This window comes from Zalophus californianus, chromosome 12 (genome assembly GCF_009762305.2).
Source record: "Zalophus californianus isolate mZalCal1 chromosome 12, mZalCal1.pri.v2, whole genome shotgun sequence".
NCBI classification, from domain to species: Eukaryota; Metazoa; Chordata; class Mammalia; order Carnivora; family Otariidae; genus Zalophus; species Zalophus californianus.
In genome coordinates this window covers 103,999,427-104,070,788 of record NC_045606.1, presented here as the reverse complement: position 1 = coordinate 104,070,788, position 71,362 = coordinate 103,999,427, and the positions used below count along the sequence as shown (strand labels likewise).

At 51.5% G+C, this 71,362-nt stretch overlaps 1 long non-coding RNA gene across 1 annotated transcript; it reads left to right on the top strand.

Annotated features, from left to right (window-relative positions):
- The first annotated feature begins 40,190 nt into the window (after positions 1 to 40,190).
- Positions 40,191 to 42,500, top strand: LOC113911731. The gene is made up of 3 exons (XR_003516578.2): positions 40,191 to 40,319; positions 41,172 to 41,330; positions 42,142 to 42,500. It is a non-coding gene; the product is annotated as an uncharacterized LOC113911731 (long non-coding RNA).
- Positions 42,501 to 71,362: the final 28,862 nt, after the last annotated feature.

The following is a 71,362-nucleotide window of genomic DNA, read 5'->3' as shown; positions in this document are numbered from 1 at the left end:
CCTTTTCTTGGGTGAGTTTAATCCTCTATATTTATTGTAATTTATTGTAATTATCGATATGACTTGAGGTCTATCATTTTGCTATTTGTCTTCTGTTTCTCCTTCTCCTTCTTCTTCTTCTTCTGGTGGTATTGTTCCTCTCTTCTTCCTTTTTTTCTTTAGAGTTGCTTAATTTTTAGGATTCCATTTTAGTTTATCTATTGTCTTTTGAAGCTATATCTTTTTTTTTTTTTGCATTTTTTTTTTAACGGTTGCTGTAGGGATTGCAATATACATCCTTCACTGTCTCTTTAGAGTTAACATATCATTTCACATTAAGGTAAAACCTTTGCAAATGTAAAAATTCTGTCCACCACACCCTACTTATGCCATCCATCAATATGAACCCTATACTGTTACAGTTTTTCAATGTAAACGGCCATCATGTTATAAAAAAGAGGAAGCACAGCAAGCCATGAGCGTGCACAGAGACCTTTCCTGGGCTCTGCCTTGCTGCCTTGCACTGTGGCCTCTCATTGCCTCTCACCTGTAGTCGGCTGCAGCACTTTCTACGTGCCCTGAAGGCTGCAGTCGGGGCTGGTGGACGCCGTACGGTGCCTGGGATGGCCTCACGGTCAGCAGCGCCTGCAAACAGGGGCTCTGCTTCCCCATTACAGCATGTGCGAAGCTTGTCTCTGAAAGTGATGTGGTGGACGCAAGCTCATTCTGAAACGCAGGGGGTGCACGAAAAGCATTTGAAACAGGGCATTGCTTGTAAAGATGGAGAATTATTTTATATTCTTGTAGTCAATAAATCTTACTCTTTTATTTTAATTCCAGTTAGTTAACATACAGTGTAATATTAGTTTTGGGTGTATGGTATAGTGATTCAGCACTTCTGTATATCACCTCATTGTGACAAGTGCCCTCCTTAATCCCCATCACCTGTTTCCCCCACCCACCCCCTGGTGGCCGTCAGTGTGTTCTCTGTAGTTCAGACTCTGGTTTTTTGTCTGTCTCTTTTTCCCTTTGCTCGTTTGTTTTGTTTGTTAAATTCCACATAAGTGAAATCATATGGTATTTGTCTTTCTCTGACTACTTATTTCACTTAGCATGATACTCTCTAGCTCCATCCACATCATTGCAAATGGAAAGATTTCATTCTTTTTTATCGCTGAGTAATATTCCATTATACATACATATATATATATATATTCCCCACATCTTCTTTATCCATTCATCAGTTGATGGAGATTTGGGGTGTTTCCAAAACTTGGCTATTTAGATTTTGCTGCAATAAACATCAGGGTGCATGTGTCCCTTTGAATTAGTGTTTTTATATACTTTGGGTAATAATTCATACTCCCCAATGGTGAGTTTATTACTATTAACAAAGAAACCAGGGAAGTATATTAATTTTGATATTATAATAATGAAAATAGGTTTTTAAAATAATGGAAAAGAGGCTTTTATTGATCTTTTAAAAAACGAACACTCTTAAAAAAAAACCCGAACACTCTTCAATGTGTGAGACAGTTGACGGTTTGCTGCACTAAAGGTATTTGGGCAAATGAACTTGGAGGGCAATGATTGCACTTTTGAGAATTGGTTTTGACCTTGATAATTTTTGTTTCCACCTGTGGAAATACATGTTTGTAAATAAATGTAGGTGATAAATTTTATTCTCAAACCAGGGATACACACGTCTCTGATCCACCAGCAGGGTGCTAAGGATGGGGCTCATGTTGTAGGAGTTATGCCAAAAACGAAAACCAGCAAGTACAAGCCAATGAAAAGATGAAGGTATTAGCGGCGTCAGAATAATAGGCCAGCCCCTAGGAAAGCGATTAATAATGTGGCAGATGGTGAGGGTGTTTTTCTCATGAAGACAATATCAAAGATGTGCTTCCTATGAGTAGGTGCAACCCCTCCCAGCAGAGAATGCAGGGCTGCTAAGCACGACTGGTTTGGGTCCTTTCAACGTTGAATATGGATTTGCATCTTCGGGAAGCATGGCCACATCAAAGATTTTCTCCAGACTCCTGTTCCCGGGGACAGCTCAGCCCCCACTGCTGGGTGGCCCTCCGCCCCGCCTCGCCCCCACCCCCTTCAGTCCCGGCATCTGCTGAATTAACCAAAATGGTTGGCTTCCCACGTCTCAGGTAAAGGCTCTGCTGTTCGCTGGCTGTCATAGGCCACACAACATCGTCTCCATTTTCCTGCTTCCCCACTCAGCCTTTCTCCTCACGTGAGAGTCTGGGGTGGGGGGAGCGGTTGTGGTGTCCATCCCACCTACCTTGAGATGCCCTGTTTCTCTAGCACCCCCTTTCCTCGTACCTTCAAAATCTCCCTTTCTGCTGGTTCCTAAATTTCCAAATTCCCTTTAATATAACGAAATTTGGTGAAGGCCCCTTCAAGAAACTTTTCAAAATTTCCTTCCCAGTGTGAACAAGTAGCCCCATTATTACTTAATTTAAATCGGTCTACTTACAAAGGATAAAATGAGGTCCTCTTAAAAAAAAAAAGCTGGGGCGCCTGGGTGGCTCAGTCGGTTAAGCGTCTGCCTTCAGCTCAGGTCCTGGGATGGAGCCCCGTGTTGGGTTCCTGGCTCAGTGGGGAGTCTGCTTCTCCCTCTGCCTCTCCCCTTGCTTGTGCTCTCTCTGTCTCTCAAAAAGATAAATTTAAAAAATCTTAAAAAAAAAAGCCTACTCCAAGGCCATACTTACAGAAAGCATTCAATAATTGCTTAATATTGCTCTTGTGGATAATATGCCTCTTTGGCCAGCAGTTGGGTTTTCGTTGCATGAAAAAGGCAAAAGAGTCGGAAATAGAGCATTTTCACCAAATGTTTATCAAATCCCATCTAATGCATTACTTCTCAAACTTTAATGTGAATCCAGATTCCAAGGGGATCCTGCTCAAGTATAGATTCTGATGCCTGGGTCTGGGGTGGGGCCCAGGACTCGGCATTCTTTGCATGCTCCCCAGGGACCCCGGCCTACCTTGCAGTGACCTGGGAGTAGGTGTCCAGTTACTGGCACATCCAACTATGCCCCCATCTACTGGGGAACCCTGAGAATCTTCCAAGTGCTTTTGATTATTAGATCTTTAATATTCAACTCTTGGTATGGAGTGAGGCACATTTTGTAACTGTATTTGTCATATACTTACTTGGCTTTACAACACGCAATACCGATGATAATAAATCGTGTTCATAGAACATTATTTTAGCTTGACTTGGTTACTAACGATTCTGTCACTGATCTGCACAAGGATCCTAACCAAAGAGGAGCCTGTGGTTTTCGTGGGGGGTGAAAATAGTTGATCATAAAAGCCAGTGAAATGGAGGGCATAAGCCACAGGCACATGAAACATAGGAGTGTCTGTCTTGCACCTGCCCCAGACAGAAAGCCAGGAACCTCATTTGTATCAGGTAGGTCTGTGCGGGAGCTCCGCTGGAGGGGAGGGGGGCATGCAGGCTCTGCCGAGCCCCCCTCAGCCCGTCCAGCCAGGGCTCTGTGCTGGGACCCTGGCATCTGAGGACCTAGAAGTCCCAGAAGACGCTGACAGGCCTGCTCAGGACCACACCTGGAGAGCCACTCTCTTAGACCATTCCTTCAGGAGTGTTATGGGACACCTTGGAACTCTTCTGTGACCTCCTGGTCATACACTCTAGACGCTATTTTGGATAATGAAAACTGTATGACAGCTTACACAGCTTGCTACTTTATTTAAAATATTCCTATTTCCATAGCATTGCTCTAAATGTTTTTGTTAATGGGTTTCAGATGTGAGATTTTTGCAGATGAAATGGGACAATATGTTTGATTCAAAATACTCACTTTGTCCTTTTAAGAGCAAGACACAGGAAGAGCAAGACTTGTCTACTCAGTTGCTCCCTTGAATATGTCCAAGAGTCATCTTTACTGTGTTACTCTTTTTACTAGAACATTCTATGCATCCATAACTAAGGCGGTGTATGTGCATGTGTGTGCAAACATTAAAATGTAAAGGCAGTGTGCTGTCAAGATGGTTCAGCCTCGGGGCGGAGCAAGATGGCGGAGGAGCAGGAGACCTGGATTTCGTCTGGTCTCAGGAATTCAGCTGGATAGGGATCAAACCATTCTGAACACCTACGAACTCAACAGGAGATCGAAGAAGAGAGTAGCAACAACTCTCTGAACAGAAAAGCGACCACTTACTGGAAGGTAGAACGTGCAGAGAAGTGAATCCGAGGCGATATTCGGGAGGATAGACGGCGGGGGAGGGGCCTCCCTCGGCCGCTTCTGGCAAGTGCTAGAGCCGCGGAGCACAAAATCGGACCTTTTAGAAGTCGGCTCCGCGGAGGGACGTCGCTCCAGTGGCTAAGCGGGGGGTGGAACCCTCGCGGGACAGTGTGCTCTCAGGACCCTCGGGGTCACAGAAAGACCGGGGGTGCCTGAGTGCGGCAGAGCTCCCAGGGATCGGAGCGGGGAAGCCGGCTGCAGAGACGGAGCCGAGGCGCGGGCTCTCAGCTCGGGGTGGCCATAAACTGTGGTCCGCGGCCCAGTCGGGCCACTGCTCCTGCAGCAGGGACCCAACGAGCAGCAGATCCGGGGAGACTCCCCTTCCTCCCCCGGGAGGAGCGGCGCGGGAGCGCACTGCAGGGATCTGCTGGGTTTGGAGACTCCGCACGGGGTCGGATGCCAGAGATAGAAATGCTCGGTCACAGGCCGGGTGAGCACGGAGTGCGGCCGGAGACCGGGGACACGGGAGTGACTGACTGCTTTTCTCTGGGGGCGCACTGAGGAGCGGGGCCCCGAGTTCTCAGCTCCTCGGGGTGGAGATTGGGGGGCCACCATTTTCACCCTTGCCTCCAAAGCTGTGCCGGGAGCTTGCAGGGAAGAAAAGCTCCTGAGAGCAAACCCGAGCAGCTTGCTTAGCCCGGAACGACAAGGGCGGGGCAATTCCGCCTCCGGCAAAGACATTTGGGAACCACGGCAACAGGCCCCTCCCCCAGAAGATCAGCAGGAACAGCCAGCCAAGACCAAGTTTATCGATCAAGGAGAACGGGAGAACTCCAGCGCTAGGGGAATACTGCACATAGAATTCATGACTTTTTTTTACCATAATTCATTAGTTTTTCAAAGTTAATTTTTTTAACTCTTTTTTTTGAATTTTTCTTTTTCCCTTTTTCAAACATCTTATCAATCCCTTTTTTAAAAAAAACATTTTTTTATTTTTCATTTTTAGAGTCATATTTTTATCCCTTCATAGTAGTTACCCTTATTTTTGGCATATATATAAGTTGTTCTCTCTTTAAAATTTTGAGATACAATTTCTTCTAACAGATCAAAATATACCCTAAATCACTAGTGTATGGCTTTGTTCTAGTCTCCTGCCTGATCACATTCTCTCCCTTTTTTTTCTTTTTTTCTTTTTCTTTTTAAATCTTCTTTCTTTTTAAAAACAACTTCTTATCAATACCTTTTATAAAATCTTTTATAATTTTCATCTTTACAATCATCTGCCATCCCTTCATTGTATCAACCCTTATTTTGTACATATATAAGTCTTTCTTCCTTTAAAATTTTAGCAGGCACTTTCTTCTAACACACCAAAATATGCCCAAAAGCTAGTGTGTGGCATTGATCTATGCACTAGCCTGATCATATTCTGTTTTTTTTTGTTTTGTTCTGTTTTTGTTTGTTTTTATCTTTTTCTTTTTCCTTTTTTTTTTTTTCTCTTCTTTCTTTCCCTTTCTTGTCCCCTGGTTTCAGGTCTTTTCTGATTTGTATAGAGTATATTTGCTGGAGATGTTGTTAACCTGTTAGCATTCTGTTCTCTCATTCATCTGTTCTCCTCTGGACAAAATGACAAGACAAAAAAAAATCACCTCAGCAAAAAGAACAAGAGGTAGTACCATCTGCCAGGGACCTACTCAATACTGACATTAGTACGATGTCGGATCTAGAGTTCAGAATCATGATTTTAAAGATACTAGCTGGGCTTGAAAAAAAGTGTGGAAGTTATTAGAGAAACCCTTTCTGGAGAAATAAAAGAACTAAAATCTAACCAAGTCGAAATCAAAAAGGCTATTAATGAGGTGCAATCAAAAATGGGGGCCCTAACTGCTAGGATAAATGAGGCAGAAGAAAGAATCAGCGATATAGAAGACCAAATGATGGAAAATAAAGAGGCTGAGAAAAAGAGAGACAAACAACTACAGCATCACGAGGGCAGAATTCGAGAGATAAGTGATACGATAAGATGAAACAACATTAGAATAATTGGGATCCCAGAAGAAGAACAAAGAGAGAGAGGGGCAGAAGGTATATTGGAGCAAATAATAGAAGAGAACTTCCCTAATGTGGGGAAGGAAACAGGCATCAAAATCCAAGAGGCACAGAGAACCCCTCTCAAAATCAATAAAAATAGGTCAACACCCCAACATCTAATAGTAAAACTTACGAGTCTCAGAGACAAAGAGAAAATCCTGAAAGCAGCTCGGGAGAAGAGATCTGTAACCTACAATGGTAGAAACATTAGATTGGCAACAGACCTATCCACAGAGACCTGGCAGGCCAGAAAGGACTGGCATGATATCTTCAGAGCACTAAACGAGAAAAATATGCAGCCAAGAATACTATATCCAGCTAGGCTATCATTGAAAATAGAAGGAGAGATAAAAAGCTTCCAGGACAAACAAAAACTAAAGGAATTTGCAAACACAAAACCAGCCCTACGAGAAATATTGAAAGAGGTCCTCTAAGCAAAAAGAGAGCCTAAAAGCAGCACAGATCAGAAAGGAACACAGACAATATACAGTCACAGTCACCTTACAGGCAATACAATGGCACTAAATTCATACCTTTCAATAGTTACCCTGAATGTAAATGGGCTAAATGCCCCAATCAAAAGACACAGGCTATCAGATTGGATTAAAAAACAAGACCCGTCAATATGCTGTCTGCAAGAGACTCATTTTAGACTCAAAGACACCCCCACATTGAAAGTGAGGGGGTGGAAAACCATTTACCTTGCTAATGGACACCAAAAGAGAGCTGGGGTGGCAATCCTTATATCAGACAAATTAGATTTTAAAACAAAGACTGTAATAAGAGATGAGGAAGGACACTATATCCTACTTAAAGGGTCTATCCAACAAGAAGATCTAACAATTGTAAATATCTATGCCCCGAACATGGGAGCAGCCAATTATATAAGGCAATTAATAATGAAAGCAAAGAAACATGTTGACAACAATACAATAATAGTGGGGGACTTTAACACCCCCCTGACTGAAATGGACAGATCATCTAAGCAAAAGATCAACAAGGAAATAAAGACTTTCAATGACACACTGGACCAAATGGACTTCACGGACATATTCAGAACATTCCATCCCAAAGCAACAGAATACACATTCTTCTCTAGTGCCCAGGGAACATTCTCCAGAATTGACCACATCCTAGGTCACAAATCAGGTCTCAACTGGTACCAAAAGATTGGGATTATTCCCTGCATATTTTCAGACCACAATGCTTTGAAACTAGAACTCAATCACAAGAGGAAAGTTGGAAAGAACTCAAATCCATGGAGGCTAAAGAGCATCCTACTAAAGAATGAATGGGTCAACCAGGAAATTAAAGAAGAATTAAAAAAATTCATGGAAACCAATGAAAATGAAAACACAACTGTCCAAAATCTTTGGGATACAGCAAAGGCAGTCCTGAGAGGAAAGTATATAGCAATACAAGCCTTTCTCAAGAAACAAGAAAGGTCTCAAATACACAACCTAACCCTACACCTAAAGGAGCTGGAGAAAGAACAGCAAATAAAGCCTAAACCCAGCAGGAGAAGAGAAATAATAAAGATCAGAGCAGAAATCACTGAAATAGAAACCAAAAGAACAGTAGAACAGATCAACGAAACTAGGAGCTGGTTCTTTGAAAGAATTAACAAGATTGATAAACCCCTGGCCAGACTTATCAAAAAGAAAAGGGAAATGACCGAAATCAACAAAACCATGAATGAAAGAGGAGAGATCACGACCAACACCAAAGAAATACAAACAATTATAAGAACATATTATGAGCAACTCTATGCCAGCAAATTAGATAACCTGGAAGAAATGGGTGCATTCCTAGAGATGTATCAACTACCTAAACTGAACCAGGAAGAAATAGAAAACCTGAACAGACCTATAACCACTAAGGAAATTGAAGCAGTCATCAAAAATCTCCCAACAAACAAAAGCCCAGGGCCAGATGGCTTCCCAGGGGAATTCTATCAGACATTTAAAGAAGAATTAATACCTATTCTCCTGAAACTGTTCCAAAACATAGAAATGGAAGGAAAACTTCCAAACTCATTTTATGAGGCCAACATTACCTTGATCCCAAAACCAGACAAAGACCCCATCAAAAAGGAGAATTACAGACCAATATCCTTGATGAACACGGATGCAAAAATTCTCACCAAAATACTAGCCAATAGGATCCAACAGTCCATTAAAAGGATTATTCACCATGACCAAGTGGGATTTATCCCTGGGCTGCAAGGCTGGTTCAATATCCGCAAATCAATCAACGTGATACAATACATTAACAAAAGAAAGAACAAGAATCATATGATCCTCTCAATAGATGCAGAAAAAGCATTTGACAAAGTACAGCATCCTTTCTTGATCAAAACTCTTCAGAGTATAGGGATAGAGGGTACATACCTCAATATCATAAAAGCCATCTATGAAAAACCTACAGCGAATGTCATTCTCAATGGGGAAAAGCTGAGAGCTTTTCCCCTAAGGTCAGGAACGCGGCAGGGATGTCCACTCTCACCCCTGCTATTCAACATATTATTAGAAGTCCTAGCCACAGCAATCAGACACCAAAAAGAAATCAAAAGCATCCAAATTGGCAAAGAGGAAGTCAAACTCTCACTCTTTGCAGATGATATGATACTGTATGTGGAAAACCCAAAAGACTCCACCCCAAAACTGCTAGAACTCATACAGGAATTCAGTCAAGTAGCAGGATATAAAATCAATGCACAGAAATCAGTGGCATTCCCATAGACCAACAACAAGACAGAAGAGAGACAAATCAAGGAGTCGATCCCATTTACAATTGTACCCAAAACCATAAGATACCTAGGAATAAATTTAACCAAAGAGGCAAAGGATCTGTACTCAGAAAACTATAAAATACTCATGAAAGAAATTGAAGAAGACACAAAGAAATGGAAAAACATTCCATGCTCATGGATTGGAAGAATACACATTGTGAAGATGTCAGTGCTACCTAGAGCAATCTACACATTCAATGCAATCCCCATCAAAATACCATTCACCTTTTTCAAAGAAATGGAACAAATAATCCTAAAATTTGTATGGAACCAGAAGAGACCCCGAATAGCCAGAGGAATATTGAAAAAGAAAAGCAAAGCTGGCGGCATCACAATTCCGGACTTCCAGCTCTATTACAAAGCTGTCATCATCAAGACAGTATGGTACTGGCACAAAAACAGACACATAGATCAATGGAACAGAATCGAGAGCCCAGAAATGGACCCTCAACTCTATGGTCAACTCACCTTGGACAAAGCAGGAAAGAATGTCCAATGGAAAAAAGACAGTCTCTTCAACAAATGGTGTTGGGAAAATTGGACAGCCACATGCAGAAGAATGAAACTGGACCATTTCCTTACACCACACACAAAAATAGACTCCAAATGGTTGAAAGACCTAAACGTGAGACAGGAGTCCATACAAATTCTAAAGGAGAACACAGGCAGCCACCTCTTCGACCTCAGCCACAGCAACTTCTTCCTAGAAACATCGCCAAAGGCAAGGGAAGCCAGGGCAAAAATGAACTATTGGGATTTCATCAAGATAAAAAGCTTTTGCACAGCCAAAGGAACAGTCCACAAAACCAAAAGACAACCGACAGAATGGGAGAAAATATTTGCAAATGACATATCAGATAAAGGGCTAGTATCCAAAATCTATAAAGAACTTCTCAAACTCAGGACCCAAAGAACAAATAATCGAATCAAGAAATGGGCAGAAGACATTAACAGACATTTTTCCAACGAAGACATCCAAATGGCCAACAGACACATGAAAAAGTGCTCAACATCGCTCGGCATCAGGGAAATCCAAATCAAAACCTCAATGAGATACCACCTCACACCCGTCAGAATGGCTAAAATGAACAAGTCAGGAAATGACAGATGTTGGCAGGGATGTGGAGAAAGGGGAACCCTCCTACACTGTTGGTGGGAATGCAAGCTGGTGCAGCCACTCTGGAAAACAGTATGGAGGTTTCTCAAAAAGTTGAAAATAGAGCTACCATATGATCCAGCAATTACACCACTGGGTATTTACCCCAAAGATACAAATGTAGGGACCCGAAGGGGTACGTGCACCCCGATGTTTATAGCAGCAATGTCCACAATAGCCAAACTGTGGAAAAAGCCAAGATGTCCATTGACAGATGAATGGATCAAGAAGAGGTGGTATTATATACACAATGGAATATTATGCAGCCATCAAAAGGAATGAGATCTTGCCATTTGCAACGACGTGGATGGAGCTGGAGGGTGTTATGCTGAGTGAAATAAGTCAATCAGAGAAAGACATGTATCCTATGACCTCACTGATATGAGGAATTCTTAATCTCAGGAAACAAACTGAGGGTTGCTGGAGTGGTGGGGGGTGGGAGGGACGGGGTGGCTGGGTGATAGACATTGGGGAGGGTATGTGCTATGGTGAGCGCTGTGAATTGTGCAAGACTGTTGAATCACAGATCTGTACCTCTGAAACAAATAATGCAATATATGTTAAGAAAAAAGAAAAAGAAGATAGCAGGAGGGGAAGAATGAAGGGGAGTAAGTCGGACGGGGAGACAAACCATGAGAGACGATGGACTCTGAAAAACAAACTGAGGGTTCTAGAGGGGAGGGGGGTGGGGGGATGGGTTAGCCCGGTGATGGGTATTAAGGAGGGCACGTTCTGCGTGGAGCACTGGGTGTTATGCACAAACAATGAATCATGGAACACTACATCCAAAACTAATGATGTAATGCGTGGTGGTTAACATAACAATAAAAAATTATTTTAAAAAAAAAGATGGTTCAGCCTCTGAGTCAGAGGTTCCGAGTCCCGGTTCTGACTCAGCCGCTCATCATGGGAGCTGGAGTAAGCCGTAAAGTCCTTTGTATTTCAGTTTCCTGAAACATGAGGAGGTGGTCAGGAAATCCTCAGGTGAAGCTGACGACCATTCCCACCTCCAAGAGTCTGATTCCTTTCTCCTCCCATTCTTGGCTCGGGCCGTTTTAAGCATTTTTGCATAAACCCCTGGAAAAAAGAAGGTAAAGATATCTCTTTTTTTTTTTTAAGATTTATTTATTTATTTATTTCAGAGAGAGAGAGAGAGAGAGAGAGAGAGAGAGAGAGAGAGAGCACGAGCAGGGGGAGAAGAGGGAGAAGCAGGCTCCCCGCTGAGCAGGGAGCCCGATGTGGGGCTCGATCCCGGGACCCTGGGACCATGACCTGAGCCGAAGGCAGACACCCAACCGACTGAGCCACCCAGGCGCCCCCAGAAGGTAAAGACATCTTAACGAAAAAGATAAGTATGACTCTCTATAAAACTACACTATTGAAAAATTCTAAATAAGGTGAGTGATATTTTTTGAGCTTGTGCTTGAGCAAGACCACACTAAGTCCTCAGGTCCTGAAGCTCATGTCCGTGGCAGCAATTCGAGGGCTGCATTCCCCACTGCCCTGTCTTGGCGGGACTGCTGAAGCATGGTAACAGACGCAGGTGTGGATGGGGCTCCCGCACTCCCGGCTGGGCACCTTTGGGGAGGCGAGCTCGTCCGGCAGGCCTCCGAGCCCTCGTGAGAACCTGTCTCTGTCTCAGGGAGGGGGCGTGCAGAGTGTGTGGACAGCCCGGGGAGCCCGGGTGCAAGCTCGCTGCTCCCCAAACCCCCGCAGCGCCTCCCTGCCCTCCTGCGGCAGCCCCCACTTCCCACTCCGCCTTCTCGCTAAAGAAAGTGTAGCGGCACAAGCGCTGCTGACACAATGAAGCGGATTTGCTCCATCACGTGTGACTGCTTTGTCAGCACTAAGTGTTTGAGGCTGGAGGCCAGGTGCGCGTGTGTGTTCACAGGCATCACCTTTCCTGCCCGCCCCGGTCATGACCCTTGGCTACTGCATCAGCGTGTTTGTTTGGTTCAGTGTTATTGATTGACCCTGGGTGACTTTTCCAAGCTGGGAGACCTTCAACACATCCAAGTAAAGAGAGGACAGCTCCCAGGAACTTGGCCCCAAGGCCCTCCTCTTCTCGGTGACCCCAGCATACTGCTGAAAGGTGGTCTGCGCCATCACCCTTTGGAGGACGGCCGGAGCAGTACATTTGGGGGGATGCGCACCCCCACCTTCTTCTCTTTTCGTAAAGATAAGGTGGCCAGTCTGTAAGTTGAAGTTCTTTAAAATGGGGCTGTTCAAATTTCAATGTCCCTTCCGACCACCCGGGGATCTCGTCAACCTGCCGACGCCCATCAGAGTCTGCCTTCTAGCCCGTTCCCAGGCAGAGCTGGTGCTGTCAGTCTGGGGACGCGTGCTGGGTAGCAAGCCTTTAGGAGAAACTCATAATCCTTTGCCTTTTTTGTTTTTTAAAGATTTTATTTATTTATTTGAGAGAGAGAGAGAATGAGAGATAGAGAGCACGAGAGGGAGGAGGGTCAGAGGGAGAAGCAGACTCCCCGCCGAGCAGGGAGCCCGATGCGGGACTCGATCCCGGGACTCCAGGATCATGACCTGAGCCGAAGGCAGTCGCTTAACCGACTGAGCCACCCAGGCGCCCAATCCTTTGCCTTTTCAATTGTCTTCGTCCATGTGAACTTGAGCATTATTTTGGTAAGCATAAACTGTTGAATATAAATGTTCATCGCCGTGCTTGGGTGGCTCAGTCAGTTGAGCATCTGACTCTTGGTTTTTGCTCAGGTCATGATGTCAGGGCAGGGAGATCGAACCCCACCTCCGGATCCATGCTCTGCTTGAGATTCTCTCTCTGGCCCCCCTCTGGCTCATGCACGTGCAGGCTCTCTCTCAAATAAATAAATCTCTAAAGAAAATAAAAATAAAAATGTTCATCCAAAAATATACATTATGCTGCTTGCTCTCAGCCTTATCTTTTCCTGGATCTCTTTTCCCTCAGACGTTGGTAAACCAATTTGAGAGAGGATAAAAAATCCTTAGCTATAATTTATTTCCTTGTGAAGGAGCAAGTCAGGAGAGCCTATGCCTATATATTGAAGGTAATTAAATGTTTGGGGCACCCGCTTCAGGCTAGACCCTGTGTTAGGTGTTTAGGGGTGCAGATACATCTCCGCTCCTGCTCTTAATGAGCCCCCTTAGTGGAATCATGGTAAGAATCAAAAAAATCATCACAAGGTATTAAATATGGCCAGTTTGCCAAGTGCTGTAATGGATTACTAGGCAAAAATTAAGCATTAATTTGTATGGATGAGAGGTATGGTTCTAGAACCGAGGTGAGGAGATTTGCCCCACTAGTCCAGGCTCGGCTCCGAGGTTCTCCGGTGATGCTCTCGGAAGGAGATGGTCTGGTCTTCTCCTGATGTCCCGCTGCACATCCTCATTCTCATGCATTCATTAATGGGCACCAGCGAACTGGAAACCCTTTGAAAGCAGGGTGTGTGTCACAACCATCGGTGGTTTCCCTGGAATACTTGGCACAAGCAGGTGCTCAAAGTTTCCAGCTGCACATGGCCACCATGCCCTGGAGCCTGGAGGTGTGTTGCTCTCAACCAGAGTCAGGTGGCTGGACCACAAAATGGTGGAGAGAGTTTCCCTCCTTCCCTCGAGGGAGGTCCCTCGCGCCAGCCACATGCTCTGCTGCCGGGCTCCACAGACACCCCCTCTCCCCCCACACCCCGAACACCAGCGATGGAGGACATTTTTCCTGAAGGTTTACAGGGAACCCGCTGCCCGCTGCTTGGCCTCTGCAGGTGCTCACACGTGTCTTCCTGCCCCTAACGCCCCTGGCCTGCCCCTAAGCTACCCGGAGTTGGTGTCTCTTCTATGGCATTTCTCTCCTCGGCTCCCTCGTTGACTCTCAAACAGCACATTTCTTGTCACTGTATCTGCCTATCTCCATGTCCTGGCAGGCTGCCCCATGGGGACGGGAATCCCAGTTTATTAATGTGTGGGTGGCTCCGTCGGGACTGAGTTCAGTGAGAGGTTCGAGCAAACCACACTGTCCAGGTGGAATCACTATGGTCTGTTTATTGATCACCAGACAGGAGGTCCACGGGGAGGTGGTCCAGGGTCGGTGCAGCGGCTCCACACCCCATGGGGCGGCAGCTGTCTGGGCCCTGGCAAGAAAAGCGTGGCACGCTCAAGTGGGTGGTTGAGGAGGATGAAATGAAGGGAAACCATGGGGGGGGGTGCCTCTCAGAGCTCTCCGACCCCGGCCTGGGGTGGGGGGGCAAGGTGAGGGGCAATTAGCAGAGTTGGAAGCCAGCTGTAGCTGCAGCTGTTGGGGGCTGCCGGAAAGGGGCTGCCGCCTTCAGAAGAGGACCACAGCCGCTGCCAATGCGGGGGAGGCCACAGTAGAGCCTGACCTCACCTCCCTCCCTCCCTCCACTCTCCTGCCAGGGCCTCTGACCTTCCCCTTCGAGGGAACCTAACTGGAAGCCGGAGGGTAAGGAAGCCCCCCCCCCCCCCCCCCCCCCCGACTCAGTCCATAACGGCAGCTGAGTGCAGGGAAGGGGCCGGTGGATGGAGAGGGGCAATGGAGTGCATCCCGCCCTCTGCTGTCCTTAGAGCCTGCGCCTTCCGCCCGATGCTGGTTTCAGTGGGGTTGCAGAACTCTGGGCATCACGCGAGTGTTCAAGCCAGCGATAAAGCAAGGAAGCAGACTGTGTGAGCGGTGTGGGCCCTTTACATCAGGAGAGCAGGTTTCCTGGAAACTCCACTGGCTGTCTTCCAATTATAGTTCCCAGGCCAGAAATGGGTCCATAGTTTTTCCTCTGAAGGTGATCGTGTGGGAGCCCATCGCCGCCCCCGCCCGGAGAAGCCCTCGGGGTGAGGGTCTAAGAATTGGAAAAATCTAGCAAGCCTGCTTGAAGGAAGTGGGTAATAAATAAAGTATAAGTCAGTGAATCAACTCAAGAAATTGTGTTTGTGTTTATGGCTACTGTATTTCATTTGCAAAATGAAAAACAGAAACAGTTTACGATCTGAAATTAACAATCTAAACTGGATTTTACGAAGAGGAAGTTGTAATATATTACCCTATCCTTGTCATTCTATATCATCTGGTGGGGAGACTATTTGCATTCAGATCTATCAAAAGGACAGTTTTTTTTTAAAAAAAAGAGCACTTCAAGTGGCACGAGGAAAAGATTTTACTCTAATACAGAAGGACTTGGAGCAGAAAGCTGTGCACGACCTTTGGCTTTTCTTCGTTAATTAAGTTAGCAAGGGTTTACCGTATGCTCCTTGGGCCCCGTGCCGTGGGCGGAGACGCACACGAGACAAGCTGTTGCCTTGGCCTGCAGGGAGCTCACAACCTGTTCACACCAACGGCTGAGCTACCTTCCATGACTAAGTGTGAAGAGCCGCAGTAAACCAATGCGTGCGCAGCGGGGTGGAGCTGGGCCCTGGAAGAGGACCGAGGAGCTGTGTCTGGAGGCTCCTGTGCCAGGCTCAGGGGTCAGCGGAGAGCAAAGGGCACAGGGTCGGGCAGGTAGCCAGGACAACGGCACAGTGGCCGGGCTCAGGCTGCAGGTAGTAGAACCTCAATCATTACCGGTTCTTTATTACCGATCTGGAAATACCTTCTCCCAACCACTGACTCCAGGCCAGGTGGGCGGCCCGTAACTCGTTTTCTCTGCCCCACTTGCATGCACAATGTTACACCCCAAATTAGCAACGTCTCCCTTCAGATCGGGGTCTGGGTCCCCTGGCAAAGTTCTTCTTCCTCTGCCAGCTTGGCTTCAATCCCAGAACGGGCTAGGTTGGTGATGGGGCCATCCAACCCTCTCCCCGTTTTTGTACTGAGCTCGCTTCAACGCACAAGACAGACTGCAGGACATTAGCAGGTGATGGGTGCATGATCCCTGCAGACGGTGCTCCCGCACACAGGCAGGTGACCTTGGCAAAGATGAGGCAGGGTGTAAGGAGTAAGGAGGCTGGGTGGTGGCTCACACCTGTGCCCCCAGCCAGGTGGAAGGCAGCAGAGTGTGGGGATGGCGCCAGGGCACCTGGCATGGGGTGCCATGGGATTTATCATTTCCTTCACATGGATGTCTGCAGAGAAGAGAGGCTAAGAGTAAAATGCTTCAAATATAACGACGTTTGTTTAAGTTTGAGATGTCTCCTAAAGTCAGTGGTTTGGGAGGGTGGTCTGGGCTCGGAAGGGAAAGGAGGGACACAGCCACGGATAAAGTGGTGTTGGCAGGTGGGTTCAGTCAGGAAGGAGAGGTTTTCCACGTGTTCCTGGAAGTGACACTCGAGTGTGCAGCCGGGGGACAGTCTGAGCAGAGCAAGCGTCCAGCGAGGCCCCTCCCACCCGCTTCCCCACGTCACGGTGCTGGCGAAGGGAAGTTCCTGCGCCATGAAGAGCTGCGCCGCACACACGGCCCCGTGGTGGGTGTCAGTCTCCAAGGGCCTTGAGGACAAACTGCCGCAGACCGCGCGGTTTGGGGTGACAGAAACGTACCCTCTCGCGGCTCTGGTGGCATCGGCAGGTGTGGCTCCTTCTTGGCGGCGCAAGGGAGGATCTGTGCCGTCCCCCCAGGGCTCCGGGCGCTCCGTGGCTGGCAGCAGCCCCCTCCACGCTCTGTCTCCGTCGGGCCGTGTCCCTGTGTGTCTGGGTGTTCCCAGGATGTTCTCCTCTCCCTGTGGAAAACAGATCCTCTGCTTCCAAACTACAATGGTGGACAGGCCTAAGAGAGACAGCCCCATTCCGGAAGGGAGAAGGTGGAAGAAGGAAAGTGGTCATGGGTGCCAGGCGGGTCTGAAACCACAGGGCACGCTCCAGGAGCCTTCGGCCGAGACGGGCTGAGGCTGCACGCTCTGTCCCCTGCACCTTCTGGGCTGCCCTTGGAGACATTCGGGTTCGCAGCCTCTCCCCTGCCTGCAGAGTCCCGGAAGCAAGGTGTCCCCGTTCTGCGGCCCCACGTTCAGAATGTCGTCCAGTGGACACAGGATGGCGACCAGCTCTCCCTGGCCCAGCAGGAGGGTGGGGAGGGGTCCGTCAGGCAGCACAGCTGGTCTTGACCCAGCGACAGCGCTCCGTGCCCAGCGGTGCTGCAGCGTTGCCCCTTCATCCCTCCCTCTCTCCACCGCGGGAGCTCCCACGTCGCTCCTGGTGGGTCCAGAGCCAAATGCCGGATTCAAGTACGATGCGCGTGAGCAGGTGCAAACCAAATGCCGGATTCAAGTACGATGCGCGTGAGCAGGTGCAAACCAAATGCCGGATTCAAGTACGATGCGCGTGAGCAGGTGCAAACTCAAGCTTCACCTGACCCAATATTCTGGAGCTTCATCTCTAACAGGCCGGGAGCGGCAAGGGGGCGCCGTCCGGGGGGCAGAAAGCCCTCGGCACTGGCACGTTCTACATGGAAGACCGAGCGGCCCCTTGTCTGCGAGGAAGGCCTGTAGGCGCCTGCTCAGGGCGGAGAGACGCTAGCTCCGCGAGAAGGAAGCCGGGAAAGGGAGGTCCCACCGCAAGGACTTCTGATCCTTCACACCCAAACCTCCTGGTGGCTGGGGGAACTCGGTCGTCCTTGGACAAAGACGACGGTCACTTCTGGTTGAGAGGCGCCATCCTTGTGGTTTATTTTCTGCAGACACACCTTTGAGCTTTAGGACTGGGAAGGTGGGGGGAGGGACAGCTGACGTCCGTCCTGAGTGTGGAGTGGTGGCCAGGGGAAAGCCAACTTGCTGAACACAGAAAGCACGGTGGTGCTTCTGCCTCCGGCAACGGTGCCTGGGGGCACGTCCAGGCCACGAGGGAAGGGGGGCTCTGGCCCTGGCACCCCAGCTTTGTCCCAGGCCGTTGGTCTGCCCCCACCGTGCCCCATGCCCTGTGTGTGCCCAGCAGGAAGTGGGTGGGGCCCTGATGCCTTCAGGTTGCTTCCTGGTCCTACAACAGTGCATCATTCCTGAACCAAAACAGAGCAAATGCCAGCTCCCTGCATGACGAAGCCAGCAGCCTCTGCCAGATTCACATTCTTTTTTTTTAGGGGGGAAGGGGCAGAGAGGGAGAGAGAATCTTAAGCAGACTCCCCACTGAGCACAGAGCCCAAAGCGGGGCTCCATCCCACAACACTGAGATCATGACCTGAGCTGAAATCAAGAGTCAGATGGTTAACTGATGGAGCCACCCAGGCGCCTCCAGATTCACACTCTTTTTTTTTTTTTAAGATTTATTTTTCATAAAGCAGGGGAAGCGGCAGCAGAGGGAGAGGGAGAAGCAGACTCCCCACGAGCAGGGAGCCCGACGTGGGGCTCCATCCCATGACCCTGGGACCATGACCTGAGCCGAGGGCAGACGTTCAACCGTCTGAGCCACCCAGGCGCCCCGCAGATTCACACTCTTAAGGAAGGAGCCACATCCCACTTAACGACTCCGACACTCACCATGAGGTTGTGTGAGACAGTTGGTGGTTAGCGGCCTCCCCTCACGAGGCTTGCCCGGCTGTGCACCGAAGGGCAGGGGCTGGAGCCAGCAAACACATGGATGAGGATGCGGGGGGCTGGGAGTGGGTGTGGACATGGTCCCTGGGGGGTCCCACCGACCCTAAACACACATTACTGACCCATCCTTTATTTATTTATTTATTTATTTATTTAAAAAGATTTTATATATTTATTTAATTGACAGAGAGAGAGAGAGAGAGAGAGAGAGAGCGAGAGAGGGAACACAAGCAGGGGGAGCGGGAGAGGGAGAAGCAGGCTTCCCGCGGAGCAGGGAGCCCGATGTGGGGCTCGATCCCAGGACCCTGGGACCATGACCTGAGCCGAAGGCAGTCGCTTAACCAACTGAGCCACCCAGGTGCCCCCGACACATCCTTTCGATCTAAGAAGGGTCCCTGCGGCGAGGAAGTCTTCATGGAAAACTCCCAAGTCCACGAGTATGCACTCGAACTTGGGGATTTGCTTTTGGCACAAGGAAACCCAGGTTGTGGATAGATGGGGTGGGAGAAACTGCAGGGTCTCGCTTCCCAGCCCGACAGTTCGGTCAAGCTCCGGCTCAGACCTTTCAGCTCACCCCCCTTTAATGAGATTAGCGGCCCAGGCGCAGAAGCCCACATCCTGAGAAAGCGTTACTGTTCCCAGTAACTGTTTCACCCAGTGAGAGACCTCTCCAGCACCTGCTGGACCCTGTGCCCCTGGGCAGTAGGACATCTGTCTCCCTCCGTCCCCGTCCGTCCCCCTGCCCCTGGCAGAGGTGTGATGCGCTCCGTCTGCATCGACACATGATGGAAACCCGAACAGTGACTTGGAAAATTGGGCCTTGAGATATTTTCCTTATAGAAATTGTGTATAGACCGTCTCTCTCTCTCTCTCTCTCTCAGTGTGTGTGTGCGTATATGTGCACACCACAAGCACACACGCACAGAAATTCTCGAAGGGTATTAACTCTAAGAGTATTAAGAGTTTTCCATGACAACTTTTTAAAAATATATAACAAGTGTTTCAGTTCTTCACAACGCAATCGCATTACTTTTGTAATCAGAAAAAATAATTATGGTATAAATAACAGCTTAAAACCCAACTGAACCCAACCTCATGCAGTCGAGGTGAATGTTTTCAGCCCCAGCTAACCCCATTCCTTCGTCAGCTGCCTCTGCACGGCCCACCTTGCGCCATGACTCGCAGGTGTCCCAGGAACCCACGTCTTTTACAGTTTCAAAAGGACACTTACCTCGAGCACCGAGTAGCAGATAACATTGCTGAGTCACCAACACTAGTGGGACACTGCGTGTTGACTGCACCGTGTGAAAATAATAAAAATAAAATAGTTTCCACCACTAGACCTGTTAGGGGCCTGTAATTCTCAGCACTGAGGGTCATGGTTCGGATTAAGGCCCCATGTGTCTAAACAGTCCTTACTGGAAAGCGTGGCTGTTACCCACCAGGAGGGACGGCTCCCCAGGAGGCCTGTGGGGGGGGGACCGGAGACCTGTCAGCGGGATGCTGTCAGCGCAGGGGTGTGCCCCGGGCCGGTGGGGAGGGGCGGGTGGAGGGTGCGAGGACCCGCCTGGGGACAGCCAGGGACGCACCCAAGGGCCACAGTCCTCGGGCAGGGAGAGGACACTTTACCGGTGGGCATCCGGAAAGAGGCGGTGAGGACACAGGACACGCTCCCCGCTACCCGCAAGCGGATGACCCGCCCCTCGGCCACCAGCCAGGCGCCAGACCCCAGAGCCCAGTGGGCCGTCTGCGGGGGCTGTTGCTGGGGACGTGTGGGCAGCGCGGCGGGGGCTTGGCATAGACAGCACAGCTGGTGTTTTCTGGGACCGCGCGGTCACTGGACACCCCGGCCTGTCCTTCCAGCCCCACCCAGTCCCGGGCCAGATGATTTCCCTGTGCTTAGCCTCTTGGCTGGTGCGCCTGGCTGGTTTCATACCCGCGGTGCTGTTCCAGCCTCGTACTTGGCTAAGTCTCCAGGAGACCTTTTGCACAATTTACAGTGTTTTCCTCCTCTGAAATTACTCTTGTGTGCGGTGCTCAAATTGGCTTAGGCCTGCTTCCTCCACAGTGTCAGGAACGGTCTCCAATCCTGTCGGGGTGTTAGGGGTTAGCTGGGGTGTGTGTGCTCGATTTCACTCCGCTGTCGTTCCCTGGGGGTGCGAGTTCTGGCCTCTGTCACCCCCTCCAACGGAAACACAGCCATGGGGTGTACCAGATGTTTCAGACCGTGTTCGGCTTAAACCCGGGGGTCCTCTTTTTTTACTCAAGAACTTTTCCTGGTGCCTTGACCTTGCCAGGCATTTCTCATTATTTTGGTTAATCATTTTCTTATATTTTTATGAATCTAGAAGCATGGGAGTCCTTTGATGTGACTTAACCTGGTCTGTAGGAACCACTACTGTGACGGCCGTTGATGATAATTTGAGGCAAATGTTCTCTAAATTCTCTGGGTTTCCTTTTCACACTTAAAATGCTGACCTTGAGGAAGTTGGGGACTTTTCTGTCACATAGGTCAAAACTGAGCAATTAATTTCTTGATAGTTCCAGGGCCTTGCATCTTTATTTTTTTTAATTATTTTATGTTTTATTAGGGGGAAAACATGGCATCAGAAGATATAGGGAAGGAATTAACCTGTGGCTCAGGGACAGCCTGGAAGAGTGGTGGAGGTCATCACGTCGGAGACAACATCAGACACTAGAATGACCCGAGACCCACAAGTCTCGGGTGTGTTGGTAAATCCTTCCAAGCGCAACAACCACATCCAACCTCCTAAGTTGCCGATAGTAGGGGAGGGAAGCAATGGGTTCCTTCATCGGGTCCCCAGATCATTCCATTTCCATTGGGATTCCCAGTGCCCGCTGCCATCTCTGTGACTCATGTAGTCCTTGGTGGACCCCTGGTCACTTTTACTGGGTGAACCAGTAAAACAGGGTGTGAAGGAGAGTTATCATCCAGCTTCCCCCCTAAATGGTGAGCCTGGAGCATGATAGAAACCGGGAATGTCATTCTCTGCCCACGATGCCCCACACGCAGGAACTCACTCGGGAATGTCGTGAGGCCTGACGACGAGTGGCATGGTCCCCACGGTCCTCGTTCTTGCTGCTCTTGCCCCAGGCCCCTATGGAGAGCTCTGTTTTGCCCATTTGGGGGCTTTGGTCCTGCACAGCCCGTGTCCCAGTCAGCTCGGGCTGCCCTCCCAGAACAGCACCGATGGGGCTGCTTACAGGACAGACATTCGTTCCTCCCAGTTCTGGAGGCTGGAGGCCTGAGATTAGGGTGCCACATGCTGGGGTTGTGGCGAGGGCTCTCTCCTGGCCTGCAGACGGCTGCCTTCTCGCTGCGTCCTCACATGGAAGAGAGAGGGAGAGGGGGAGAGAGAGATCGTGAGGGTAGCTCTTGTTATAAGGACACTGATGCCATCATGGAGATCCCACCCTCACGGCCTCACCTAAACCTAGCTGCCTCCCAACGTTCCCGCCTCCTGGTACCATCACACTGGGGTTAGGGGTTCAACATATGAATTTGGTTGGGGGGACACCAACATTCCGTCCATAACAACAAGTCAAATGGACTAGAATGGTGTGTCCAATATGGTAGCCATGAGCCACACATGGCTTTGGGGCACTGGAAATGTGGCCAGCCCGACCCAGATGTGCTGAAGAGTCTAAAACACACACTGAATCTCAAAAACTTAGCATGAAAAAAAAAAAGTAAAATGCCCTGTAAGTAATCCAAATATATGATTTCTTACTATATTTTGGATAACACTGTGTTAAATAACACAAAATATTAAAATAGATTTCATCTATTTTTTGAAGAACTTTGTGAAACATGTTTGTGAGAGAATGTAAGCTCATACATGTGGCTGGTGATATGTTTCTATAGGGTGGTGCTGGAAAAGGGCAGAGGCGGGGGAGCGGGGAGACAGGCCAGGGCCATGGGTGCCCCCGTGGCCAGCGCACCAAGCCCATGGCTGAATCCTGAAGGCAAAGAGAAGCTGCTGTCGATGAGAAATAAACCTAGCCTTTGACAGGTGTAAGGAAACTATGAGAATTTCGTCTACACCATGTCTTCAAACGGGCCCCCCGGACCCACCTCTCCCCTGGTTTCTGCAGGGTGCGTGTGACGGTCTTCGGTCAGCATCGTGTGCCTCAGATCACAGGTGTGGGGGGCGTGGACTGTGCGGCAGACACGGTTCAAGCGAGACACGGCGTCGGCGTGATTCGCACCACGACGGCAGATGCAGTCAGGGGCGGATTGCTCTCCCCGAGTCAGTGGAAGGAAGAGAACTAAGTGGGATGGGCCCACTGTGGGGTGTAGTGCTGGACTCCTGTGCCCGGTCGCCGAGCCGTGGCTGGGGCCGGCTCGCTCAGACAGGTTGCAGAAATTACATCCCGCTTTCGAGGCTAGGGGCTGGGAAGGGATCGGGGAGCACACTTGTCCCGTCCCCGTCCTGTGGCTTTGAGCACACGGGCACGATGCCAGCATGCCTCACTCCACCTTGCATCTTCTCTTCCTCCTTGTCCTCCTTCTTGGAGGAGGAGGCTGACAAAAGCAAAGAAAGGTGGTTAGGCAGAGGTCATTAACACAGAGCTCACTCAGTTCCTGTTCACTAAATAAGGCTGAGATAAAAACCATTTGTGATGCTATTTCTCGTGGGTCCCGGCCCCCGCAATCAGCAATAGTTTTTCATCATCTGTCGTGAGCCGGTGGAGAGCAGAGGAACGGGACCATCCTATGGGGTGCGGCGGAGGCCCCCTGGGGTTGAGGGTCTGCTGGGCACTGGCTGGTGCAAGGAGCTCCATGCCCAGCTTGGATTAGGCTTCCATCAAACCCAAGGGAAGGCGTTGCTACCTTCATGTCCGGAAGAGGAGCCCAGAGGTGAAGAGGTCCAGTAGCTTCCTGAGGCCCCACATCTGCTTGACGGGGAGGACAGGGTCCCCAGACCTCTGCTTCCCTTGCTGCCTGTGGTGACACGTGCACAGGACCTCTACCGTGCCACCCCACTTCTGCCATGATGTGGCAATATGACTGCATATAAATAGTAACGAGGGATAAATAAGCCAGGGTTACAGGCCGCTGCCTGAGGCTGAGCAAGGCTCACTCTGGGTTAGAGCAGGCCTCGGGCTCCAACTCCAGACGGGCCTCCCACCAGGACTGGGGGGTGATGAGGAGCTGTGCAGATGTGGTGTGAGACGAGGCATGGGCAGGAGGCACCGGTGTGGTCAGCATCTCGTGATGGATGCAGGGGACGCAGGGGGGAAAGAGGGGCAGCTTGTGAAGACCGCAAGTCCCAAGGGGGGCAGTTTTTGGTAAGTAGTGGGGGCCCCTAGAAGGTTTTGAGTGATGCCAAAATATAAACAGATCAGTCCGTTCAGCTATTTAAATGAGGATGCAGAATGTGGATCCCAAGCACCAGCTAAGCCCCTCCCCTCTGCCACCGACAAAGAAGGCCAGAGGTGAACCGCGTCTCTCAAGGTCACGGCCAGGAAAGGGCTGTGGGACCCATGCTGCCTTCATTCCTGGGGCAGGAGCTTCCTTCCAGACCCTGTTGGCAGTGATGACAACCAGCTGCGCGAGACTTTGGATTTACGTTCGCTAAAATGGAATGAAATAGACAATCCAGTGCACATGGATCCTGCATCGCCCTAGCCGCCGTTCAGGTGCTCAGTCCATGTGTGGTGGTCCGTGGCTGCACCTTGTAGATCCAGAACATTCCCATCATTGCAGAAAGTTCTGTTGCTCAGGCTCTCTCCACTGCGGCTGCTCTGCCTTCCAGGATCTCAGGCCTTCATCTGCACCCAGGACCCACGCATGACCTTCTCCCTAGCTCCCGGCACTGCATCCAGCACTGGGCCTGTGTCCTCAGAGGGTCTGGCCAACCCATCTGAGGCCCTTTTAGGGTCATTTCAGTTTCCCTTTCCCTTCTGCTCCCTGCAGCTGCTCCAGCCCTTGTCAACAGCCCTGCTCCCCAGTTCCGGCCAAAAATTGCTGAGGCTTGCAGCTGGCGGAAGATGTGGATCTGGGCTGATGGTGGCACCACTTTGGCCTGGAATGTTCTGCCCCGTGGCCTGAGCCTGGCAGAGGAAGCAGGGCAAGGTGAGGAAGGAGCCCAGTGAGCTGGCAGGAATCAGCCTTGTCCTGTGGCGACCTGCCAGAGTCAAGAATACCCTGGAGCTCATCCTTCCACGGAAACGTCTGGAATGATTGTTTCTGTATTCCTCAACCAATTCTCCCAATAATGGTGACATTTCAAGCATTTCGAACATTGTTTTGGGGGAAATACAGCGTCTCCTGCTTAGCTTATTTAGCTGTGTCAAGTCATTTATTTGTCTTATTCTTTTTGCTCAGCAGGTGGCATTTTTGTTCAGTGATTTTATTCGTAGCTGCCTGTGTTTATCGACCATGACATATTAATCATGCAAATCAGGGTATTATTAACGAAGGAAAAATTAATTCTGCTACTGCTTCTGGGTTTGCTGTGACAGGTTTGTTAATGCCTATTCCTCGCTAATACCACCAGCGACTTCTCGCGGCTGCAGCAAATTGACACATTACATTCAGGGTCAAGGCTGGGGACCGAAGCTCTTCACAGCTGGTGTTGAAAGCACGTATTTATTTGAGAGTGCACCCTTTTAGGACCGTATTGCAAAATGCCCTTTTCTTCCCACTATGGGAGTTTCTCTGTCTTCCGGTATCTCCTAGTGAAGCCCACCGAACGCAAATACTGGCCCAGCAGACCAGTGTGTGGCCTTCTGCGATGCCTTCTTGTTTTCCGAATGCTATTTGCAGAGAGCCAGCACAGTGAATCATTCTTCCTCAGCAAGTGCTCCTTCTCGTGACTCTGCTTGTGAGGCAGGAGGTGGGTGCAGCGAGACTGGGGAGCTGTGGGCGTCTGTCCTCAGGACACCAGGCACCTGCAGATAATCTAAAAGCATGCCCAGTGCCCACATCTCCCCGTACTGCCCTCTCGTTAGTCCTCGTAAGCACAGAGTGGCCCCTGTGCTCAGAGACCGGCTTGTTCTTATCTGCTTCCGTTGTGCAATGCTCCCCCACTCTGGAGAGCCAAGTGTGGAAACAGAATGTTTTTGGAAACGTGGCGGTCACCCGGTGCACAGCGGGAACACCCCCTCTGGAAGGTTGTGCCATTCTGGAAAGCTTGCTAAGTCACACCACCTTTTGTCATGAGACTTGGCTGACCCTGAGAAAAGAAACAGTCAGCTCTGCTCTGCTCGCCCTGCAAGTCGGCAGTGAGTGCAGGCTGGGGGCCGGGGGAGGGCTTTGGGCTGCTGGGGGGACCTTCTTGCAACTGTTGGCTATGAACTTGAAGGCTTCGCCTTGGCGCTGCCTCAAGGCCACAGGAGGGAGGGGAATGAGCCAGGTGCAGAGTTGGCTGAGCCACCTGGACTCCCTCACTTTGTCCTCTTTGGTACTTTTCATGACGTCGGCTGTCCTTGCCCTAAGGTGTCCAGAACCTCAGTCCTCAGTCTGTGACACCCCACCTGTGTCATACTCATGCCCCCTCTTTCCTGTGAGCATTCCACCTGCTCCTTCTTCAAACCTGTGTGTCCAGTGCTATTTACCTCCAGACGCCTGGTGCAGCAGTTGGGGAGAGAGATTCTCCCCAGCCTCTTAGACAATATCGTGAGTGAGACCCCAGACCCCAGGCCTGGGAGGCCAGGCACGGGTGCCATACGTCTGCCAGGGCCACCTTAACAAACCGCCACAGGCAGAGTGGCTTAAACACCGTAAATTATGTTTTCCCAGTTCTGGAAGCTGGAAGTCTGTGAGCAGGTTGCGCAGGCCTCGCTCCCAGCTCCCAGCACTCCTGGGCTTGTAGACGGTGTTCTTCCCATGTCTTCACATGGCCTTCCCCCCTGTGTGGACCCCTTTCTCTCCATACAATATTCTTTTTATAAGCAACCAGTCATTTTGCATTTTGCATAGTAGAGAACTCCCCTACTCTGGTATGACCTCATGGTGACTAATCACATCTTCAATGGCCTCATTTCCAAATAAGGTTACACTCTGAGGTTCTGGGAGTTTGGACTTTGACATATGAATTTTTTGGGGGGTGGGGGTTGGGGAGGGACACAATCTAACCCCTTAACAGGAGCAAAGACCGTACTCGGGGACAGATCCCGGTACCGGGAACCCCACTGTCTCTAACCGTGACAGCCCACGACCCAGCTCAGCGGGTAGCCTGGAGTGAACACCTCTGAACGTCGGCTGAGCATCCAGGTTCTGCGTCCCTCAAGACGACAGTACCCTTGCTGGAGAACATCATCGTTGTCGGGTTCTGCACCTTTGATGAGTTCGTGGAAATGAAACTCTAAGAAAGGTAGAGGGCAGATGCCTTCAGGAACAAGAGGAATGAAGTCCCAGAACTGCAAGCCCTGTCTCCCCACCCGCGCCTCCGACTTCACTACGCCTGTCCCTGCGCTCGGCCTGACCCACACTGTCTTCTCTACATGGCGGCAGGAAACAAGGCCACTGGCTGCCCCTCCCACCTCCCTGCTTTGCCACGAGGGAGGAGTCAAGACTGTCTCTCCGTGTGATGAATTTTCACACTGGAGGAGGGCTCTGGTGGATCCTGCTGGTGTCAGGCCAACCCCAGCCCAGGGACTTATTCTCAGCGGATGAGTGGCAACAGCTGGGAGTTGGGACAGACATCCAGCTCCGGCCAAGCAGCTATGACCAGAGGTGGAGTGGGGATCCATAAGCTCTCTTGAGCCAAGCAGTTGGATTGTTTCCCCGAAGAAGAGGCATGTCCTTCAGGACAGGACCAAGAACGCTTCTGTGATTCCCTGAGTGTTAGATCAACGCCCCAACAGAGCACTGCGGAAGCTTCGCTGTGTTTTCCTTTGCGCCTTTCAAGGTGCGGAGCACACAGAACTCACAGAGCGTTTCACTCAGCGGGTTTTGGGGTTCTTCCCGGACGTGGCCTTTGGTAGCTCTGGACTTGGAGGGAAGAGGTGTGTCTGGGAATCCTGGCTTGTCTACTCCTGGCTGTGGGAATTTGGGCCAGATGCACCCCCTTCGAGCACTGGGGAGACCAACCTGAAGGTTCTACAGGGTTTCTGGGCAGGTTAAAATGATATAATTCTTTTTTTTCTTTTTTAAAGGTTTTATTTATTTATTGGACAGAGAAAGAGAGAGATTGCAAGGGCAGGAACACAAGCAGGGGGTGTGGGAGAGGGAGAAGCAGGCTTCCCACCAAGCAGGGAGCCCAATGCGGGGCTTGATCCCAGCACCCTGGGATCATGACCCGAGCTGAAGGCAGACACTTAACAACTGAGCCACCCAGGCGCCCCGAAAATGGTATAATTCTTGCTCGGGGCCAAATGTGTCCCTCTAGAGTGAACGTATAAAGTCCTAACCCAGGACCTCAGAATGTGACTGTGTTGGGATAGGGCCTTTCAAGAGGTGATAAAGGTGAAGTGAGGTCAGGAGGGTGGGCCTTCTCCAGTCTGACGCATGTCCTTCTAAGAAGGGGAGGTCAGGACACAGAGATGCAGAGGGACGGCTGTCCACACGCTGGGGAGGGCGGCCTGGGAGGAACCCGCCCTGTCCACACCTGAATCTTGGACTCCCGGACATGAGACGATAAATTTCTGTAGTTTAAGGCCCCCTGGTCTGTGGTGCTTTGTAATGGCGCTCTGGCAAACTGAAGCAATCCAGAAGGTCTCAGCCTAACGTCCAGCACACTGTAGGCAGTGACAGGTGCTCACTCATGCATCCAGTGCATTCTCAGCATCCTTGCCTGTGAACATCCTGTGGTGTCTGGGCCGAGCTCTGGGGGAAATTCAGAGAAAGATAAAACTGTAAGCCCCATCAGAACAGGAGCTCAATGTGCTGCAAGGACCCTTCCGTTTCCTCACCTGTCTCTGGGGTAATTAAGTCCCTGGTTGGGGGTCACCTGTACATGCAAAAGGGTCTGCGTTGGACTTTGCAGAGCCCCTGAGGGTCCCTGAAATCTCCCACCTGCTTTTCGTTAAAACCGTTGATGTGAGTTGACTTGGCACATCATGACGCGTCCTGAGTGAACAGCTCACAGACCTTCACAGCGGCGGCGGCCTTGCTCCTGCAAAGTATCGCTAAGAGGCCGCATACCCTTCCAGACCGAGAACCACAGGTAGTCTCCCCGCGCTGTGTGGACGGCGGTGATGGCGTGCATCGGGCTGGCGGATGGACGGGAGGGAGCCCTCTGCAGAGTGAGAGCCGGCTGCCCATGGCTGGAGGGGTCGTTCGCTTCTCAACCCATTGTTCTTGTTCTGCCAAAAAAGAGCAGTTCTTGGGGAGCAAACTCTGAGGATGAAGAAGGCAGGGGCTTGCCCGTCTTGGGGGTGGTGCATGGATGGGAGGCCCCAGCTGGAAGCTGAGTGACCAGGCGGCGCAGGGGGCACAGGGATGCAGCCTGTCTTCCGGAAGGGGGGAGAACCGGTTCCGGTTCCTTTCGGACTCTGATGTCACACCCATCACAGTGTGCAGGTGGTGAAAAGTGGACGGAAGCCAGAGCATAGATTGTTGGTTAGAAAAGAAGTGATTCCACTTCCGCTAAAAGGAGTCGCACGCCGTGTGCTGGGCACCGTGTTGCATGCTTTCACTCAGTCTGGGGTCTGGGGATGTAGGTCACCATTCCCCCGCCCATGGAGGGGCCTCTGAAGCACGGAGTGGGTGAGAAACTGGGCCAACGTCATGTGGCGGAGCCGGGACCAGAAGTGGGAGCCCCAAGCCCAGAGCCGGGCCTCGGCCGTGCCCCCAGCATGGGCAGGCGTCCCCACGGAGCTCTCCAGACTCACGCACGCCGGCGCTCCTGGGGTCTGCGGTGTCTGCGTGTCTGCCTGCCACCCTCTCGAGCCCTTTAGGAGTTGAACAAAGGAGTAGAGATCTTTGCATAAGCAGGGAACAAACCCACCATTTTCTAGGGTCACTTAAAAAACAAGCAGCAAGGACTCGAGCACAGTGGGGACCCCGGCCCCGGCTGCCTCCGTCTCTCGGGCCTTGCTCCTCACCCTGCCCTCGGCTGGCCCTGCCAGACCTCCTGCTGTTTCGTGCCAGGGAGGTTCTCCCCGCCTCGCTGTGTGGGCCCGCTCCTGTCCCCTGGAACGCCTCGTCTTTCCCGTGACCTTTCTGACCGGAGCTGGCATCTGACCCCTTTGCCCTAGCACCTGGGTAGCGCCCTCGCCATCAGGAACCCCGTCCCCACCACACTCCCTTCCTGCGCAGGGTCTGCTCTCCCCTGTGGGCCCGTCGTCTCGCCCCCACCCAGCCTGGACTCCAGCCTCCCCTCCCGGGCGTCTGCCCCTCAAGTGCAGTGACCTCTTCCCAGGCTGGAGTTCTCCCCAAACGCACACCTTCCCTAGGTTTCCATGCCCGCATAAATGGCGCCCCTCTTTGCCCAGTGGCTCCCCTGGAGACCAGCCTTGGTGGCGCCTTTCCCTCACCCCACATGTCAAACCAGCCAGCAAGGCCGGCTCTTTCTTCCAGATTCTCCCTGGTCACTGTCAGCCCTCCTCAGCTCTCCTCAATGCCCACCTGTGCTCTATCGCATGCTTTCACCAACCTCATTTTAACTGCTTTACTTCCTCCATGAACACAAACTGCTGGTGAGCAAGGACCTCGCCCTCACCGCCAGCGAGTGCCCAGACGCCTAGAAGGACGCTGGGAACAGAGCAGACGCTTGCGGGAAGAATGAAGGCCACTTTCCTTCGCTGGGGCCCCTTCGGGCCGCGAGTCAGGAGCCTGGCCCCTATGGCCTGGGGGCCTTGCATTTACCAGCTGCTCAACAGAGGCTTGTTAAATGCACACGGATATATCAACAACATCATCTGCTTTTAACTTTTCCTAAAGTGCACGGCCCAGAGGTCTTTTAAGTTCCATTCTTGCTGTCCAAACCACCACCCTTGGCTTATAAATTAATGTGCTTTCTTAACACTATTATCAAGATTGGCTTTTAAGTTTTAAGACGTTAGGTCTCTGAAGCTAGTAAATTTCTTTTAAGTCACAAGAGAAAGAGCCATAGCTGGGAAGGAAATTTGACCCACTCTGTGGCCCTGAGGTTTGCAGAGTGGGTCTATAAACTACCAAGCAAGAGAATAGCAACGACGGTGGGCTCCCCTCCCTCCTCCCCCACCCCCCCCCTTCTTCAACGGCTTGTGTTCCGGGTGGTGGGTACACGAGAGGCCGGGCTCCGGCCCCAGCCCCGAGTCCTCGCTCTGCAGAGGGCAGCGGTGATCGCATGCCGATGGGGGCGGCCGGACGATGGCTTGGTGGGCTCACCCGTTAGTGGGGGGACAGGGAGCCCCAGGACGGTCTCTGGATCCATGATGCTTTCAGGAGGTAAGGCGTTGATGGGAGAGAAACGGCATTCTAGGAAGCAGGCAGAGCAGGTGTTGGGCGTGGAGATCCAGAGGGAGAGCCGCGGGGGCCGGAGCCCCAGGGCACCCCACCGGCTGCGGAGGACTGTGAGCGGGGGAGAATACAGTCACTGTTGGGGAGCTCCTCACAGACGTCCATATGGCAGATGGGCTGGAGCAGCACAGGGGGCCGGAGACCAGCTGAGAGCTTCTCGTGTGGTCTGGGTGAGGAGTGATGGAAGCCAGACCCAGGAGAGACGGACAGTGATGGTGGCCACGGGGTGGCAAGGGGCCACGTGGAGGCCTGGTGGCCTGCTTGATACGGGGGAGCGAGGGTCGAGTCTGGGACAACTGACCCCTGGCCCAAGCCACCAGGAGCACGACGGTGCCATCCAGCAGCACGAGAAATGTCAGCACAGAACAAGGCTGGTAGGGGAAGACAGGAGTTTAGGGTTTTTTTTTTTAATTGTGGCAAAATACACATAATATAAAATTTACCAACTTAGCCACTTTTAAGTGCACGATTCAGGGGCAGCAAGGACGTTCACACCGTGTGCAGTCATCACCACCACCCTCTCCAGAACTTTCTTCATCTTCCCAAATTGAAACTCCCTGTTTCCCCAGGAGACACCGACTTCCCTTCTCCCTCCCTCGGCCCCCATTGCCCACTCTCTTCTCTCCGTCTCTGTGAACGGGACAGCTTCGTATAAGTGGACTCATGGAGCATATGCCTCTCGGTGCCTGGATTCTCTCACTTAGTATAATGCTCTCAAGGCTTTCGTGTTGGAGGAGGAGGCGGGATGGTATCCACTCATCCAGCGATGGGCGCTCAGCTCGCTTCCCCCTCTTGGCTGCCATCAGTGATGCCGTGAGAATGCAGGTGACCGCGTAACCCATCGCCGCCGCGCCTTCCATTCTTTTGGCTGTGCACCTGGAGGTGGGGCTGCTGGGTCGAACGGCAGTTCCGTTTTTAATATTTTGAGGAACTGCCGCACCATTGAGTGAGTGTGCGGAGGGGGCCCCCTGGAGCCTGTAATCAGAGAGGCCGTTGTGACAAAGGTGGATTCAGAGTTGCAATTCAGGGCTGGGGTTGTCTGAGGGGATGACACGCCTGGCACGACCACGGCAGCCACCCCGTGGTGGACACGGCCGTCAGCATGCATCGCTGGAGACAGGGGAGAAAGAGATGCCGGAGATTGTCTGTCCCCTTCTAACAGGGGCGTCTTGTGTGCTCCAGGGCAGATGGGAAGCTGCCGAGTGGGCAGACCCCAGCGAGGTTGGACGAGTCGCATCTCTGGTCTGTGTTTCCTTCCCGGTCTGCACGTTAATGGTAACTGCCCTGCACCCCTCACAAAGCCGTTAAGAAACGAGCGAGGTATATTTGGAAAAGCTTTACGGTTGTCAAGTGCTTCTGTATCTAGTTATCATTCTTGCATAAAAGACACCAAATAATGATAAAGGATGGAAGCCTCTAACCGAAAGGAAATACATGAGGACATCCTGACGCAGGACACCCTCCCCTGATCCCCTCCCCTGACCACTATGATTTTCTGCCCTTTTCCCCAACATTGGCTGAGAGAGGAGGGGGAAGGCAAACTTCTAAGTGTGTTAGAATTAACTTCCCTAACTGTTTCCTGGCTCAGTCCTTAATCATGTTCCTTCACTCCCCAAACCGTCCTGGTGTGCACGATGACCACCTGCATCTGAGGCGTCTGGGAGTCTCTGAAAAGGTACATTTCTGGGCTGCATCTCAGGAAGTTATCAGAACCTCTGTGCCGGGTCCGGGATGTTGCATTTTATTTGTTTTCCTCTTTTAAGATTTTATTTATTTCTTTGAGAGAGAGCACGCATGAGCGGGGGGGGCCCACAGGGGAGAGGCAGAAGGAGAGAGAGAACCTCAAGCAGACTCCAATCTGAGCGCGGAACCGATGTGGGGCTTGATCCCACGACCCCAAGACCATGACCTGAGCCGAGACCAAGAGCCGGCCGCTTCATAGACTGAGCCACCCGGGTGCCCCTGGGACATCGCATTTTAAACAAACCAGCAATAACCTTTGAGAAGCAGTGTTCCACGGCCACGTCTCGGAGGGACAGACATAACTAGAGATCATACGAGTATTTTATGAAGAGAAGTGAAGTCCAGTGGTTAAGGGACGGGACTGCTCTTTCCTGCCACCTACCCTGGTGTTTTCTCTGTACAGTGGCGTTGCCAGAAAGATCTAGGCTCGCGTCCAGGAGCATTGCCACCCGGACCGGAAGACGCCCCTCGGCGGGGCCCTCGTGGCATGAGACGGGGTGTGAACCGCAAAAGGCCTCACCAAGGTCAGGGTTGTCCCAGGTGAGGGCTCACTCCCCGTGATTACCACTTTGGTGTGTGTGTGTGTGAGCGCCGGCTGTGTGTTCGCCCGTGTGAAGTTTCCTTTCATGGGCGTCCTGGTGGGTGTGTCGGGCTCTGCTGTTTGGTTTCATGTGCATTTCTCTGGTGAGTAAGAGGTTGAGCACCTGGTGCAGGTGGGGGCCTATTACTCCAGGCGAAATAACAGGCCAAAAGGTCGGGGCAGCTGGGAAACCAGCTGGCCGACACCTGCTTCTCCTGGCCTCGTGACTGGGTTGGACATTCCCTCTAATTATCCCGGCCTGACCCCACCCAGACTCTTCTCGGGAGCCCGTCTGGACGCCCAGGCCCACACCCCAGAGGCCTGGGCAGGGCTGTTGTTTTGTGAACTTGGCTTGCAATCTGCCCACTTGCCTGCCGCAGCGGAGTCCCTGCTAACCCCTCCTTGTTCCTTGGTCACGGAAAGAGCGTAACTGTTACTGGCAACAGTCACCGAACGTAAATACCAGTAACATTCCTGAGCCGGTTTTAGCGGCAGAAGCCAAGGAACTTGGATCTGCCTGGCGTAAAGTTGAAAGCTACTTGGAGAAAGCTTTTTTGTTTTCCATTTGGTAAAATGTCAGGAAAACGTTTGGTTGACAAGCTAAAAAACTCTAGTAGAGAATAATGTGTCCAAGAGCAGCCAAGTCCTTCTTACCAGAATCTCCTAGACACGGCTTCTGGGTTACCCATCTGGAAAGATTCTTACTAGGCCAATCTCTTGACGCTGGACTAATTTCAGAATTTGTGATAATTCAGACACCAGTCGATCTGAAGTTGACTTTATCACTTTTGAAGACGTCAAATTTGCCAGGCGACGACCTAAATTATCTGGCAGATGATGTGTTTTCCAGTCCTTGAAAGGCGATTGCTAAGTGTCTGTAGTGAGATGTTAATTGTTCAAGGTGACAAAGCCCGAGAGCCCCGGGGCCTCTCGAGGCTGCCTGGGGCTGTTGACGCACCTGTCGGGGGCGGGGAGTGGGGGGCAGCCACTTAAAATGCTTTCAGGACTGAACTGCACAAAGGTGCCCCAATAAACTTCACAGATACCACCTGGGTGCCCACTCCACCCCCCAGAATTATTTGTCCACTCTGGGGCGGCGTGGTACACGGAAGGACATTCCTAATTTCCGCCATCAGTGAGATGACTGGTATTTATCGTGCTCAGTTGATATAAACTTGGCAAGAAACGAGTAGTTTGCCAGGGACAGGAACAAAGAGGAAACACCCAAATGTTCGGCACCACAGCAGAAGTAACCCGCCGCGGGCGGCCCCCGCCCTTCACGGACACTTCTCTCTGCTCAGTCACTTGTCCTGAAGCCAGCGAGCTGCGGCAGGGGGGCCGTCTGGGTTCTCCCACACATTTAACGCCCTCACACGATGCAAATGAATGTCCTGCAGGTCAGAAGTGCCATGCAGGCCTCACGGAGCTGCGGTCAAGCTGTCGGCGGGGCTGGCCCCTCTGGGGTGCCCGGAAGACTCCGCTTCCTGGCCTTTGGCTCCCAGAGGCGCCCACTGCTGCGGGGTCCCAGGCCATCCCCACCCGCCGCGGTCCGCCCATCTCCCTCTGACTCTCCTGCCTCCCGCCTTCGTGTTTCAGGCCCCTGGTCCCTGCTTGAGGTCACTGATGGGCAACCCCTCATCCATCTGCATCATGTAACCTAAGAGAATCACAGGTTCTGGAAATCGGGATATGGATGATTTGGGGGGTGTTACCGTGCCGACCCCGGGGAGTAACCTCGTGTGATGCCGTTTGGGTTTCTGCTAAGACAGGAACATCCCGTGGCTTTGCCAAAGCAGCCGGGGTGGCCAGCCAGGAACGGCGCCTTCAGGGGCTCCCTGGTCAAGCATTTAATTCCTTGCTCAAGATATCCCCAGTGACCCGCCTGTTGTTAAACCCCCAGGAATCCCATGCTTTACGGTGGATGAGGCCAGTTTATCTTTGCTTAGGGCCTCGTCTGAACCTGTGACCCCTGAATCAGTGATGGAGACCCAGAGCCAGGCTTTTGCTCCTCCCGAAGACCGACTCCAGGGGCAGAAAAGCACGCCGGGCCATGGGGGGCGCCCCGTGACATCCTCCAGTAGCGTCCGGTCGTGTGTGTGCTAGGCCAGTAGCATCTGAATCCCGGGGGTGCATGATCACCAGGCAGATCCCTGCTTCCCATCCCAGCCAATGAAACACGGAAGCTGTGCTGGTCCAGCTCCTTCAAAAGGTGGCTCCCGATACACGGTCATGTCCTCTCCTCCTGGCACAGCGTGGACTGGGTATGAGAGGGGTGCCTCCCAGTTCCTGAGCCTTGGGCTGAAGCTCATAAGGAACCAGTCTGGGAAACAACGCTGTGTGGTAAACAATGGGCCCACCATGCGGTGTTTATACTGAGGGTTTGGGGTGGAATTAGCTGTTCTTGGAGCCCTTAGGGGATTGACCGCACTCAAGGAGTCCTTCCTCTCACCCCAATAGCCTTACAGAGTCCACATGTGTTCTTTTGTTTGTAGACGGGATTTTTTCTAACCTTTCCACTGAAGGGAAAGTGACCTGGGCATTCCCCATGTCAATAAAAACCTGTCCTCACCATAATTCATAACCCTGTGTGGTATGCCATCGTATGAACGTGCCATACTTGACTGGAACACCTCCCTCTGCTGGGGTCTCGGGGGAGAAGGCCATATTCTTCTTGAGCAAGGCTGTTTGGTGGCCACACGTGGACATGATGGTCCAGAGTAGGCTGTGCTGAGTTATCTAACGTGTGGTGTCTTCCATGTTGTCCATGAGGAAACATTCTAGGCTGACGTTGTTTACGATGCAGGTCAGGGGAGTATTGCCAAGATAACCAGAATTTAACTATTTTTATGAAGATCCACGATGCTGAGCTTGACAAAGGATTCCTCTAAGAGTCGGTGATAAGACAGACACCGTGTGGGTGGCTGGCGAGACACCCGGCTTGGTGGTTGGACGACATTCCCGTGTCCAATCACCGCCAGACTTACTCAGGGGTAGAGGACAATGGATGGGGCATCTGGACAGCCTGCCTGCTGGGGAGGTGGCTCTGCGGACCCAGAGCCGCGGTTAGATGGTTTGGGGGGGTGGGGGTGGGCTCTTCTGATTTCCTATCAGGACAGGATCAGAGCCTCAGGGCCGCCTGGGGCCTGGTGGTTCAGCCCAGCTTTGCCCCCCGGGGGAGGTCAGTGGTCTACTGGGGTCGACTCTCACTGTTCTCCAGTAGTACTAGTGCTTTATTTTTAGTTGTTTAAATGGAGATATAATTGACACATAGCACTGTATTAGTTTTAGATGTACAACATAATGATGTGATCGTGTATCTTTTGGAAAATGATCACCACAATGAGTTAACATCCATCACCACACATAGTGGCAGACCCCTCCTATAGCCGCTTTCAAGTATACAACGCAGTCTTGTTAATTAGAGGCCCCGTGCTGTACGTGGCATCCCCAGGACTTGTTTATCTTCTAGCTGGGAACTTTGTCTTCTAATCTTTTGAACCCCGGCACCCATGCCCCCGCCCCAGGTGTCCGCTCTGGGCTCGGTCGCTGCCTGGGAGCAGCGCGGGACGCGTGGACTGGCTTGGCGGGGTGTCGGACAGCTCCGGAGTGCGGCCCGGGGCCCTGTGATCAGACTCCTGTAGTTGGAGGTGTGTGAACCCCCATACTTGCTCTTCAGGACAAACCCCACGTCCTCCTGCAGAGTGCCCAGGCTTCCCCCCACACGGGGGTGCCCCAGTGACCCCTGCCCTGACTCCGTGTCACTGGTCAGTTTCCTCAGTTCTAATTTAGGGTTTAATCAGGGTGCCTTTGGTTAAAGAAGAACCGACACTCTCCCTGGGTGGAGTAAGCAGGCAGTCGGGCCTAAGGCAGGGAATTCCTTAGGAACCTAGGGGCATGAATCTGTCTCCATCTCTCTCTCTGTCTCTGCTCTCCTCTGTGTCTCTGACTCCCCTCAAGCTCTGCAGACTTGCTCCCTCTGCTTGGCTGCGACCTGCTACGTGGTGGCTGCCCGGGATGGGGTCCTTGAGCCTGAGCCCCCCACCCCCTCCCACGATCTTCCAGCAGTACCCGGCATGCGGCAGGTGTCTATGCTGGGTGGGCCAGAGCGGCATCCAGCACCTACTCAGCAGACGTGGCCTTTCTTTGTCATCCTGGAGGACAGTCCGAGCTCCTCCCCACAATGTGTTCGGTGAGAAAGCACCCCTGCTTCTGGACCCCCAGCACCTTCTTCTTCTGTCTTAGCCGTGGGCAGGGCCCTCAGCAGCCCGTGTGCTAAAAAGCATGGGGCTAGGGTTCTGGCCTGGGCCTCCCTCCCTGGCCACTGGGAGGGGCCCAGCAACTTTCCTGGGCCCTGGGGCGATGCCCAAGGCCAGGATGTACCCTTTCTTTCCTCCCCGGAGGGCCCTGCTGGGGGAAGCAGTGGTCAACTCTGAAACCCTTTACCCACCCACCGCAGATTACATTACACTGATTTGTTTTGCAGCCCATGAATATTGGCTGGTCCTTCTGTTTCAGAAACTTAAATAAATAAGGAAACACATAACACTTTTTATTTAAAAAAAGGCCACGACAAAATATGGGGGCAGCCCGGGGCCCTCTGCCTGCGCCTAGTTTCCGGAACATTCTTCCCGAGGTGGAATGAGGTCGTCCTAACATTTTCAGGTGATGTTTACTCATGGCCACGCTTGATTCCTTCTAGGCTCATTTCTGAAAACCCTGGAAGGGCTGTTAAAGAGTGTGTGAGAGGTGGCTGGCCCTGAGCTTTGATCTGACTGCTTAATTGCCTTTACTAATCACGCTGAGATCAAGCGGATAAAAATAGCCTCCAGGGTCGGAGGGTGAGCGAGTCCCCCCATGCCCGGTCGCAGGGCAGCGGGGCTGGGGTCTCATGGACTCTGGCTGGCAGGCCGAAATCGTCGCTTTAATTAAATAAACCAACCTGAACCGCTGAAACTATGCAGACCTCATGACAGGAGGTTTTAGACCATTTACTTAGGGAGAAGCGGAAAGAAAGTCGGAAGGCACACTTCCTGAAAAGATTCAAAATTGTTTTCCTGAGTGCTTGGTTCCCAAGCAAAATGAGAAGGTTCTCTCCGTCTCTGCTGTCTCCCTCCTTCCCTCCCCCTCTCCTTTCTCAGGGTTTTCTCTCAAAACTTCTGAACAAAAGGCTTCTGTTTCTGAGTATTGGCTAGAGCTTCTCTTCATTTTGGAATGTTCTGATCACCAAATCATGGCCTGTGAGGCCGGACTTGAGACTCCTCCTCTCCTACAGGAAGGCCTCCAGGATTACTCTTCACCTCCAGGTGAGCTCATCGTTTCTGTCAGTGCCTATCAGTCAGCCTGGATGTCATTTTGTGCTTATAAGGATTTTTTTTTTTTTTAATGGACAGAGAGAGACACAGCGAGAGAGGGAACACAAGCAGGGGGAGTGGGAGAGGGAGAAGCAGGCTTCCCGCGGAGCAGGGAGCCCGATGCGGGGCTCCATCCCAGGACCCTGGGATCATGACCTGAGCCGAAGGCAGACGCTTAACGACTGAGCCACCCAGGCGCCCCTCATTTTGTGCTTATAGATAAATCCCTTTAGAACGCATTTTAGAGCCTTCATTTGGGTATATTTCAGCTTTGCAAGCAGATTGTGTGTTATATCAGGTCTGAAATGAGTGTTTTTTTCCTTTCCTATTTTTCTACGCTGAGCTCATGTCATCTGTCACGCAGGCACCTTCTCCAGTAACCTCGGGATCCAGGTAAGTGGTATCATCATCTTCCAGACTCCCAGGCTTTGAACCCGGAAGCCCTGGAAAGCATCCTGGCCCTTGGGCATGTCGACGTTCAATGCCACAGACAGACTTCAGGCCAGCCGCGTAACAGGATTTCACACCCCCAAAGTCTGCACGGAAGCATCTGTGCTTAGCAGTTTCAGAGAAAGGACAGAGGCTGTGGAGTCTGACTCTGGGGCGGAGGATGGGGCTGGGGAGCGGCTGGTCTGAAAGCGGCCTTTGGTCTCCCAGGACTAGGTGTCGGGGACTTGAGCCCGCTCTGCCACCGGCGGCCTGCGAGCCCCTGGGCAAGGCGCCTGACCCGGCCACCCTGGACCACGGGGGCTCCTTGTTTGTCAGAAGGGGTTAAAGGCACCAGCTTGCTGACCTTAGGTGGGAGCAGGTCATGGCAGGGAGGGGTTTTCTTATAGACCCTCAGGGTATCTTTTGGGCTTAAGATTCCTAGCTCTGAGCGAAGTACAGGTGCATTGGGAAAAGAAAGCAGATGTAATTCAGTTATTCTGGTTCAGCCCTCTAGGACCATCCTGAAGCCCAGCCCAGCCATCCACACCCTCACGTGGGACAGTGGGCTCTGGGCCCAGGCGCCTCCTGACAGGCATCGGTCAGCCGCGGGTGGGTGGCCCCCGGTACCCCCGCCACCCCACCAGGCAAATAGTAGCTGGCAAAGCTGGGTCACCAAGGCGCAGAGCTGGAGGGGCGAGGGTGGTGGGCATCCTCAGGGCCCTCGCGTGTTTTCCCCCGGAACCAGGGCTCTGAGAGTTTCAGCCACGTGGGCAGAGCTGGCCCATCCTGAGGGATGAGAACAACAAATAGAAGAAGCCACCGCGGGCCCGGGGCGGGTGGGCACTCTGACTCCGTTCCACAGCGGTGTTCAGGGCCCGGTTCTTCGGACCTCCTCAAGTTACCAGCAAGAGACCCACCAGGTGGCTCAAAACATCAGAAATCTCCTCCTGCAGGCTGTGCAGGAGACTCGAGAGGTTCCAGGCCTCGCTGCTGGCTCCCGGCTACGCTTCCGTCCGTGGCGCTCCGTGGCGTGGGGCTATGCGGCCCCCTCTGTCTTCTTCACGGGGCCAGTTCCTCTCTGCGACCCAAATCTCCCTCCTCTCTCTGGTGAGGACACCAGCTGTTGGGTGGGGGTGGTGGCCCACCCTTCACCCACACCCTTCACTTGATCACGTCGGCAAAGAACCCATTTTCAAATAAGGTCACATTCACGGGTATTGGGGACTTGGACGTAGCTTCTTGGGGGGGGGGGCAGGATTCCATCCACCAGCCTGGTCCTTGGGCTCACAATCTTGAACATCAAGATTTGGTAGAGACAGGTGGGGCTGAATCCACTCTTTGATTCATGCCGTTTGGTACTCAGAGATGAAAAGACACATTCCTGCCCTGAAAGGGGTCGTGGTCTTTCTGCCCATGACCTCATGGACCCGAGTGTCAGGGGAGGGGATATTCAGTGTGCACAGAGAAAGGAAAGAGCATGTCCAGGTGGCTGCATCTGTGTTGACTCCTCCAAATTAGAAACAAATGTCAAGTTGGCTCCAGGTTGACTAACACTTATCATTAAGGACCTACTAGGTGCAGGGAGTTAAGGGCTTCACTTGGTCTCAGTGACTATGTCTAGTTGAGGAACAGAATTCACACAGAGAACGGTCACAAGATGCCTTGTGCTGTGCTCAGGGGGGACCAGACTTGTAGAGTATGTTGTGCACTGAACAAGTAGACTAAAGATAACTCTGGAATGGAATAGCTAGACAAGGCTCTAATAGGTCAAAATTTTGCAAAGTAAAGTGCATTTTACTATTTCAACTACGGTAGAAATCCTCTTCACAGAGGTTTTTCGGCTGGTTGGTTAATTTTAAGAGTCCTGAAAGCAAGGAATGCTTTTTTTTTAAAAGCTATAGAAATATCTTGTTTGGATTTCAGACATACCAATGCACTCTTTCACTTTTCTCTTTTTAGCGTGGGGCCATGGCCTTTTCTTGGAGTATGGGTCGCTGCCGGGAACTGTCGGTCCTTCCTAGTGCAAACCACACCCGTGGTCACGGTCTGGGATTTCCAGGTTGGGTGTGCCCAAAGCAGGATGCATAGGAATAATAACTCAATGGGACATACTCACTGGTAAAGGTACTGGGGAACTTGCTAGGGTTCCAGAATGTTCTCTAGCCTAAATCACATGGTAGTTACACAAGCTGTACAAATAAGATTAGTTTTATGGATTTTTTACCTCGATAAGAAAATTTAAAAAAATAAGATGGATTGAGAACTAAAGATAGAACGTAATCTTAGCATAGAGTTCTACATTTTTATGATTTCTACATTTTATGCTTTTTTAAAAAGATTTTATTTATCATTTGGGAGAGAGAGAGCACAAGCAGGGGGAGCAGCAGAGGGAGAGGGAGAAGCAGACTCCCTGCTGAGCAGGGAGCCTGATGCGGGACTCAATCCTAGGACCCTGGGGTCATGACCTGAGCCGAAGGCAGATGCTTAACTGACTGAGCCACCCAGGCATCCCCCTTTTTTTTTTAAAGGTTTTTTTCCTAAGATTTTAGTTATGATTTTCCCTATTTTCTACAAGTGTCCTGTCCACAGCTAATACAATGGCAATTTTTTTTTTAAGGCAAACTCGTTATGGAATCTTTCTAAAGTCGTTCGACTCTGTTTTCATAGAAACAGAACTCCAATGGCCACAGTTGATGTATTGTGTAATCAAATTGCGCATTGTGATAAGTTTGAGGAACAAACATGCACTGGGAGGTGTGTCAGAGCAGGGGAAGGGCATGCCGGCCCGGCCCCTGGCACTCAGCACCCCACGGCGCCCTCCAGCTGAACATGAACCTCTCAGGGAGGCCTTTTGACTAGCTGATAATCAACCCCTAGCCTCTCACTTCTGTAAATCTGCACGTTATTTTATCTTACTTTTGCAAAACAGCTTTTGTGGAAGATGCCAGGCTCCCCTTGTGACGCCGCTGTGTGTGGGCCAGGAATACAGAAGATGTCTTCCCAGGAAACTGTGATATGGCCTCTGCTGAGTCAGTGCATGGTGCCTCAGTTTACCCCCGTAAGTGGGATGTGAGCACTGCCCTACCACAAACAACTCTAGGGAGTACTTGGTGAGAGACAGACCTCTCCCAGCAGCGCCTGGCCTACGGAGTTGCCTGGAGAAACCGTGTTGGCGCCAGGGAGGTCACTGCCCCTGTGTCCACGTGGGCAGGACGAGGGCTCACTGCAGAAACAGAGTCTTCACGTCCCCTCCCTGCTGCCAGCCGGGTTGGAGAAGAGAGAGAAACACAGAGCAAACCCGGGTCTAACTCGATCCGGCCCCTGCATGGGCTTATACCCCTTCCAAGGCCTTGTCTGCAGGCCGGCCCTAGAGGGACACTTTCCCCATACCCTCAGCGGTATCAGGAGCGCAGCTGTGGTGTATGATATTGTCAGAGACCGTATTATGCACCCCCTTCCCCATTCACATGTGGACGTCCTAGCCCCCAGTACCTCCGAACGTGACCTTATTTGGACACGGGATCTTTGCAGGCAAGGAGTTAAGATGAGGCACAGTGGGTTAGGGTGGCCCTAATGAGGGTCTGGTGTGCTGATGCGCAGGGTAGGTTTGGACACAGCCGTCAGCGAAGAGAGAGAGAGGTGCCGGGGGAGCCTACCTTGCCTGCACCCTAATCTCAGACTTCCAGACTCCAAACCAGGAGGAAGTAAGATTCTGCTGTTCACCCCCCAGGCTGTGTATTTGTAATGTTTCAGCCCCAGGAGGCCGTACCCCCTGTGACTGCAAACCACAGAGCCAGGACATCAAAGACTGCTATTAAAGCACAAGTGTAGTTTGAGACAACGCAGACCAGTGAGCATCAGTAACTAACAATTTGGCGTCGGAGGCAGCACAGCCCAGCGACTAAGAGCCTGGAGCCTGGCTGCTTGTGGATCCTGGCTCTGCCCCTTCCCAGCTATGTGACCCACGGCAAGTGCCTTAACCTCTCTGTGCTTCCCCTATCAATGGGAGGTAATAAATAGTGCTCACCTCCTGGCATTACATGAGGATCAAGTGAGTCAATATTTGCAAAGGGCTTAGGACAGAGCCTGGGAAACGGAAAGCCTGATGTGTTTGCTGTTTTTCCCTCACCTGGGAGGCCCGCGTGACAGATGCCGAGGAACAGAAGGTGATGGTTTGTTGTGGGGGAGGGGCGCAGAGCCGCGATCTGGAGCATGCCTCTCAGGAGTTGAGGGGACCCAAAGAGCATTTGTTCCTGTTAATTATACCTATTGATATTTGCCACATTAGAAATTACCAATTAGAAATTTTCTGTATTAGGGGAGCCTGGATGGCTCAGTCGTTAAGCATCTGCCTTCGGCTCAGGTCATGATCCCAGGGTCCTGGGATCGAGCCCCACATCAGGCTCCCTGCTCTGCGGAGAGTCTGCTTCTCCCTCTGCCTCTCCCCCTGCTTGTATTCTCTCTCTTGCTGTCTCTCTCTGTCAAAAAAATAAATAAATAATCTTAAAAAAAAAAGATATTTTCTGTATTGGAAAATAAAAACCAAGAACATTTAACCATATTTATTAATTCATTTAAAAATAACATTGATAAATCCTTTATATTCTAACGTACATATTTCATAGCAAACAGCTGTATTTACATTTCTGTATATCTCTTCCCTGCCTGGCTGAGCCGAAGATGCTGGGTTTTCCCGTCTGCTTCTGCATCCTTCTGCTGTGACATGTTGTTTTGGTTGAAGAAGGTGAAGAAACTCTCGTTGTTCACACACACATGGCTGGGCAGGAAGGAGCTTGTGGGGCCCCTGGGAGGTCTCAGGGCTCCGGTGAGGTGTTCGGGAGCCTTTCACCCCCACGCCGGCCTGCCTGCAAACCTGCGCCCCTGACCAGGTCCTTTGGGTGCCCTGTGACGGCAGTGACGGCTTCCTGTGCCCGGCTCACCATGGGTGCTGACCTGGGCTGGGCTGCCTATAGCTTTGAGTCCTGCGTAGACATACGGTGCTCGTGGCTGAAGACCACACGCTATGGAGAGCTCACTGTTTCATTACCCCTGGATGCCATCCAACGTCTGAGAACCCCGGCGGCTCACCCCAGCCAGTCCTTTGGTGACCAGGAGATGTCATTGTCGCATCTCTGCCGATGCCGGGTCAGAGGCCGTGGAAGCCCCAGGCTTCAGATCTGTGAGTGCAGCACAGCTCACCCCAGGGCCTGCTGCGTGGCCTGGAGCATCAGTCTGGCTGCCCCAGAGAAACAGAACCCATAGGACATAGAGACACACACACGCGTGCACGTGAAGGGTGGGCTCCTGTGACTTCAGAGGCTGGCAAGTCCCACGAGCTGCCCCGTGCAAGCTGGAGAGCCGGGCGGGCCAGTGGGTCAGACCCGTCGAGTGCCGCCAAAGACCGATGTCCCAGTGGGAAAACTCCACCAGCCCCTCTGTCCTATCCAGGCCTCCCACCCTGGGGAAGGTAATCTGCTTTTCTCAGTGTGCACATTCAAATGCCAGTCTCATCCGGAAATACACTCACCGAGGACACCCAGAGTGCTGTCAGACCCAATGTCTGGGCACCCGGAGCTCAGCCACGTTGACATGTGAACTTGACTGCCGTGCCTAGTGAAGGTTGTGCAGGTCTGTCCCTCGCCGGTGCTCAGGGCAGAGCGTGCGGAGCCTCGGCTGGCTGGTTAAGCACAGCACTGAGGAAGGGCTGCCGCCACGGGAAGCAGGAGAGCCCGTCCCAGCCCTGTCCTCTGTAGGTGGAGGAGCTTAGCCCAACTGACCTCCCAGCTCTGTCCTCCCATGATGCGACCCTGGAACACCTCCCGGGGTCCAGTTGCAGCTGGTGGCATTGGTGCTGGCCCCCCAGGGCAGGGCATGTGCAGGTTGGGATTTGAGAGACCCACGGGCTCCTTCAGGCAGCGAGGCCTTGCAGGGGCCCTCCTGTTCCCTCTGCAGGGCCCCACCTGTGGAAACCAGAGCCCTCAATTTCTTGGTCCGTTTTAAGGCCATCTAATTGTTTTCGTAACTCTCCCCAGAAATTTGCTTCTGACCAGTACCAGCCGAAATCAGTGCAAATATTTTTTGTTGTCCAAATGGAGAAACCATGTTTCGTTTTCCAGATGTTGCCATTCACCAACCTGAGGCAACAGACCTGTGCCTCCCTCCTATCTACGTGAAGATGGAGCCATCCGACTTTGGGGCGCAGGACCTGGAAACCACACAGGGCACCACGGCCCAAGGAGGGGTCAGTGGACTCTGGAGTCCTTCCTGCCCACAAAACCCATTCTCTTCCCCAGACTGTTTGATTACAGGCTGGAAGTGGAAGGAAGTCGAAGCAGATACCCATGTCAGCGGAGATAGACGTCAAGCTTTATTGACTTAAGAGGTAAATATTGATGGAACTTAAATACCAAATCAGTATTTACCTCAAGGGACAATACACCCTGAAATTGAAGTTGGGATACGTGTGCTCTTCTAGCCCTTTACTGCAGATTCCTGGTGTCTCCATCAGAAGTGGTGCATAAACTGGTGAGACATGGTGATAGATTTCTAGAGGCGCCAAGACTGACGCTGGCGACAAGTTGCAGACCGCCTAGGGAAACCACGAGCATAAAGCCAGAGTCGGGGTTTGAAAACCACATGACCAGCACAGAGCAAACAAGGACACCAATCACTTACACTTTCGGCTGAGAGTTTCCCTGAGAGAAGATAGAATCGCAGCCAGAAACGCACCAAGGACGTACCTCCCCGCCTGGTGGCGTCGGCCACAGCTGGTTGCACGTGTTGGGCACCGTGCGGCGTGCCAAGTGCTGCTCCCGACCTCCGCACGCGTGGCTCTCACAGTGGCCGGGCGCGCTGGGGGGCCCGAGACTCTGCCGCATGTCACCCCCCCCCCCCCAGGCCGCTCGGCCGCAGGGAAGCGGTGTCAGCGGAGACCAAAGCGATGCTGATGTCTGCTCAGAAAGACAAGCTGTGGAAGGAGCGGGGGCTTAAGAAAGGACGCTCAGGGAAAAGAAACCTAAAGTGAAAGTTGCAGTCCCACCCATGATCTCCCCACCGTGACTGGGGAAGGGGTGGGTGTCTGCAGGGCTGGGCCCCTCGCCCGTCTACCCGTGAGCCCCGGGAAGCTGCTCTCAAGGTCACGGACGGTTTCCGGCTGTAAGTGCAGCACATTCACCACCAGAGTCGTGCATTAGTCAGCTGGGGACGGCCAAAAAATACTGATGGCGCCACCCCCCTGGGATCGAGCTTCCACGAGCCTCCACGAGCCGTGACAGAGTCCCTGAGGTGACGTGGTCGAGGCCCAGGTACAGGCTTGTTCTGACAGGGCGCTCTGCCAACTGAGGCTCTCCTACCATCCTGGCAGAAGTGGGCTTTCCCCGGGGGCTGTCCCGGGCTCATTTTTGGTTCCTCCACCACTGGGTCCCATCCCGGGCCCCGGCCATGCTCTGAGCTCTTCAGAGGTTTGTGCGCAGCAGAGGCCCTTGGAGCTGCCAAAAGCAGATCCAGGGCCCGAGACCTGTTGAATCCGTGTCTCCGGCACACAGCCTGGCTTCGGTACCGCTCACCACCCTCGCGTGTCCTTGAGGCCTTCCAAAGCCCCGGGACGCCCGCCTCCTGGCCTCAGACTCCCGTCCGCTGTGTGGGGCTTCCGTCTCCCTGAGAGCCCCCCCCCCCACCAATTAGTCCGGCCTCCTCCGGCTTTCACTCTCCCTCCATTCTTTAAAAAAAGCGTCTGGGGGCGCCTGGGTGGCTCAGTCGGTTGAGCGTCTGACTCTTGATCTCACGGTTGTGAGTTCAAGCCCCGAGCTGGGCTCTGTGATGGCTATATGGAGCCTACGTAAATAAATAAAAATAAAAATAATAAAAGAGTCTGTGTAATAAAGGAATAAATCACGTTGAACAAAAATGGACACAGTGCAGGCCCACATAGGGAGAAGTAAGTCCGTCCCCACCTTCTGTCCGCCCCCCTCCCGGAAGTACCCCCATAAACCATGGCCAACTTGCTGAGGACACCTGCATACGCGGAGTTACAGCTAAACAAATGATTATCATAGTGTTCTGACTTTACCTGGATTTTAATGTCTGCTTCTGCCATCTCTGCAGCAATACCCTATAGTCACTGGAAAGGAGGCAGAAAGGACAAATACCGTGCTTCTGTTATGAAAATAGCTCTGGGCTCACGGGGCCTCGAAGCCCTCCGGGCCCTGGACCTCACCGTGATGGCTGCTTTCTACAGAAGGATGTGTGTTGAATAAAAGTTTCTGTTTGTAGTATTTGCCTCTCTTGATGAGCGTTCCTGACTCCTATTTCTGAGCTCCCACTACGTCCAGGGCACCATGGTGCAGGGGGCATTGCGAGTGAGGTCAGGGCCTGTCCCCCGAGCTTCCCTCTGGTGGAGGCCACGCATGAAACAGGCCAACGAAGGGAACAGAGAGCTAATTTTAGGTGGTGATAAATCCTGTGGGGAGAAATACAAGCAGATAGGGAGAAATTGAGGGCTGTGTGCCCTTATTTTAAACTCAGTGTTCAAGGAAGACCTGCCTGCTGATGTGGGGTCAGTGGGGAGGAGCCGGGGGCGGAAGGCAAAGCCCAGAGTGGGTGCCTAGGGCAGGAACAAGCCTGGCGCACGTGGAGACCGGGGCTGCGTGGGGACCGGACCGCACAGCCGGGAGGCGACCAGGACAAAGCCTCCGGGTGCTATTCCACGGGAGACAGAGCTGTTTTGGTCAGCTCAGACTGCACAACCAAATACCACGGACTGGGGGCCCCGACCCCAGAAATTCTCACATCTTAGGCTAGTTCTGGAGGCAGGCAGTCCCAGGTCAAGTTGCCGGCTGGTTAGGGTCTATGGGGACTCCCCCTGGCCAGGTGGCTGCCTTCCCAGCAGGTGCTCACATGCCTGGTGAACTCATTCCAGATCAACGTGGAACTGATCTGGAGGCGCAGTGTGCCCCTCGGTGCGTGTGCGTGGAGGGAGCGAGAGTGGGCTCTCTGCCGTGTCTTCCACGAGGACATTAATCCCATCGGATCAGCCCCACCTGACGGCCTCCTGTAACCTTAACTACTTCCTTGCTCCAAATACAGTCACACCAGGGATTAGGGCATCAGTGTAGGAATTTTAGGGGGGTACACATATGTTCGGTCCATAACAGAAGTCAAAGAAGGGTTTCAGGCTGGGACTGATGTCGTTGGATTCACCGGAAGAAACACACTCATCTGGTTGTGGGAACCTTCAGGAAGCGGGAGGCCAGCGAGGAAACTTTAGCTGTAGATCGTGTGCCAGAGGTGTTGGAGAGCAGCCTGCGAGGTGACAGCGGACGGGGGGAAGTTGGTCGGTGAGAGGACTTAGGACGTGGAGCTCGGAAGAGAGAGGAGAGAGCACAGCGGCTCCTGGGGTTGGCGCCGGGTGCCGGTCCACGGGGAGTGCTCTCACACATAGGCTGCAGCGCACCTGTTCCTATAGTCTTGGACACGCAGCCTAGTGTGTTTGTAGGACACAGACCTATTTATAGGAAGGTTGTAGGACCAGAGCAGGCACATTTAAAATGGAAAGGTGTTGCCAAGTTGCTATACGGGGCTCACCAGCATCCCCTCAAAATTCACATCCACCTAAGAGGCCTCTGAACGTGACCTCATTTGGAAATGGGGTTTTTGCAGATGTAACCAAGTTAAAATGAGGTCACGCTGGATTAGGGTGGGCCTGGATGAGGGTGGGCCCTAAATCCAATGACTAGTGTTCTTCTAAGGGGAGAGAGACACACAGCGACGCAGAGACACGCAGGGAGAACACCAGTGCCAGCCACCAGAAGCTGAGACAGGGAAGGAGTACTCCTTTCCAGAACCTTCAGTAGAGCTTAGACTTCTGGCCTCCAGAATGTGAGACGTTGAGGCGCTTGGTCACAGCAGCCCTAGGAGGCTGACACGGCTGTCCTCCCCAAAGCCAGCACATTGACCCCCCTCCCCCCGGGCTTCCCTCCCAGTGCTAGCCGGCAGCACTTGGAAACCTCTCCTGAGACATTGACACTCACTGGTCCTTTGCAAGGTTGAGCAGGGTTTTCCTGAATGTATTGGACAAAGATTTCATTACCTTCTTTTGGAAATTGCCTGTTCAGATCTTTTGTCCATTTTTCTTTCGGGTCATTTATTAATTTGTAAACACTTGTTACATATTTATCCTCACTCCAAGATTCTAGTATATTTTCCTCTATAGGATTTTAACCCTTGTAGTTTGTATTTGGGGTTTAGCTTAAATCAATGTGGAATTGGTCTGGAGGCATGGTGTGAAGTAGCTCACTATTTTACTTCCCAAATGGAGAGCCAGTGTCTCCAGTTCTGCTTACTGAATGGCCTGTCATCATCTCGCCCGGCGACGGGCAACACAAGTCAAAGGGCATTCGTGTATTTCATTTTTTGTAGACCACAGTTTCCTCTTCTCTATCTTGATCAACTACGTGAAAAACTACGTGATCAACCAAGACTAGGATATATCATGTCCTCCTTTCCAGCCTCCTTGTTGCGGGCCCGTTGTTGCCTGAGCTAGAAACAGGGCTGCGTCCTTGGCCTGATGAAGGGGGAGGAGTCATCTTCCGCCAGGTGCTTGTGCACAGGTTCAGACTGAGGCAGGCCTGGTTCCAGGGAACGGGAAGTGCCAAGCTGACCTCAATAAGAGACAGGGCCAACCCCAAGTGGAAAGGGTCTGGGGGCTCCTCCGGATGATGCACCGTGCTCCCCAGGACGGGACAGAGCAGCCTCACTGCCTCTCGGCTTCGGGCTGTGCTCCGGGTCCACCTGTCTTGGGAGCTGAGAGACCCACAGGAGTCATAGGACCTCTTGGGGCTTCATTGTCTCATGTGTAAACTGGGGACAAAAATAATAACAACACTAGTCACAGCTCCTCGTCCGGGAGTTCTGTAAGAGCCAGTGTGTTGGTACACGTGCGAAACACTTAGCCCAGGGCCTGGGGGGCATGGCACCTGCCATTCCTGGTTTTGTGTTTTACAATTTTCCCACTTTTTCTTTGGTTAGAAATTCACTAGCCTTTTGGTTTTTTTTTTGTTGTTGTTGTTGTTTTATTTTTTATTTTTTTATTTTTTTAAAGATTTTATTTATTTATTTGACAGAGAGACAGCGAGAGAGGGACCATAAGCAGGGGGAGTGGGAGAGGAAGAAGCAGGCTTCCCGCTGAGCGGGGAGCCCGACGTGGGGCTCGATCCCAGGACCCTGGGACCATGACCTGAGCCGAAGGCAGATGCTTAACGACTGAGCCACCCAGGCGCCCAACCAGCCTTTTGATTTATTCATAAGTTCAGCTGTTATTCTACTTCAGAACATTTTTTCTATTATCTTTACTGACTCTTGAGTGTATTATAGCATACTTTTCCCGATTTTTTGAGCAAGATGGTGAATTAATTTATTTTCTTTTTTTTTACTGATATTGATATTCACGTCTATGAGTATGCTTTGTTTGTATTCCACAAATTCTATCCAGTATTTGTTGTTATGATTTCCCCAAAATTCTGTAATTTTGCTTTACATTTCCCTCTGACTCAAAAATTGATAAATAGGGAATTGTAAAATTTCTAGGCCCGTTTTTGGTTTTGTGATTGTAGCAACCTCTAGTTTTGCCACACTATGGTTAGAAAATCCTTACATTATTTCTCCTTTTTGAAATGAAGTTATTTTGTGATTTATAACTTGGCCAATTTCCATGAATGACGTTCGAGCAACACAAACAGGAGATACCCAGGTAAATATGATACCCTCCTTTGCTTCTCAGCAATTCTGTGAAATATGTACGACTGTTGAGAGCAAATATTCTAGCATTTTTGGGCTATATTGATTATGTGGATTTAGTAAACGTGACCACTATAACATGAGCAATGGAGGTAAGGGGCCCGTGTGGGGGAAAGCCTCCTCCAGTGCTCTGGAAATGGTCAAGTGTTCACTCTAAATAAACTGCAAGATGTTAGGTAAGTTTATCATAATCCCCAGGAAACTGTAAACAGAATAACACAAAAAGATATAGCCAAAAAGCCAAGAGATCATTTAGAGTGGAATACTAAAAATATATTCAAGGGGATCAAGGTAACACAACCAGATCGAACAAACAAAATCTCCTATAAATCATGTCTGTCTGCCTATTTTCCTGCATTTTCTGTAGTTTCTGCTTTTTGAAAATTTCCTTTATAATATTTAGTGTATTAATATTTATAACTATGACATCTTTATCATAAAGCATAATGCTAAAGAATTTAAAGTGTCTTTGTTTTATCTCATTTAATGTTTTTTGGTTGAAAAAAATACCAGTCTCATGTTAAGACTGAGACCTCTGCCTTTTTGTTTTATGCCTTTGCTTATACTTTGATTTTTAACTTTTTTAAATAACTGTCTTGGGTGAATCTCTTGAATACAGCCACGGAGTTGGGGTAGCATCCAGGCTCCAAGATGGTACCCGGGCCTTCTCGTCTCTCGGTCGTCTGCCCTGTGGGTGGGCTCCTGTCACATCAGCCGGAGCTGGTCTGTGTGCCCAACAGAAGATTGCAAGGATGATGGTGTGGGACTCCCAAGTCTAGGCTAAAAAAGTCAGTGCAGCTTCTGCCCTGGGCTCTGGATTTGGTCATTCTGGGAAAAGTGAGATGCCATGTAGGTGAGGATATGCAAGTCAAGCTGTGGAGAGGCTCACATGGAGAGAGCCCACCTGGCCAGCCATGTGGAGGAGCCATCTTGGACGTGGGTTCTCCTGGCCCGGCTGAGCCTTCAGATGAGCCCGCAGCCCCGGCCGGTACCCTGAGCAGACCGGCATCCATCAGTCCTCCCCTGAACAGCTGACCCACTGAAACTGTGAGACACAATACGTAGTTACTGTTGTTTTCAGCCACTAAATTTGGGGGGTGACTTGTTACATAGCAGTAGATATTTAATGCAATAATCCAATTTGAAAATCTTTTTTATTTTAATAGATGAGTTAACTTCATTACATTTATTGGTATGATGAATGCCTTTGACCCTACTCTGTATTTTGTGCTGTGATATCTAGATGTATCTATCCATATATAGAGAAACAGATTATACGACAATGTCTTTATTTACCTCTCTCTCTCTCTCTCTCGAGGAGATTCCTAATACATATATCTCATATATATGTGTGTGTGTATATAGATCTATGAAGCAGTTTCCTCAGACACACACATGTACTTAAACCATCCTTTACTATGTGGTCTGTTCCCATAAACTTCTTGAATGCTAATTACTTTGAGATTTAAGAAGGTTGTACTTGCATCCCAGCCATGTCCTTTATAACCACGCCTTCATGTAATGCAGTACTTCCTTAGGCAGGGTCTGTGGGTTAACTACTATGAGTGACAACAAAGTGGCTTCTCTCCTCCCCCTCCTCCTCCTTCAGCTCTTTCTTTCCTTCCTGTTCCTCCACACCCCAGCGTTAATCAAAAGTTACTTTTCTTAATGCCTGCGACTTTTGAGTTATTAGCTGCTTATGTGCTTCCTTAATTGATCTGTCAGCCCAAATGTTATCTCTTGTGTCCCCGCAATTCTGATGAAGAATCAAAGTTATTTTATGCCCATATCAGTCGCTATGCCTTCCTCCCTTAGACGGTTGGTGGCATTGTTGAAGCAGAAGATATTTACCTTCTATTCTTTCACTAACACCCCTTCTACTTCTGGTCAGTTTGCTCAAACATACTTGTCGCTGATTCTTTGCCCAAATTTTCCTAGTTATCTCATGGCCGATTGATTATAGCTCATCCTCTAGCAGATTCCCCAAGGGTCATGTGAAAAATATTCCCTGAAGCTCTTCATATTCAAACAATCTGTCTGTTTCCTTTGTACATAAACGGGGTGCGCTGGGTGGAAAACCCTTCGCCCCACCGTACCCTGCTAGTGAGGTGATAAAGTCTGATTCCTTTTCTCTATCTTGTCTGGATGCCTAAGGGATCTTCCCCCATATCTGAGCTCCACAGGGCTTGTAGTCCACACCAGTGGGACTGGGCCCTGGGAGACGTCCCTCGATTGTCCGGCGCTGGCTCCCTGGAGCTCTGGCAGAGCGAGGAGAATGGGATTTGGAATAAAACACCCGGTTTCCAACCCAGCTCTTTGGAATCCTAAAAGTCATGTGGCTTCTCTGAGCCCCATCTATAGAATGGGTTTAATAATATCCCTGGCACCCCTATTCCACAGGTCAGAGAAGCTACCACACGCAAAAACGTGCTACAAAGCACCGGGCCGGAGTCAGAAGGTTCTGCTACGTGCGCTCGGCCACGTCTGCGGTTCTCACCTGTCTTCCCACCAACTGCAGCGTTTTCTGAGTGAGAAGGAGGCAGGGAAGTCGGCCTCGCAAGCTTTTTTTTTTTAAGATTTTATTTATTTATTTGACAGAGAGAGACACAGCGAGAGAGGGAACACAAGCAGGGGGAGCGGGAGAGGGAGAAGCAGGCTTCCCGCGGAGCAGGGAGCCCGACGCGGGGCTCGATCCCAGGACCCCGGGATCATGACCTGAGCGGAAGGCAGACGCCCAGTGACTGAGCCCCCCAGGCGCCCCTGCCCTGCGAGCTTTGTTGGGGCAGGCCTCGGGTGGTCTGCCCCCAAAGACAGAACTTCACAGTTGTCCCTCTAAATTCCCACCTTGTTGGTCTTAGTCTGATTTTAGGATCTCTTCAGGATTTGTTCAGCTTGAAGATTTCATTAGCTTTGCTACCAAGTCCCCATCCAGGTTATTGATGGCTTTCTGGCCCCTCCCAGGCCCAGGGCAGAGTTCCCTCTGGGCTGCCTGGTGGATTTTCCCCATTGAGTTGCAATTATTCGGCCCATTGACAAGCCAGCCTTGTTGATTCCAGTGCCTTCAGCTCACCTGCCAGCCTGTCTTGCCAGGTCCCTCCCATAACTGTGACACTAAGTGTGTGGCCAGAGGTTATTTAAGGTGTGATGACAGTGTCTACTCTCACGGGGGCGTGTGAAGAAACGTGCCAGTAACAGGTAAGGCGCTGCCGCTGGCTTTCTCAGCCTCAGCCCCCCAGACACGGGGGCCCGGCCCTTGCACGGGCACATTCGCTGGCTCCCTGGTCCCTCCCTCAGCGGTGACAACCCAAAACGTCTCCTGACGTGGCCACGTGTCCCAGAGGGGCACAATCGCCCTGGTCTGGAACCGTGGACCCAACAACACTGGCACAGCCGCATGTCCCTCTTTCTGTTGGGAAACCGCCGCGTGGTGATGAGCGGTCTCGGCCTCCACCCCGGGGATTGTTGATGTTTTATTACGAAGCCCCATGTTTCCACGCTCCCCACCCTGGGGACCAGCCTTGGTGACTTGTCAAACATCTTGCTACGTTCAAGTTGCTGCCTCCACAGGGCGGCCTGGCCTCGCCAGTGCTGACCTGTCAGAGGAAAAATGAGGGCAGCGGGCTGCAAGTGAGACACTAGGCATGAACTTGGCCCAACACAAGGGACGTGCCAGCGCTGTCCTCGGCCCCGGGACGGTGCAGAATGGACTCAGAAGCAAAGAAAATGGCCTGGCTCTTGCATCTCCATGGGCCATGTTTGTTTCTCCAGAAAGAGTGGAGACGGCCCTCCAAACCGTTTCCGGCTGAGAATAACCCAGGCAAACCGGTCAGCCTCTCTGAAGCTGGGCTCCCGCGCCACTCCGCCCCAGCCTCCTCCCGGGCGCTGGGGAGCAAACCAGGCCCGCGGCAGCTCACTGGACTTGCAACACGAGCTCGCAGGCAGAGGGGGACGCTCAACTCTGGGGCTCTGGGGTGAGTCCTTCAAGAGGATCCGCAGGCGATCTGACCATGAATAGTGTTGCTCCAGGGAGAACTTCCTCCTTAGATGAGTGAGTCGGAGGAAGTGAGTTAAAAGGTTGTCCGGTGGCTCTCTGGTCACACCCCTCGATGTGTGGCAAGCCCAAACTGGTTTTCCCATGACCAAATTCTTTACGAGCGGAGGATGGCTTGGTTAAGGTGGGCGGCCACAGTGAACTCTGCATTCTGCTGTGGAGGGGCCAGGCCCCCCGGGGCCACGCGGGGGGCAGGAGCCCGGGGAGTGAGCAGGGGTGAGGCGGCGGGCTCCCACAGCCCGCACCCCGCCGCTTGGGCTCCCTGCGGGGCATTGGGGCTCCAAACCTCACCTTAATTAGTCTGTTCTTGTTCAGCTGGGAGCTTTCCGTGGGCACAGTATCATCACAGCATCTTCTTCCATTTCCTTCTCCAGAAATTAATAAAATTTACATGTTAAAAGAAAAGATTCCCCGAAAGCATGTGATTCTGTCTTTGTTAATCTGTCCTCTAGGCTTACAGCTTGTTCCTTGCACCCATGTGCTTGAGGGTCTGGGACACTTAGAACACGGCCCACAGTCTAGAGTTGAGAGTGGGGTCTCTGGCCAGAGGACGTGCTGTCATTGCTCACTTCTAGAGCATTCTCTGCCCTCTTCCATGGAGAGCAAGAGCTAGGTTCCCCCCTTGCATGTGGATGGCCCTGTAACCTGCTCTGGGGTGGAAGGACGCTGATCAACTTCATCCATCACTGATCAGAGCCGGGTGCCCCCTTGGAGGCCAGCACCTGTGTGAAATCTGAGCACCTGCAAATGCCATGCTGGGAGGGAGCCCGAGTTAGCTGCAGGGCGAGGGGGTGTCCAGCCGGTCCCATGGTTCCCAGCTACCTGCTGAGTTCCCTAGGCACATGAGTGAGCATGTTCGTATCCTGTGGCCTCCTGAACAAACTGCCCCACACAAGGTTCCTGTGGATGCTGGAGGATGTGCCGTCCTCGTTTGCCTTACCACCAAACCCAGGCCCTCAGTCTTGCTTAATTATCCAGGGGAATGCACCAGAATCTGACTTGCTATTTACTATTGATTAGGGCCTAGGCTTTAGTTATATGTTAATGAAGTTATATGTTAATGTGTGGATTTTTTGTTGGGAGAGATGCAAATGATTCCTGTCTGGTGGAGGTGACCCCAAGGCTGCGGATCTATTTCCCTGCAGGGCAGTGATCACTTGCCGACCACTCAGAAGACGCTCGAACGTGCCTGCCTGGCCTCACAACAGAGCACTCTGCCCTCCACTGCTCCTGGAACCAGCCTGGCCATTTTGCTGGTTCCCAGGCTAATCTGCTCAACAAATGTGTGCTGTGTTCATTCCATATTTGTACAGGAGTCTTCCTTTTAACTTTTTAAGATTGTATGTGGCCCTATAGATGGGCTTGGGGAGTTCAGTGAATCCACAGAGAAAGCTGATCCCTGAGATGAGCTTGAAGTTAACCTCTGGGAAATTCTGACTCAGTATCACAGGGAAAGGGTAACCTGCTCAACAAGAACATGCTGATAAGGAAGGAGAAAAGCCAGCTTGTTTTCATCCAGAGAGATGACAGCTGTAAGGAGAGGCGGGTAACGTCCAGAGAAGCACACAAAGCATCAGAGAGAGGAACCTAAGCTTGTCCTCAAATTGGAGAACTATAAACTTCTTGTGGGTGAGAAGAGTCTTCTGGAGGGGAGAAAAGGGAAGTCTTCAAACAGCGTCAAGAGTCAGGAACATTGGGTGGATCCTCTTGAGGATCGCTGTGTGCGGTGTGCTCGGCAGCCTCTATATACACCTGTGTGCATACGATGTGTATGTGTGCAGACGTGTGTGAATGTGTGTACATGTGGGGGCGCCTGGGTGGCTCAGTCGTTAAGTGTCTGCCTTCAGCTCAGGTCATGGTCCCAGGGTCCTGGGATCGAGCCCCGCATCGGGCTCCCTGCTCCGCGGGAAGCCTGCTTCTCCCTCTCCCACTCCCCCTGCTTGTGTTCCCTCTCTCGCTCTCTCTCTCTCTCTGTCAAATAAATAAATAAAATCTTTAAAAAAAATGTGTGTACATGTGTACATGTGTATGTTTGCATACGTGTGTTGGGTATTTGTGTGCGTACGTGCGTATATGTGTATATATGTATATGTTTGCACACGCATGTCAGGTACATGTGTGTGCGCATAGGGGTATATATGTATATGTTTGTATACATGTGTGTCGGGTACATGTACGCGTACGTACGTGTGTATATGTGTACGTGCATGTATGTGTGTTTGTATACGTGTGTGTCGGGTACATGTACGCGTACGTACGTGTGTATACGTGTACGTGCATGTATGTGTGTTTGTATACGTGTGTGTCGGGTACATGTACGTGTACGTACGTGTGTATACGTGTACGTGCCTGTATGTATACGTGTGTGTCGGTGCATGTACGCGTACACACGTGTGTATATGTGTATGTGTATATACACACACAGCCCGGACAAGGCTCCCTCCCACAGCCATAGGACCAGACGCCTTCTGATGCTGTGGGCCTGCTTCCAGGTTCACCTGTCACCCCAAGTTTTAAATCCCTCCTGGGGATCAGGCCTCAGCTGCTGTCCGCAGTCTGTTTCCTCCCCCTAGCCCCGCCCCCGCTCCCTCTCCCTCGGGGTCTCCTGCCCCGAGTAGGGCCTTTCATTCCTGACACTGTCTCCCACACAGGGCCCAGCACATTGCTGCTCAGTAAATGCTGTTTGAACTGAAGGACCCAGCCTGTAGCAAGATGCCCAAGAAGAAGCTTTGGCAAGTGCAGTCTTACACGACTGGCAGGACTCCGACCCTGACCCGCGCCCTGAGACGGCCCACGCTGCCCCTCTGGACCTGCTTTCTCCTGCAGCACCCAGTGCAGGTCCGACGCCTGGTGCCCCACCCACGCACCCCCCGCCGCAGCCTGGCTGTGCCCTCCCCGCGTCCACAGGAAGGAGGAAGGAGGAAGGAGGAAGGAGGAAGGCAGTGCCCAGGGGCCCACAGAAGTGCAGCTGGAACTCATACGTAATTTAAATGTGCTGGAGCCAAAATAGAGGAGTAACCAGAAACAGGGGGAAATGATACTATAATGTCTTATTTCACCCAATGTCACCAAATATCATTTCAATGTCTACTCGATATAAAAATGTATTAATGACTAGTTTACATTTTTGGGTACGAAGTCTTCAAAATTGGGTGTGTATTTTATAGTTAACAGCACATCTCAATTGTGATGCTAAATTTTCAACCATTAACGGTAAATATAGTTGTATCGGAACAACGAAGCTGTGTTCAAAGCAGAAATAACTCACACAGCCCCCCTCTTTCAAGCTGGACTGATTAAAATGAAGGATTCGGTGCAGCCTTGCCGGCCAGGGTCCCAGCGCAGGTCCCGCAAACCCAGGGCCTGAACCGCATGTGCGCATGCCACCCAGTGGCCGCGCCTGGTAGTGCAGGGTCTTGCCGGGATTTGGGGCCTTCCAGGAGCCAGGGTGTGATGCTGGACTGACATTCCATGAACATTCCTGGGGGGAAGGGGAAGAAGGGGTGTCACATGTGTTCCCCTCAGCTCCAAATCTTGGGATCACTGCTCTGGATCTCGGGATCACTGCGGGGGCGTGCATTCTCTGCCAGGCTGTCCTGTACCCTCAGCCACCTGCCTGTAGAAACCAGCCTGCGGAACCCCGAGAAGGCAAGGGGCCTTTCCACGCTGTTCCCGAGCCTGACAGCAGGAAGGCAGAGCTGGTGGCCGTCTCAGTCTGCTTAGGCAGCCACAGCAAGAGCCCGCGCCCGGGGCTTCCACAACAGGAGCGTCCTTCTCACATTTCTGGGGGCCTGCAGTCCCAGATCAAGGCGCCCTCAGGGCTGGTCCCCGTGGGACCTCTCTTCCTGGCTTGTGGATGACCCTTCTGGCCATGCGCTCCCAGGGCTCTTCTGAGCTTTCAGAAAGCCAGCCCTGGTGTCTCTTCTTCTTCCTGTAAGGACACCAGTCTATGGGATTAGGCAACCCCCGCCCCCTGGGCCCTCATTTAACCTTGACCACCTCCTTGAAGGCCCCAAAGGCAGCCACACTGGGAGTTAGGGCTTCAGTAGATGAGGTTTTGGAGATAACAGTTCCGTCCATAACAGTGCTAGTTACCCCATGTTGCAGCTAAGTAACAGAGGTTATGACTTGCTCAAGATCACACAGAGCCAGGAATTGGGCCAGGCTGAGCCCCGTTGTCAGAGTGGGGGTGGGGTCCTCAGCCTCTCTCCTCTAGACCCCACCCCCAACACCCTCAAGAGCCTCCACCTGCATTTCCGACCTTTGCAAACTGTACCCTGGAGATCAAACCCATTCCCCAGCCAAAGTGACCATGAGGTCTTGACCTTTGGGTGGTGGCTGAACAAGCAGGTGAGGAATGCTCTGGGGCAGTCTGTGTGGTCTCCTGTCTCAGGCCACAGTGCTGCAGGGTCTGGACAGCAGAGCCCGTGTGGGGCCTCCTGGCAAGCCCCGGACTCCTTGGGAGACTGTTCCAGTCAGGTCAGACCTGGGGCCTTGCGTGCCCAGAAACGTGGTTATGTCAGTGCCGGCGAGGTGCCATCTCTTCAGAAACACAGACACAGGAGCCAAGTCCACCAGACAGGTGAGACCGGATGCCAGTGAACGTAGTACTCAAAACTAGGAATACCAAATACTCCCAGCTCCTGAAAGCCCGCCCTGAGACAGGTGCGGCTCATCACTCCAAAGTTGTTGAGGGCGGCTGGAGTCAGAACTTGAAAACCACGTGAACTGAAGGTCTAGGCGCGTCAGGCACGTGGGCTCAGGGTCGGGGCGAAGCCAGCGGACCGGAAGGCTGGGGGCTTGAGGACGAGGGTTGATTCTGTGTTTGTTTGACCATTTTATTCTTTTCAGAGACTTGAATTATAAGACGAAGTCCCATCTCTCTTTGTTCTGGAAAATACTGTAACTGATTTTCCGTGAAGAAAGTAAATGAACACCTCAATGGACACTGCCATTTGTGGCACCCTGCTCCGTGGATGTCGCTCCTGGATGGACACAAGGACTCAGCGTGGACCCTCCTTAAATAAGTTCAGTCCTCTTGAGGCTTCAGAACGAAGTCAGGAGGCCAGGACGCCTGGCAGAGAAGGACCCCATGCTCCAATGGGTGAGAGAGAGAGAGACAGAAAGAGGTGAGCTCCTGGGGCTCCCCAGACGGACACCCAGTGTGGGAGGCACGTCTGAACAAGGGTCCCCTAGACTCTCTGGATGCTGAATGAAGGCCACACTCTGTGTGGAGGCTGGTCTGGGAAGGTGCTGGGTGCCCCTCTTCCAGGCCCCACTCTGCATCAGCCCTGCATCGTGGAACACCGAGAGAGAGAGAAAGAGAGAGAGAGAGAGGCAGAGGGCACGGTGTGGCCGGTGGACACAGTCCACGTGCCACACCCAGACTCCCAGAGATGCTGGGGAGTCTGAGGCTCCCTCGGGTCTACAGTGCCTGGGCCCCCAGCCCGCAATCCCATTAGGCAAGGTTGGCCCAATGGGTCTCAAATTCTTTGGGTCCAATTAGCCCAGGCCCCAGACCCCTGGGATGCAGCTTGCATGAGCGCATCTCTGCAGCCTCCCATTTTTCTGCTCCCAGACCGGACAACTTCCCCTTTCTTTCTGAGCGCTGCCCCCTGCCCGAGGTGCCACTGTGACCAGGCGAGGGGCCTGTGCTGGCGCAGTGGTGCGAGGGTGGCCGGGGTGCACGTGCAGGCTCCTTCCCGGCAGCTGAGGGTGGGGAGCTGAGGTGCGCCCGTAGAGGAGTGTGAGCATCTGTGGGGGTTCTCAGAGCATGGGGGAAGGGCCTCTCCTCAAGAGGACCCCACTTGCAGCTGGTAAAGGGGGCAGGGGCTTGGGCTGCTTTAATCAGCAGCAAGAGAATGCAGTTGCATCTCCTCATTCCAGCTGGGCCTGTGGGCCACGCACCCAGGTGAGCAGTGGTGGGCACAGGGCCAGGCATCCAGGTGTGGACACGGGAGACTCCTGAGTCCCAGCTGTTAACTATCTTAACGAGAATTGTACAAGTGAAAACAATCCCTATAGAAAATGTACAAAAGCAGAAAGAAAATAAAAATCCCATATCTTCATAATTCTCCAATGGGGAGATGGAGGCCGTGTGGTGTAGCATTCACCTCACCTGAAGAGAGGTCTGCCCTGTGCCCTGGGCGATTGGGAGGTGGCATATGGATCCTGGAATGTTCTACTGATAGAAACGTCCTTGTTGGCCTGAGGCTAAGCCTGTGCTCTGGGTCACGGCTCTCAGCGGCTCTGTGGCAAACCTCTCTGTTTAATCCCATGCTCAGCGTTCTTCGGTGACCTCCCCTCCTCCCCAGGGCAGGAAGTCCTCACCTCCCAGCGGGTGACATCCATGCATCCCATGTCAGCCCTGAACCCCTCATGAGCATCATGGCCACGATCGCTAACATGCGTTAGGCGTTACCACAGGTGGGAGCAGAGCGAGGAGCTTCGCACCAGTACCGTCCCTTTGTCTTGCGGAGATCACAGGTCTGCACCGTACCCACATCACAGACGGGCAAGGTGAAGCTCAGAGGGGTTGAGACAAGGCCTGACCCTGCTGTCTCACCCAGAACCTGAGGGTCAACCACCGTGCCACACCCCACCTGTTCCATACACTACGCTCCAGTCACACGGGACTGTTGGGGCACGCCTCTGTGTTTTCTTTTCTTTTTCTTTTATTTTATTATGTTAATCACCATACATTACATCATTAGTTTTTGATGTAGTGTCCCCTGATTCATTGTTTGCATATAACACCCAGTGCTCCATGCAGAACGTGCCCTCCTTAATACCCATCACCGGGCTAACCCGTTCCCCCACCCCCTCCCCTCTAGAACCCTCAGTTTGTTTCTCAGAGTCCATAGTCTCTCGTGGTTCGTCTCCCCCTCCGATTACCCCCTTTCATTTCTCCCTTCCTTCTCCTAATGTCCTCCATGGTATTCCTTAGGTTCCACAAATAAGTGAAATCATATGATAATTGCCTTTCTCTGCTTGACTTATTTCACTTAGCATCATCTCCTCCAGTCCCATCCATGTGGATGTACAAGTTGGGTATTCATCCTTTCTGATGGCTGAGTGATATTCCACTGTATATACGGACCACATCTTCTTTACCCATTCATCTGTTGAAGGGCATCTCGGCTCTTTCCACAGTTTGGCTATTGTGGACATTGCTGCTATGAACATTGGGGTGCATATGGCCCTTCTTTTCACGACATCTGTGTCTTTGGGATAAATACCAAGTGCAATTGCTGGGTCATAGGGTAGCTCTATTTTTAATTCTTATGAGGCACCTCTACACTGTTTTCCAAAGTGTCTGTACCAACTTGCATTCCCACCAACAGTGTAAGAGGGTTCCCCTTTCTCCACAACCTCGCCAACATTTGTTGTTTCTTGCCTTGTCAGTTTCTTCCATTCTAACTGGTGTAAGGTGGTATCTCAATGTGGTTTTGATTTGAATTTCCCTGATGGCTAATGATGATGAACATTTTTTCATGTGTCTGTTAGCCATTTGTATGTCTTTGGAGAAGTGTCTGCTCATATCTTCTGCCCATTTTTTGACTGCATTATTATTTTGAGTGTTGAGTTTGAGAAGTTCTTTATAGATCCTGGATATCAGCCCTTCGTCTGTACTGCCATTTGCAAATATCTTCTCCCAGTCTGTGGGCTGCCTCTTAGTTTTGTTGACTGTTTCCTTTGCTGTGCAGAAGCTTTTTATCTTGATGAAGTCCCAAAAGTTCATTTTCGCTTTTGTTTCCCTTGCCTTTGGAGACGTGTCTTGAAAGAAGTTGCTGTGGCCAATGTCGGAGAGGTTACTGCCTATGTTCTTCTCTAGGATTTTGATGGATTCCTGTCTCACGTTTAGGTCTTTCATCCATCTAGAGTTTATCTTTGTGTGTGGTGTAAGAGAATGGTCGAGTTTCATTCTTCTGCATGTGGCTGTCCAATTTTCCCAGCACCATTTATTGAAGAGACTATCTTTTTTCCACTGGATATTTTTTCCTGCTTTGTCGAAGATTAGTTGACCATAGAGTTGAGGGTCCATTTCTGGGCTCTCTATTCTGGTCCATTGATCTATGTGTCTGGTTTTATTTTTGCCAGTACCATACTGTCTTGATGATGACAGCTTTGTAATAGAGCTGGAAGTCCGGAATTGTGATGCTGCCATCTTTGCTTTTCTTTTTCAATATTCCTCTGGCTATTCGTGGTCTTTGCTGATTCCATACAAATTTTAGGATTGTTTGTTCCACCATCTATGAAAAGCCCACAGCGAGTATCATTCTCAATGGGGAAAAGCTGAGAGTATTTCCCTTAAGACCGGGAACACGTCAAGGATGCCCACTCTCGCCACTATTGTTCAATATAGTACTAGAAGTCCTAGCAATAGCGATCAGACAACAAAAAGAAATAAAAGGTATTCAAATTGGCAAAGAAGAAGTCAAACTAAGAAGTCAAACTCGCTCTCTTTGCAGATGACATGATACTTTATGTGGAAAACCCAAAAGACTCCACCCCCAAATTACTAGAACTCATACAGCAATTCAGTAATGTGACAGGATACAAAATCAATGCACAGAAATCAGTTGCCTTCTTATACACTAACAATGTAACTGTAGAAAGAGAAATTAGGGAATCGATTCCATTCCATTCCAAAACCATAAGATACCTAGGAATAAACCTAACCAAAGAGGTCAAGGATCTATATCTAGACACTACAAAACACTCATGAAAGAAATTCAAGAAGACACAAAAAGATGGAAAAGCATTCCATGCTCATGGATCGGAAGAATACACATTAAGATGTGTTTTCATTTTGCTCCCTGTGTGTGTTTTTGCAAGTCCGCTTCCTTATCCTGATGACCTGGAGAGCTCAGGTCCGCCCCCTGGTGACTTTCCTGCCTCCGAGCCCCTCCCCCTCCACAGGTCCCCATAGAAAACTGCTGCTGGGGTGGCAGCTCTTGTTCCCACGTCTCTCCCCAGAGCTCCCCGAAAGCAGGGGGGCCTTCCACACCCTGGTATAGCCCACACCCTATCACGGGGCTCAGTGCCATGGAGGGAGGAGGGAAAAGTCATCCCAGACTCGGGAGAAATCAATTGCTTAATTGTTTCATTCCCATCACCTGTGTGAATAAACTCAGGACCTTGCTGCTCCTCAATGGGTGCTCATCCCACAGCCCTGGAGAGTGTAGCTCTGTGACTGCAGTGTTAAGATATACACCCCAGCAGTGCCCCAAGCTGACAGCCCCGCAAGGCCGGGTAGCTGGGAGAGCTGGGCAGCCCCGTAGAGAAGGCCTTAGACAAGGAGGGGCTTTGCCTGTCGCATCCCACTGCCCAGGCTCCGCGGGACGCCCGTGCTGGTGAATCTCTAGGCCTTAAATACTGCTTGCCTTGCTCTTTTTAAATCTTCCTGTGAGTCCTCTCTTCACAGAGTTAAACTTTTCTTTGACCCACGCTGTCAAGTGTATTTGAGAATTTTGAGTTAATAGCAACTTTTAATTCGTATGTGTTAAATGTAGGACTACGACATGAATGGCTGGCTGTGTTATTTCCGGCTGACTTGGTGATCATCAGCCTCCAGGGTTGAGGAAATCCTAAAATAGTGACAAGACCTTCTGCATGCGGGACAAAGCCAGGATGAGTCACCCTCGGTGTCAGTGTGGAGCTCTCTGCTGCTTCAGAAAGCCATGCAGGCTGTTTCGGCTCCAGATCACCTGACAAGATGTGGCCACAGACCACCCGCTTCCTGCCTCAGGTGGCCTTGCCCGGGGTCCTGACGTGACTGCTGGGATGCTCCTCAGACCCCCGGACACCCACCCCTCGCTGATGTGCTTCGAGTGAGGGGTTGTCTGTGGGTATCATGGGACGGAGACCTGGGACCAGAAGAGAGCATGGCTGTGAGCTCACCTCCTCCAGGGAGCCCTCCGGGATCCCAGGCACCCTCAGCTCTGGCCCTTTGCCATGTTGTGGGGGGCGGGGGTTGATCTACATGACAGATGGTTGCTTGGAGCAGGCCTTTCCTCCCTGGGCTCAGGTACTGATTCATCCCATCTTCAGAGGGGCCCCTTTGCCAGATGTTTGGCAGTCAAGCCCTGCCTTCGCCGGGGAGGTTACTCTTGGCTTAGGGCCCAGCATCTGTGATCCCCAATCCACTTCTGCACCCCAGCTCCACACTGATTTTTTTTTTTTTTTTTTTACTACAGCTTCCTGCCAGGCGCCTCCTCCTCTAGGCTCCTAGGGGGTCGTGGACTGAATGAACACACACCTCCCAAGTACTAGCAAGTTTCAGGCACAACGCACTATAAATATATATTTTTTTAAATAAACATTTTTCTGCAGGAAATGAGCATCTTTCCTAAAGGAAACAGCTTGCAAACGTGAGACTAGCCCACAGCACAAACTTGACTATGCACCGCTATTTGCCAATTCCTCCATAGATCTTTGTTTCTGGAGGAAAAAAAAAAAGCCCATTAAAGTGATTTTCCCAAAGGAGAGGCCTGGACCCGAAGATAAACGGGACTGCACGTGTGGATGGCAAACGCCCACTGCAGCTGCAACACCCCCTCCGACCCGGTCTTGCGCCCGTGCTCAGCTGTCAGGGTCTTAGACGCCGCCTGCGCCCCAGCCCCACGGCCCACGCCCTTCCGTGAACTTTCAAAACCGCAGGTGTGTTCGCAGCTCGGTTCTCTGCTCCGGGCCCAGGACGGCGGGCTGTAGAAGGACACACAGCCCCTTCCTTGACCGAGCGCGTACAAAACCCCATAATTAAAGTAGGGGTGAGCCGGCTTCCCATGGGAGGGCCAGCCCGCGCAGAAGCTGGGTCCGCCCGGCAGCAGGTGAGGCCGGCACCCCGAGTCTGTGCCCAGACTGCAGGTGCAGCTGCTCCGGGTGGGGGTGGGGGGCTGCGGGCTGCGGGCTGCGGGCAGGGCTCCGCGCGGCTCCACACCACCCCTCATGTCCCTCGGACCCACGTCTACCCGGGGCATGTTCTTCTGGCAGACGGTTGGTGCACAAGAGGTAAAGACAAAACCACATGAGCACAGTTGCGGCGTCCGCTTTTCTTTCGTCCTTCACGCCGCACAGGCGGGGGCGAGTCCCGGAGGAGCCCCTCTGGATGGGATGGGGAGGTGCGCCGCGCCCAGCCCGCGGTGGAGGAGCAGCAGGTTTGCTTGCAGCAGGTGTGGATGTGCGAGTCTGGGTTAGCGAAGGGTACACTGGGATGCTCCTGAGTGCCACCGCCAGGCCGCGGGGTCCCTGCAGACCCTGCCTGGCTCAGGGGTGCCCTCCAACGCCCCCCACCCTACCCAGCTACCCTGCCCCTGGCCCACCAGCGCCTGCCGATCCAATGAGTGTAAAGGGAAATAACAGTGTTTCCATTTGTGTTTCCGGGATGCCTGTGGCTTGAACGTTGCTCTATTTCCTTGATGCCTCCTCTTTGGATCTGTTTTCTGTAAACTGCCTCTTCCGCCTGCTCCTCTGTTGTGGTGTCACCTTCTTGTGGTGCAAGAATTCTTCTGAACTGCAAGCCCTGGACAGTGCGACACCTTCCTCCGACTCTCCTGTGCTCATGTCCGTGGTGCATGGTGAAGAGAAACCCTAGGTCATCAAGCGCACACTTTGTGTGTTTTGTGAATGTGCCTCGTGGTTTTTGATTCAGACGTTTTGATTAAGAAGTCCTTCCCTACCTTTGAGGTCACAGGGATGTTCTCCTGAGTTCTCTGCCATGATTTACAGTCCCACCCTCTGTTGGCCGAAGGATACCTGCGCACCCGGGGTAGGCAGGGACCCGGTTTCCGTGTTTCCCTGGGAGAGTCCATTTTAATCCATAATGTGACTCACACTTTAATTTCTCAATTTATTCCTAGGGACATATTTTTTTCCTTCTAATGATGCAGTCATTTTTCTCTGGAAGAAGACGGGTACTGTTTGTACAGGAAACCGAACTCTCAGCTCTGGTAGCTGCAGTTTCTTATGAGAATACGGTGTCTACTGGTGACCCAGCGGTGGCACGATAAATTAGGTAAGAAATGGATTTCCAGCTTAGTGGTGGGAGGAATCATTAAACTTGACATTTTGTGCTGTTTGAAGTTAGAGCCTCTATAAGAACTAGAAATAATTCCAATTTGTTTTCTATCTGATGTCCTGGAAGGGAGGTTCCATGTCCTATACACAAAATATAATGAGAACGAGACATCCCCAATTCTAAGTGCAAAAACTTAATTTTATCACCGTAACAATTGGGGATGTTGAAGCACCTTCTTTGCGTGTCTTTGGTCGCTTTACCATGCTCAGTAAAAACACTGATTTCTATTTTTTTCTCTTTCTCTCTTTTTTTCTGCTGGACTCACACACCAACCTCCCTGCTTTTCTGTCTCCAAATTTATAGTTAATTATGAAAAATGGAGAAATTTGAGTAAGCAAATATCTAAGTCGGCTTTTCCCTTTTATTTTACTGCATTTAATTAAAGTATGACATGCAGACAGAAAAATATGCAAACCATGAGTGTACAGCTGAGTGAATTTCACAAAGTCAGTGGATCATATAACCAGCTCCCAGGTCAAGAAAAAGATGCCCCTGACATCTCAGAAGCTGTCCAGTCCCTTCCAGGAGTTACCCCTGCCCAAGGGGAGCATTGTCCTTCCTGTCGGCGGCAAAGATTAGTGTCGCCTGGGTTTTTGAACTTCTTCTCGGTAGAGTCACAGAATGTGTCCGTGCTTCATATGTTTGTGGAACTCACCCGCATTGTGCTGTGGTCCGTCTGCATGGCTGGGTGGCAGTCCTTCGCGTGGGTGTACCGCGGTTTATCACCTGTTCCATTGTTACCAGTGTGGGTTTGTTTCCTGTTTGGGGCAATCGGGCTCAGGGCCGCTGTGAAGTTGTTGCCTGTGTGTTTGGGAAACACACGGGCGTTCTCTGCTGGGCTCAGGGGCAGCAGAGAAGTTGCTGCAAGAGGATGCGTGCCGTCAGCCAGCCAGACCTCCCATGTGAACACACCATTCACACCACCAGCGGCGTGTGCACTAAAGTCTCCACATCTTTGCACACATTTGTTGTATCTCTTCAGTTTGTCATTCCGCCGGGGATCTCATCGTGCTTGGATTTGCATTTTTCCGATGACTAATGAAGTTGAGCACTTTTTCATCTGTGTTTTTGACCTTTTGGATAAACTTTATTTTGAAGTTCCTGTTTTTCCAGTTTTATTGGTTAGTCTGTCATTTTCTTATTGACTTTGGTCAGATCGTGTGTGTGTGTGTGTGTGTGTGTGTGTGTGTGTGTGTGCGCGCATTCAATGTCAATCCTTTATATATTGCAAATATGTCCCTTCAGTCTATGGCTTTTTTTTTTCTTAAAGGTATCTCTTTATGATTAGACATACCTAATTTCAATGTAGTTCACTTTACTGTCTTTTTTCTTTATGGTTAGGATTTTGTACATTCCGTTTAAGAAACATTTGCCTATTCCAATAACATGAAGCTATTCCCCTAGGTCTTCTTCCAAAAACCTATTATCTTACCTTTCATTTTTAGATCTACGATCCTTCTAGAATTGCCTTTCTGAGTGGGAATTGCAGAAAGTAAGCGTGGAGACTCATCTCGGTGTTTTATTTGGTGGCTATTTGACCCGGCGGCATTTATTGAAGACTGTCCTTTCTTTCTGTGCTGTTGTGTCCTCCACCCATTGAGAGGGTGGGGGGTAGCTCTCAGTCCCCTCCCCCAGTCCGAGCAGGCCTCCTGACCCATCTCAGCCGCGAAGGATGGGGGGCCGTGGCCATGCCAGTTGGGGCCCCGCCCTAAGACACCTGGCCGCTCTGCTCTCGTATTCCACTCTCGTGCGGGGGGGAGTCAGGTGCTGTGTCAGAAGCCAGGACACAGAGGCCTGAAGCAGAACCGTCTCTGTGGCCTGTCGCTGTGTGACAGCCTCTTGTTACAAGTGGAGTCCACTCCAAGGGAAGGATCCCCCGGGGCTGCACACCCACGGGGACCACCGTGCTCACTGTGCTCTTGCTCGCGTACCCTCTCCACCACCTTCTGGAGGAACTGCTGTGGCTGATATTTTACACATGAAGAACCGGGTCTCAGAGGGCGTAAATAACTTGCTCAAAGTCACCCAGAGAGTGAGGGGAAGTCCAGCGTTGGGACCGGGCTGTCTCTGACCCGCCAGTGAACAGTTTGAAGGCCCCAGGCCCCGGGCCCCAGGAGGGTCACGCCATCCCTGGAGTCCCTGGGGTCTTGTTCTATTTTTCATTTTTCCATCTGTTGGCTCCAGCAGCTTTGGCCATATGGTGACGTCAACTCCCGCGCAGGTTCATTTTCTTCTCAGGAAGGGGTGCCGATACACCAGTTGTTGCAAGTCACGGAGGCAAAGGAGAGGGGGACCCCTGGGGCAGTGGGGGGCTGGGGCACAGAGGCTCTGAGGAATGGCATGCGGGGGGGGGGCTCTAAAGATACGTGGTGTGCTACCAAGAAGGGAGTGTCGTCCCTGTTGGCTCAGAGACTTTTAGGACCATGTGGTTGAGTAGGGTTGTGGCAGTGTCAGGGTGGAGACCCCAGCTCACGAATCTTTAGTCTGGGGCTCTTTGCGGCACACCCAGACACCCAGACACAGAGAATCCCAAATGCCAGTCTAGGACGAGCTTGGCCTGACCTGCAAAGGGAGCAACACCGCCCACCGGCCCCCCAGTAACACTCTCCATAAGGAAAGCAATCAGGGGGATCCTTCCAGCTGCCCAGCACAGGCCGCCACCGGGGGCTGATGGATCATCCCGCATGCACACGTCATGCCTTTAAAATCTGTCTTCCAGGACTCTCAAGCCGGGAATCCGACGGTCTGGGATGTACTGGCTTGGAAAATTGCCATATTTGTATTCTTTGTGTGAAGCTTATGAAATTGCCACTTTGCAGGTCAAATGGTTGAATGTCAGAAATTGCATTTGGTTGAAATGAATAAGAAGGGCATTGCGGGCAGTCAGGACGGCTGTGAGACCGGAGATGGTGGGCAGAAGGCGGGCGGCCAGGCGGCAGGGGGAGAGGCGTTCCTGCTGGACCCGAAGGCCCGCTGGGTGGGTGCTCAGGCAGGCGGGCAGGAAGGCAGGTGTGGGCAATGGTCAGAGCCGGGAAGCTGGGGACTGGACTTCAGGGAGGTGGGAGGACAGAGGACCGGAAAGCATCCGTTCCCAAGCGCAGTTTCCCAGACCCGCTGACCCTTCCTCGCCCCCGCCCCCGGAGTCGCGGAACGCCGGGGGTCGGCCCCCGTGGGCCCTCGCTGCCGCCACCAGCAGTCCTCGCCGCGACTCCGCTCTGCTTGGCCTCTCTGCAGGCAGCTGCTGCTTCTCTCAAAACTTGGTTTTTTAATTTTTAATCTACTTTATAGAATAATGGATCGGGACCTCATTCTACCTTTTTATGATCTAAAGTATCATGTTTGCTATGCTATGAGGATAAACGTGATGTTTATTCAATAGTAACCGAGTTAGTTTGAAAAGATGTATACGCATATGCCACGTGGCCGTGAGAGAGGCCGCTCCATTTTAAATATCAGGCTTTTGTTGCCCATCAACTACTCATTATGTTTTGTGAAGAGAGCATTTTCAGAATCATTAGTAGTACTTTGTTACTTTTCTTTCTTAAAATATCCACACATTTCCCACAGTTTTGAAGCTAAAAATGTACCAGAACATAGGAGTCACTCCGGTTGACTTATTTTCCTAGGTGGGATTTCCTCTCCACTCTCCCTGGTGGGGGCGCGTCCTCTGGTTTTTGTTAATAAAGTTTTATTGGAACTCAGCTGACTTCACACTTGTCCTGGCATCCCTGGAATACCGGCCTGCTGCCTGACTTCTTGACCATACTACTCATACTGATCTTTCCTTTTTTCGTTTTTTTTTTTTTTTAAGATTGTATTTATTTATTTGACAGAGAGAGACACAGCGAGAGAGGGAACACAAGCAGGGGGAGCGGGAGAGGGAGAAGCAGGCTTCCCGCGGAGCAGGGAGCCCGATACGGGGCTCGATCCCAGGACCCTGGGACCACGACCTGAGCCGAAGGCAGACGCTTAACCGCTAAGCCACCCAGGCGTCCCTCGTACTGATCTTTTAAAGTCTCTTTCTTTCATATTTGTTTTATTTATTTTATTTATTTTTTGAGACTCGGTGTTTTTCTCAAGGATTTTTTAAAATTTTTCCTATCTTTCCTTTTTTCTCTTTCTTTCTTCTTCTGTAGTGGTTGGGGTTACTTGACCATTGACCTGTGTTCTACTATATTAGCATCTAGAGAAAAACTTATTTATCCTGCTCTTTGGCTAACTGACATG